The sequence below is a fragment of the Carya illinoinensis genome, chromosome 3, assembly GCF_018687715.1.
Source record: "Carya illinoinensis cultivar Pawnee chromosome 3, C.illinoinensisPawnee_v1, whole genome shotgun sequence".
Taxonomy (NCBI): Eukaryota; Viridiplantae; Streptophyta; class Magnoliopsida; order Fagales; family Juglandaceae; genus Carya; species Carya illinoinensis.
Window position 1 is genome coordinate 26,687,135 of NC_056754.1, and position 72,089 is coordinate 26,759,223.

Below are 72,089 nucleotides of genomic sequence, written 5' to 3' on the forward strand. Positions count from 1 at the left end.
AACCAACAGATAAATATTTATTGAATGAGAAAAATATATTTAAATCTAAAAGTAGGGTTTGAAAAATACTTACTGTGCTATATATTAATTTTTGATGGATTGGCGAGCAGCAAACGGTGAAGGAAAAGCATCGTAATAGTGAAATTTCACTGTGGCCGTGGGTTGTAAAATACCCACTTTTGAACGGGGACAAACCAAAGCTCAGGCTTTATAGGGAATGGTCTAGGGATGTTTATGAAACTAAGGGAAGTGGAGTTTGGCCGTTGGTGGCGGTGAAAATGGCGGTAGGAGGCCAAAATACCCAAATCGGAAAGCTAGCTCGTGAGGACTGTTCCGGCAATGGATTGAGGCCGGAAATGGGTGGATTAGGACGGCAAGGAGTCGGTGATAAAGTGGTGAAGAGGTGGTGGCCGGAGGTGGAGCGACGGCGGCAAATCAGGGCTAAAACCGTGCTGCTTGATGGTGATTTTTCGGCTAAACGGCGGCACGGTTGGGGATGAAAGTTGGTGGGGTGGTTCACCGGAGGGAGGGGAAGAGATTGGTGGTGGTGGTGTGTTGCACGGTGGCCAGCGACGGTGGGTCTGGGCGGTTGGACAGAACAGCGTGAGGGAGAGGAGAGAGAAAAAGAAAAACGCACGGGGGAGAAAGGGAAAGCAAGGGGAAGAAGGAAAGAAAAAAAAAGAAGGAAAAAGAAAGAAAAAGAAGGAAAAGGAAAATGAAAAAGGAAAAAGAGAAAAGAAAAAAAAAGATGAGGGAAAAGAAATGAGGTCCAGTCTTCACTTCAGAAACCAAAACAGATCCGCCGAAAACGATATTAAAAACCGTAAAACGACTAAATAAATAAAACACAACATCAAATAAATTAAAAACCAATTTAAAACACAATAATTTAAAATAAATAAACCACTATATTAATTAAATTGAAAACAACCCTTCAGTGAAAATACACGTAAAAGCGGGTCATCACAGTAAGTGTACTACTCATGTAAGTATCTTCTGTAGCATCTGTCATGAACTTATTCTTCTTCTTCGACCAACATGTCTCCTTATAGAAGTCAACTAAATTTCCATTCTCGGCGCGCTACATGTGTTCAAAATTTAACATAAGAATATTTGCGTTGGTCGGAAAACTTTTTAAAAGTTGACCCGTGGTTCTTAAGCTCAAGTCTATTGAAATTAACCACTACCCAACAATAAGGTAAATTCAATCACAATTAGCAATGTGGAACCTTACATTACAACATATTTGACAGTATTTTTGGTGGTAATGAATTTAGAATTTTGGACAAGTCTATTGAAATCAAAATGAAATTGGGAGCCATCCTCATACCTTTTGCTCAAGTATTCGGACGAATGATTTACGTTCTGATATGTGATTAATTGTCTACTTCTTTCGGTTCTCCCGGTTCTGAGATGAAATTTTCTACCATGCACACCCAATGTTAGCTATAATAAATAACCAAATTTCCCACAAAAAAAATTGGTTACATAATAAATGGATCAAAGGATCACAACGCGGGATTAATAATAGAAAGAGCATATATACCTTGAAGGCATCGCTGCCCCATCTACCACATAACTTGACCCATACAAGGGGGTCCACCAAGCTTGTCCCAGTAGCTAAAGCTTCTTCATGGCTTCCAAATGATTCATAAATCTTGTGCAAGTCATGATGGAAGGAGTTGAAGCGCTTTCAAAGTGCCTTTGTCACCGTCAATTGGTGGTTTTCTCATTCCCAGTCAAACACGAAGTCAGCCTACAATTAAATGCGAATTAGTATTTTGGCAACGGTTGTATTGCATAAACCACTTCCAACGTGACGAAATTAACTAACCCAAAAACTTACCTGAACACGATCAATGAACTCCTCTTTCATGGCTTGAGGAACACTTGTCCATCGCTCATAACTCATGTCACAATATTGTTTAACAATCCATGATACACGTGTCATGAACATAGAAGCATGTTCACAACACGGGGCAGTCTCGCCGTCGTTTATCTTTAGAGAAAATTTCCTGTGCTTCCTCACCTTCTCAAACTCCATGCATCGAGAGGGCCCACGAGTTCATTTTCTCTGTTGTTGCGCTACTACAGGCTCCGGGGGGGGGGGGGCATCCGCAACTGTATATAAAAAGGATCACTAGATTAGTGTATGTAATTATAAAACAAACTTTACACAAACAAACACACATAAATTACTTGCATTCAATATGTATTGGAACAACACACACCAGTTTGTGGTATATTGGGGTCTTCCATTCTTGCATGTTCTCTAATAGGTGATTGGTCATGCACTGGTGAGGGTTCTCGAATGATCGCTGGTGTAGGAATTGGGAGAGTGGATGGTGGGGGACTTGGGGGCTGTGTGGAGTCATCTGAGGAGGATTGATTACACTCCTCAAGGCTGTGATATGAGGCGATTTTTGCTCCCTGTGCTCGGTTATGGCGAGCCGAGTACAATACATGGTGCGCCGAGTACAATACATGGCGCCTTGCACTAATACCCCGCAATCTCCCTCTGCCCCTAGAAGTGGGTCCCGCTCGGTCACCTGCGTGTGTAGGAGTTAATAGCATGGAAATAAACGTTAGTTCCATTCCACAAAATAATCTCAAAGTCTATAGATAGGGTTCATCATAAATAAATTTACATACCATTTTCAATTATGCCTGGGTAGACTAACGAATACATTATGATCATAATATAGACAAAGGAATAACTTCTCGAGCTAAATTATATACCTTGGTAATTAATAGTGCTCCTCATGCCTCCAGCTTGAAGATGAGATTGCATGATAAATAGTTCAATATTGGGCAAAGCAAATCCCCTACCAAATCTGTCTGTGCAGAGAGTACTTAATGCAACACAATATTGTTTTCCCCTCACCTGAGCAAGAATAATATCATATATATCAGGAGTCAAACAAGTTTACAAGAAATACATATATGAAAACATAAATGTACAGAACTGCATATTACTTCAGTCCATTTATTAAAAAATTACTTAATGGGTTTAATGAATAAATCAGAAAAAAGTGTTTCATACAATCTCATAGTGAACTATCTATGTACCCCATGGCCATTATTAAAAGAGGTAATCTGCTATACCAACCTTAACTAGACGCAATTTCTGGCTTGTAATTATCAATCAGACACAAACTCTTTGTCTGTTGATAGGTCCTTTTCATCTGAATATTCCCCCTCACTATACCCATCTCCAGAAGCAGAAGTAATCATATCATCATTGATAAAGCCGGATGAATCTCTGCCTTGACCATCAATAGCCATGACTTCTTGTGCATCAATATGGCTAGGTGGTATATCAATCCTATCTAGTGGAGTTGACACTGGATCCGCATTATCAAACTGCATTGGTTCATAATAATATGATGACTCAGTTTCTTGATCGGCCTCATTAGTACTTGCTTCGCCATCATTAATATCTTCCATAATCCTCGACACTGTAGGAATGTTGTATACATTCCTATTTGTATAGGTTTGAACAACACCCCAATTCCCTTTCGCCCTTAAATCTCTTATGTAGAAACATTGATCAGCCTGACTCGCTAAAACGAATGGTTCATCCTTATACCAAGTCCTATTCATGTTGACACTAATCATATGGTTATCCACTCGTACCCCTCATTTTCAGTCACCAACGTCAAACCAATCACATTCAAATAGGTACACCCGACGCCACTCCATGTAGCGTAACTTAATAATATTCTTAATAATACCATAAAAGTCTGCATTATTTGTGGCCTCGTCCCCAATTACCAACACTCCAGAATTTTGTGCACGCTGGCGAAGTTGACGCTGCTTCGTATGAAACATTTTTCTATTTATTATGCAAGCATCATATGATGCAACCCAACGGTCAGACCCACAAGCTAGTGCATACATATCAACAGACACATCATTTGGATTATTGGTACGATGTTCTTGGATCTAAATATCAAAATTAACAAAAATTCAGATTGGAGGTTTTCATCATTTTAAAACCTATTAAGGAAATCCATAATATTTCAATGTAGATAAGGATGGAGCAAAATGACTTACACGGTGCTTGAACCAATTTGGAAAGTCAGTTTGATGCGTGTGATCGAAAGAATTTGGGTGTTGCACCTTACATTTCTCATAGTGTTCCCTACATTTGGAGCACAGAATTGCCAAGCAAAATATTTGTTGTTAATTTAATTGCATATATAAACACTTGGCAAGTTTGAATGGAAGTAGATGATAAAGTAAACTCGTTTATGCTTACTGTATATATGGTCCAATCTCCTAACAATTGTTGAGCACATACCAAATGGCTGTGCCAAAGAGTTTATCAACTAATTGCACATTAGAAGCTGTACCCAAGGGACAAAATTTCTGGTTGAAAATTTTGAATCCATCTATAGTCTCCTCTTCTTCAACATCAACGTTGCAGTCTGCTCGATTGAACTTCGTCTCAACATCTTGGAGGTATATGGAGCAAAATCTAAAGCATTCAGTGTGAATGTAGGCCTTGGCTATTGAACCTTCTGGTCGGGTTTTATTCTTAACATACCGCTTGAATTTGCCGAGGTATCTCTCAAATGGGTACATCCATCTATATTGTACTGGACCCCCAAGTATGGCCTCACAAGGCAAATTGACAGCTAAGTGGACCATGATGTCAAAAAAGGATGGAGGGAATATCATCTCCAGTTTGTATAGAATGGTGACGATATCAGTTTGGAGCTGGGAGAGGCGATTCACATCCAGTGTTCGAGCGCACAACTCTTTGAAGAAAGTGCTAAATTCAGTCAAAGCCAAGGCAATGTCACTTCTTAAAAACTACCCAGCAGCAATTGGGAGTAGTCTTTAAATGAAAACATGACAGTCGTGGCTTTTTAACCCAGTTATTTTGCAATCACGTAGAGAAACACAATTCAAGATATTGGAAGAGAACCCATCTGGAAATTTGATATCGAACAGCCACTCACAAAATTTATGCCTTTCATCTCCGTGTAATGTGTACAGTGCATGTGGCATTGTTACATGATCACCTTCACGCCTCAAATGTAATTCTTTTCTGTAGCCCAATATCTCAAGGTCACGCCTTGAATTGATATTATCCTTACTTTTGCCTGGATTGTTGATTAAAGTGAATAAGATGTTTTCAGTAATATTCTTCTCAATATGCATAACATCTAAATTATGCCGAAATTGAAGTGTTGACCAATATGGTAATTGGAAGAATATGCTACACTTTGTCCAGTTCAGCTCTTCAGCAGTACGTTTTCGCTTCCTACGAGCTTTGCCAAACTGAACATCCCCAATCATCTGCAATTGACTGAGAATATCATATCCTCCTATATCCCTTGGTGGCATGCGATGATCTTCTTTACCGTTGAACAACCTTTTCCTCCGCCTCCATATGTGATCTTGCAGTAAGAAACGTCGATGTCACATATAACAATGTTTTTGGCCATATTTCAACCAATTGGAGTCTGTGTCGGCATTGCAAGACGGACAAGTTAATTTTTCCTTGGTTGACCAACCAAAGATATTCCCATAAGCAGGAAAGTCATTAATTGTCCACAACAATGCAACATGCAACATAAACGTCTCCTTAGTTGAGGCATCATATGTAGGTACCCCATATTCCCATAATTCAAGCAGTTCATCAAACAACGGCTGCAGGTAAACATCGATATCATTCCCTAGTGACTTTGGGCTAGGAATAATCAAAGAAGTCATAAAAAATTGGTCTTTCATGCATAACCACGTCGGCAATTTATACGGGACAAGGATCACTGGCCAAATGCTATGAGACTTAGCCAAATTGTTGAAGGGAGTGAATCCGTCACATGCTAGACTGAGCCTAACATTGCGTGGATTTGACCCGAACCAACTATGATGTGCATCAAATTTCTTCCAACACTCAGAGTCAGCCGGATGTCTCATACTAGTATCTTCTATCGCCCATTGCTCTTAATGCCATCTCACATCACCTGCTATCTTTGCAGATATAAAGAGACGTTGCAATCTCAATTTCAATGGAAAATGACACAACACTTTTTGAGGTATAACGCACGAGCCGTGTGTATTAGGCATCCATCTCGAAGTCGAACATACAGGACATTCATTAAGAGTGGCATCTTCCTTCCAGAATAAGATGCAGTCGTTGGGACACGCATGGATTTTGTGGTACTTGAAACCCAACCCGCGCTCCAAAGACCTTGATTCCTCGTATGATTGTGGCAAGAGCGCATCAGGAAAGGAAGACCGCAACAGATCAAGGAGCATGTCAAAAGACTTAATTGACCATCCACCAATTGATTTGATGTGTAATAACTTGACAATGAAAGACAACTTTGTAAGTTTTGTACACCTGTCGAAAAGATGACGCCAGGTATCCTCCAGTAGCTTGTCAAAAGTAGTTGATGGTGAATCTTCAGGTATTGGTTGCCTATTTGGCGGGGCAGTGTTGTCTTGGGGCACATCAACAAAGGTGCCTGCCCGGACGTCATCCAACATTTGCTGCATGTCATCAATGTAATCATCTTCTGATATAATCTCGTCACCAATATCATTGTCACTGATGTACGATGTTGTCTCCTCCTCCGCATGAAATATCCACTGGATGTAATTTGAATTGATTCCTTTAATAAACAAATGAGATTCAACCTCGACTATAGGAAGCCACAGATTGTTAAGACATGTACGACATGGACACCGAATGCGATCTCGTCCACTTGCATGGTTTCGTGCTTGTGTGATGAAATTTTTAACCCCTTCGGCATATGCATGTGATTGAAGTCTATCAGGCTCGTTCATCCAACTTTTGTCTATCTAAAAAAATAATAAATGTGGAAAAGAGAGTTAGATAAACAGAGACCGTCAATATAGGAAGTTGATGAATTCAGCTTTGAAAATAGCACGGGAGAATTGTGGAATCATAATATATGGTCGATGGAAAGAATGTTTGGGCAAATTGAAGGCTGAAAATATTTCATTTAAAGCGATTTAGCATGAATGGTCTCAACATAGCAGTTGTAGCTATTTAGTATATAAAGCATCCTTATAGGACTACGAAGTGTATGTGTTTTGAGTAATCATGTCATACGAGAAAGGTGGGCATGTTACAAAATGGTCCGGGTTTGACTCTAGCATGAGTGTGGGGACTAAGTGATGTTGCGCAGCTGTACATTGGACATCGAGTATAGGAAACGCCTCAAACCCGATGGCCCTCAAATCTTGATTGAGGGCATTAAGGAATCATTATCAAAGGAGAAATAAACTAACCATATGATGTTAGTTGAGACTTGAGAATTGCATGTTTAACTTGTGTTCACATTTATTTTCGGTGCATTCTTACGATCTCAAGTTCCTAGTCATGCATGGTTCAAGGGTAATTGGTTGTCTGAACATAAATTTAACAAATGAAGATCATAGCAAAGATGGACAATTAAAAATATAAATGGCTCTTGTTTGTAGTCACATTATGTGAGGGTTTATGGTGGAAAAATGGTAGCGTATAAGTTGTCATCCGCATTAAGGTGAACCAGCCTTGTCCAATTTTCAATTGTTTCTTCTTCATGTAAGAATGGATCATTGGATGCTATTCTAAACTTGCCTTCTTTGCATGAAGTGGCCACTAATAAAAATTGGACATGTGTACTTGCACTTTAGGGTAGCAATGCTTATAATTCTTGATTTGGTCTGAAGATGGTGCAAGTAGGTATTGCCATTGGTACACTGATGGTGGTGCTACAGCATGTGTCAAGTTGTCACATGCTGTAGCAAGTTGCTTTTGCTAGTCAGAAGTTAGAAAGAAAACTTATGTATAACTTAGCGCGCAAGTCTATGCATTTTCATAGTTCTACCGATTTCTAACTTAGCGGGACAAGAGTGCATAGGCTGTTCGCTGAAACCGTTTTCAGCGTTTTTGGGGCATGACATGAGTTCATCCTTGTACATATGCACCAAAAATTACACTGAGTTGTACTTTGGGTTATCTCCATGTCAATCAACGGGAAATAATGTTGTATATAGATAGATTCTCCTATCTGATGCAACGACATGTCCACCACCCTCACATATATACACACACACACACACGTGTGTGTGTGTGTGTGTGTGTGTGTGTGTCTCTATTTGTGTCTATATATATATAACAATTTCCATATATTGTCATACATATAGTTGGGAACTCACTATAAACTACTCAAAAGTAATTAGTAGTCATGTGAAACTATAAAAGTGATGGAAAAGCTATTTATATTATTTCATACATTGAAATAGAGTTGTTGTATCTACCCCATGCAATTATAAAATATTTTAGACAACGTAGATATCCTTAAAAAAGTTTTAAACTTGAAGCAGGGCTCTATTTAATGGACAAAACCAGAAAACATCCATAATAAGTTACAGATGCAGAGATAACAGAATTAAAAAACAGGGATAATGAGCATAGTATGCATTCGTTACCTTCAATACCCTACAGCGTAAATTTCAGCTCAACCCTGGCTAAAATGGCTCACCAAAAATTCTCTAAGAATCAGTCAATGCCTTTTAAATCAAATGCACTTGACGTCGATCCTACAATATGCACCAGTAAGATTACAACGTGTAGTCAGTTTAAACTCAATACTAGAATACAACTTAACCAAATTGACAGGAAAAAAACTTCACATAAAAAATGATAGGAGTAATGGTTTTGAAGGCAATAAAGCAATGACCTAAACCAACTAGGGGAAATCAACTCCTTTAGCACTTTCCTTAACTCATCTTCACATAGGGAAAATCAAATAGAAAACACAATTCCATAACCCAGTTAACTTCTCTCCATACAATCAGCAGTAAGGCAAAACCCTATAAAACTCCTCATTCCAAGCATGGTAAAAGAAACTAAAAAACATGAGTTATAGCATGTTGGCTATCTAGTAAAGGCCATTGAGTTTTATACAATCCAAAAATATGAAGATTCTGGTTTAAGAATGTATGCATGATTGGAATTTACTTAGAAATGGAAGGGCACAAGTTTGTGTTGAGGTAATCTGGAATTTTACCTCACAAAACAAATAACGGATAGTTTATTTATGCTCCATGTTGGATAAACTGCCTAATGAATGGCTAAAGATTAGAAGATGGCTGGTTTTTGTCCATTTCAGTAATAGTGTTTCATACTAACAAAAAACTTTGGTTGAGCAGAAAATGGATGAAAAGGACAGGTTGAAGCCCATTATAGAACAGAGTGCATCAAAATGTCAAATAAATATCAATTTGACACACTACTATGGACAGCTAAAACAACTAGTACATTCATTATGTCAACTATATGAACCAATCATATTTTTCTGTTGAATAAAAAGGACTTTAAGACATCAATATTGTGTGAAAACATAACCTGGTTTGCAAGAGGAGATCTCAGTAAACTTGGAAATACAAGGGGGTCCATATACAAAAGACAAAGTCCACCAGCAAGTGAATTAAAACAGGAAAACAGCAGAATGATCAATAGAAAATATAGGGCTGAAAAAGGTGCCAGCTGGAAATTAATGAAGAACAAATGAAGGTATGCAAGGGACAGGTGAAGAAATAGTCAATTTGCTCACCCACCATAATATAAAGCCTATTAACAATATTCAACTTCTTGCAATAATTTCTATATAACTTCGAATCAGTTGTACCTTTTTCTAGCAGACTCACACAAACTTCTCCAGTATACAAACATTATTTGACTGTTTCTACCATATTTCCTAATCGATCTCCTAATCAACCAGTTGAACCATTTCTTTTAATTGGTTTAACGGATAGCAAAAAACATAAACCACCACAACCAGATGCATATAAAAAAATGGATCATGTGGCTATACCCACATGATATCATGCCTAAGACAAACAAAATGCAGATACAACCAAGCGATTTTGTGCGATTTTGTGCCAAAAGACAAAATCGCTTTATGACTCAAAAGGAGAAATTAGCCTAAACTTGAAAAGTATCAAGTTATACCAAAAACATGCAGATATAAAGGGGGAGTGATAGTGCAAATGATGAACAAAGCGATACATGTGCCGTGCAAAAAATTTGAAGTTCATTGGGGAAATTGAACTTGACCCAATATATACAAAACTTTCATAAAGTAGAACAATATTTGTGCAGGCCCAATAATGAAGCTATTTCAGACCATATACGTTCTAAGCAATATTCCTCGATTGTGGGATATAAATATTGTTAGCTAGCTGCTGTCTTATTGGACGCTACTAATTTTATAATGATATTAGATGTTATATATAAATATAACAAGCATGGCTTATAATCGGTAGATAATAAATGGAGGGATATATACATACATATATGTATGTATGAGATCTACATGATATATATGCAGTATGTAGTTGCTAGTTCATGAGAGCATGGAGAGTCATTCCAAATCAGATAGGAGGAATCACAGAGTATATGACATGATGATAATATGTGGTATGGGAATCAGAGTGATTAATCTTGCTTTATATTGCTTAGGTCATGTGTGATAGGGCAAATAATGCCCTAAGCTATATGGTCATCATTAATAATATTAATTAAAAGCCTTCACTCTCAAAAATGATATATTGATATCTTTTTTAAATCGAAAAATCGAAATCAAGCATAAACGAGAAGGGATAATCAAGGCACCCGGTGAATATTAATTGACAGGTAAATAACGGACAAGTATATGAATAAAAAAATAGTTAGAGCAGCTCATAGATAAACACATCATTGAAATCGGTTCTCTATTTAATGTAAACACAGTAAAATATAGATACTTGTTAGCGATTTAGATACACATAGGAGTTTAGAGGTGATTATCCCCTAGTTCTAGAAATTTTGCAAGATAGGACTCTTATATGTCAAATTAATAGAAAAGATTAAATGCAAAAGAAGATTAATTTATGGAGTGATCAATATTACTACACTATTATATGGACTAATAATAGAGGAAGGCAGCAAACTAATTAATGACTCGATTCTTAAATAAAATGTTATATTTGATAAAATCCTCGGTGAGAGTTTAGAGAATTACAATGGCCATTGTAATTTGTATCTGCCATAAAGCAAGATGAATTCATTGCTTTCATGAAAAATGTTAAGCAGATCATTATGCATCTAACAAGCTTTAAAAGGGTCAATTGGTCAAAAAGAAGAGGCTAACACTCCTCAAAACTCCTCAAGTTTTAAAGCTTTACTTTAATATCTAAGCATTTATACCACTCACAACTCAAAGGTTAATTCATAATTACCAAGAAGTAGTGTACTGATTTTTAAGCAACAGAGAACATCAGTAAGAAAAATAATTTGTGCAGATCCCTTTATATCCATAAATCTAATTCCCAATCACAACACAAAAAACTATTGATAATTTGTGCTGCCTGAACCACCCCCCCCCCCCGGCGCGGGGAAAAAAAAAACCTCATATAGAACAACAAATTGTGTTTCATTCACTCTCTCCAATCAAAGTCTCACAAGTTGTTTTGAAATTCTCAAACAACAATAGTCAATAGACTTTTATCTCTAGAATTCAAACTAGAGGCTAGAGACTTTGTAAAGTCGCATCCATGTATTTCCATCATGGTTCTTAGATCACAATAAATCATGTCTTCAATAGTAGAATTCAGATAAAATATTCAAGATAAATTGAGAGATTTCACAACCAGATTTGGATCAATGAGTAGCTGCTGTTACACATTAAATACATTGTCAATATCATTATGTTTAAGTCAATAAAAAAAGGTATGGAGAATATATGGCATGATATCACATTGATTTATCTCATTCTAATAAAAGGAAAAGGATCACTATAATAAAAATCAACATCTCCATTAATATGACATCACAGGACATATTAATGGCCTCTTTTTTTAGTAAAAGTTAATCTAACTAGGGGATACAATGAGATAATGCTTTGGCAGTGACTAAGAGTACAACCCATTCTCCTCTAAACCACTATAGGTTATATAATGGAAGCACAAGCGATTTAATACTATGAATTGCCTACACTATATCCAACCTACTCATGTATGAAAAATTATAGCTGTTGGACAATTCCATGATCTAATTGGTGAAAACATTGACATTTTGCAAATGTGTAACAGCAGCTACTCAATCAAAAAGCCATAAAAAAATGGTGACCTAACTCAATGTTTAATGCACAATTTATATGAATTTTCAATTGAATAATGATTAGATACTGCCTTTTTAAATGAGTAACAGAGGAATTATATTCTTTGACAATTGCATCAATTGAACTCACATAATGGCGATTTTTAAGGCGAGCTATACTATATAGTGTGTACAACAATATATATATGTGAAGATAGAACTTTAAACCTAGCAATATTTGAAACAGATGTCAAGTAATTTATTACTCCATAAATTATGGAGTAATAATTGATGGGCTCCCATGCATGAAATGTAGCTAATTCAAGTACTTTTGCTGCATATCAAAGTATCATGATAAGTTTTCAGCGTGAGGGAAAGCAAGTCAATGTTTGAAATTTCTCTGGCGTTGATAGGCAAGCTGACGCACAACTGGAAACATTGTTCCAATTATAGATATTTTTTTGACTATATTACCTATTATTAGGTACTGTCTAGTGTAGCTTTTACTATTTTATTCTGCTGATCTGGGAAGGAGGCAGTATCTGGGTGAGGGATTGGAGAGTTGGTGTGGTTTCCAGCAACATGTTCTAGCAACTCAGATTGGGCTGTTACTGAATTTAGACAGTTTCTATCAAGGAATGGTGTTAGATTTTGGGAAGGAGACAAACCTGAGAGGCAAGATTAATTCCACTCATCTTTTGCATGATATACTGCCATTTCAAATGGTGTTTAAGCCCTTTGAGAGGAGGGGAAGCGTAAATTAGTAGAGGGTTTTTTGTTATCAGTAGAACTGACGTTTGTGATACACTTGTTTGATGTTTAGCTGGAATTAAGCGATTTTTGGTTATTTTTGGCACCTATTGATAGAGGATGACCATGGGATGAATTTCTTTTTTCTTTCTATTTTGTAGAACATTGTGAGTATGGTAATGATGTAGAAGAAGTTTATTTTGATAATTTACAGCACATAAATTAAATACAAAGGATGCGGATGGTATTTCATGTGTGCGCATATCCAGTAATTTGTATGGGATGACGTTTCTTGGACTGAATCGTTGTAATTCAAGCGCACTCAATTCAATGTTGGTTTTGTACAAAAAAAAATAAAGCTCATATTTATGTGGCAAGTATCATTACTATTTCTGTTGGTGACAAATTGGATGAGGGGTGAATAGTGCCCCCCAACTGCATGCTATATTTACACTTAAGGGTGTTTTTAAGTATTTTGATAGACCACAAAAAATACAAGGTTTAGTTTAACATACACATTTGGTGAGCTTTGCTTTTCAATCTAGTGTGTATTTACGTCTGTGCTCTGACTATAAATGCAGTATGCAATTGCATTTATAGGGATGTGACCATGGTTCAATTGTGGATACATGGCATTACTTTTGGAAATAACCCAACTAGCACTGTGCTATGGTAGCTTTCAAAGACTTCTTGCAAATGGAATTATATTTGTCCATGAGTGCAAACCTTTGTTCAATCAAAATCTTTGTTGGTTGAGTGTGTTGAGAATTGCAAGGGAAAAGATAATCTTACTGAAGTTGGAAGTCTCTATTTCCAGCAGTAAGAATTCGAAGTCACTTGAAGGGCTTGATGTTTCCTACTAATAATTTCCAATTTTCAAAGATAGAGTTCATTGTCTGGCTTCCAGTTGATGGAAGCTTATTGTTGGCAGGCAGTAGCGACCTGCCACGTTTGGATTTTAGTCTCCATTATAAAGATGTAGCTAAAGAAGAGGGGCGGAACATTAAGCCTAGAGGAGAAAGTGTCAAACTCAAGATCTAAGACTCTCTTTCCAGCATGGAATCTGAATGAAGAAATTTTCAATTTTGTCTTCATGCATGAGCTGGTGGGGGGTATATAGGAGACTAGGGAGGAAAGTAGAGGGATATGCACAATCTAGAATTATATTGTTGAAAAAGTCTGCAATAACAAAAGTTTGGAGGAATTGTGGAGTCAACACCTCAAGGCATAGGGATTTTGGTCTGTATTCTTTATAATAATTCTATTTAACTAACCATATTACTGCTCTTTTATCTGGGTCTATTACACAGTGTTAAACTTTTTTATTACAGTCATATTATAAATTCAACCTAACTTTTATTGTATAGATCAATTAACAATTAAATTGACATCTTCATCTGCCTATAATAACATAATAGCATATATTAGGAATTTGTCTACATTTTGTAATGCTAATCTACAACATGTGACCAAGTTGTAGATGCAAAACTAATAGTGACTTTTGATACATATTAGCATTTTTATCAAAACTGAATAAATATAAGTAAGCTTAAAAAGACAGTCTTTCCCACAATAAACATTAGCATGGTGATCTTTGAAAAGAACACCTAGTTTCAAGCAACCAAGCATACTAAAATTGAATTTAACAAGCATGATGATTTTTGTTCATCCAAAAAAAATTCTTGGTAGGATATTTTTTTTATTAAAGCCTGCATGGACAATGTTGGAGATATAAGGTTTTGGTTGGCCAAAATTATTTCCCAGAATCTAGCCTAAAACTAACCTTAAAAAGGATATGTTAGATGAATGGGGTTTAGCAGCAACAAATATATTGATCAGTGAAAGACCTAATATATTTGAGGTTGAACATAAAAAATTGCCAACTACCAAGAATGATACATAACCAATGAATTGACAATATGCACAGCATCGACAGATCACCAAAAAATAAAAATTTCCATATAAAAAAACGACAAAACGTTTATAGTCAATAAGTTGTGCATGTCATCCAACAATCCAACTAACCCCTCGCTGCCAACTATGTTCATGCATGTTTGGAGAAAATAATGAGTTCCAAACAGGCAACTTGGAAGTAGAAAAATACCTTGCACACGCTGAGCAGTGGCCGAGCAGTGGATTTTGGCCAACCGAGGGCTTAGAATGGATTGAAAAGCCTCGAACATAGTATGTTTGGGACCTCCAACTTCTTTGTTTCTAACTAACACTTCATTGAAGAAATTACCCCGCTAGAAAAATCACAACATAGGGCGATTGTAGCAGCAATCGCCATGTGTACGCTGGCATTCAATAGAAGGGGGATTTTAGTGCTTTTGGTAGTCGAAGTATTGGGTTCAGAAAGTGGAAGATTTGAAGGGGGTTTGACCAGTGCAAAACTGCAAGTGCACAGTATCGTAGTTTTATAGTAAAGTAATAAGTAGAGTATCGTCCTCAGGGATTGGTACCTTACTCTTTCCAAATACCAAAATTATACTAATCTCAATTTTATCTAGAGGAATCGCTAAGGTTTTTGTAGTTGCAAATAAACTTAGATCAACTCAAAGAGAAATAAGCAAAGAAAATAAAACTGACTTTCAAAGATCAAATTCAATAGGGAAGAAAACTTCTAGGAAATCGATTTCACCATAATTCTTCACTATGCTTTTCTCATCCAGCTAATTTAACTTAAACCTCTTTTGTCTATTAGCAAATCTCTAATTCATCCAAAAGCCTCTTTCGATAGTCAATTGGAAGTGATTCTAGTTTATCAATTCACACAAGAGTATGCAAATTAAATAATCAAGAACGCAATAAGACCAATGATTTAATTACTACACAGGTTCATACAAGTCTTTCGATCTCTATACTTACCTATGCTGAAATATCCAAGATCTATCCTATGATTCCCTCTTTCGATAGCAAATCACAAGATTAATAATCATCTAATCAATGGCCAGTTAATTAGAAGCATTAAACTCAGAATAAATCAGATAAACAAAGAGAGAATTGCATTAAATTAGCATGGACAAACAAGCATAGTTCGGAATTAGGTTACATCGTTTTCCTAGAAAGAAGAAAATTTAGCTCATGCTAGAATTGGAATTCAACATAAACGAATTCACCATAATTGTTCTGAGAAGATGGGAAGAAGAAAATAAACACTGAAAAATCCTCCTTGCAGCCTCAACTGGTCGTCAAAAGCTCAAGAGAACGATTCAACGCCTTTCTCCAGTCCGTGCTCGTGTATGAATCCAACGTACGTGCAATAAATTGGAATTTCGTCTCCAAAACAAACGATTTGAATCCCTCTAGCTATGTTTTTCTCTCCCAAAGAGTGTTCTCCAGTCAAAACTCGCGGCTCTAGAGTGAAGAATGACCTTTTATATGGTCCCACGGCGGAAAACCTAAAATCTATCAAAATACGATGTTCGCTCGAGCGGGGTGTCGAGCGCGCGTCGAGCGTTCGACTCTGCCTGAATTCGCTCGAGCGGCCAAAAGCCTCCGCTCGAGTGAACTTGTGAAATCTGCAATATGAAATTTTGCAAGCCATCAGGGTTCATAGAATTGAAATGGGTAAGCCGATCGATGGAGGCACGATTTTCTTGGTTTTGGAAGGAAACGATGACCCAGCTTGAAGGCGCACAAGAAAAATGCAGTGGAGGCCAGAGATGGAGCTCTGGGACGTATTCGGAAATGGGGATTATCGCAGTGGTGCACTATGGATTCGCCGGAAGGGATTTTACTTTCAGGTGATGGAAAATCGACTAAAAACACACGGAGAGAGAGGGTACTGTAAGTCGCAGGCGGGGAGGGAAATAAAATGCAAGTTTGGCGCCTGATATTTATTCAGTGATTTAGCAGCGAAAGTTTTTGCCGCTAAAATAATTAAAGCCGCTGCTATATACTAAGTGACACTTCTCACCACTTAATCAGTGATTTAATGCAGGGACTAATAAATCGCCGTTATATAGCATATATTAAGATGATTTTTTTGGCAGCAGATAAGAAATCGTTGGGAAAAGCCTAGATTCTTGTAGTGTGATAAGACTTGAGCTATTTTAAATTATATTAAGATGGGTATGTGGGACATAGATTTTAAATAAAACTCTTACATTCTCCCACTTGGCTCATACGCCCATAAAATAATATTTTCCGTTCATGGGTTTATTACAGGAAATTAATCATACTGCACAAATTCATTTTCTGAAACTTTTATAGCTCAAAGTACATTACATGAGTTTTGTAATATCAATGTCAAATCACTACCGATACGAGTCATGGCGGTCCTCTGTTATATAATCAACATATTCCCTTCCATGTACCACAACACCAATAACCAATTTAACATGATCTTTAATTGGGATAATTAAGGCTAATATCATGATGCCTTGGGTTCCAATTTATGTCTGTTGTAGACATTATCTTGTCATCATTCTTCTAAACTATTCAATATACAAATAAGTGGAAAGACAAGAAAACGGAAACAAAACAACCATAATAGCTATCATTAAGTGTCCAAATAAAATAAAACATCTACGAGCTCAATAACATGTTTACATTATAAGATCCATTCTGTCAATATGCTCTTTAAATTGCTTCACTACTAGACCCTTCGTTAATGGGTCTGCTATCATAAGCGTAGTACTAATATGTTCTATGGACACTGTTTGTTTCTGTACTTCCTCCTTGATACTTAGGTATTTGAAATTAAATACTTATCATTCGGAAAAAAAATACTCTGAGGAATTCTTGCCATACATTCTTAGCGGCTTGGCTATAAGTCGACAATTCCAAGTCCTAAGATAAATTTCCCCAGTCAGATACTATAAACTGTGGCCTCAAAACATGCCAAAATTCAGTCCTTATTGCACATGAAGTAGTAAAAGATTTGCCTCATACTTTTCCATAAATAACTCTACTAGATAGCAAAATACATAATCGTAACTGTATTTTCCATCATTACAGTAATCCCATAAAATAGGGTCTAAATATCCAGTTATCTTAAAAGTACAGTTCTTCTTAAGACAACAATATAATCTTTAATTTTTTGCAAATAACATTGCACTCTTTTCACAACGTTTGGATCAAATATCCTTGGGTTACTTTAGTAACAACCAAGGATGTTAATGATAAAACCGATGTTCAGCTGTATACAAATGTGCAACCACCAAGTTTTTTATAACTATCTTATACAAAATTTCTTTAATGACCTAATCAATTCAAGAACACTGTAAATACTGAGCATGTCACATTTTATTCTTCATGCAAAGTCTTTCAAAGTTTTATGCAACTATACTGAGACAATCTTAACAGTCATTGTCTTGGTATTAAAATTCAATCAGAATTACGAAAGATGTATCGTTCATAAATTTCATTTTAAAGTTATCTAGATACACAACTTTGATGCCATACTATAAACCATAATTCATACTTTGCCAAAAGTCATATACATGCATGACCAAAATGCAAATATACTACCACTGACTTACGGCTATATATATATATATATATATTAACAATAAATATTTTTCTTAATCCCTAAACAGTATTGGTATTATCAAGATACCAATTTTCAAGAAATCTGTTACCTCTTTTAAGAAATTCTTTTATTCATTTCTTGTAGATTTCAAACTTTCACTCTACAATTGTTTTCACATCTATTGGATGTAACTCTAGACCATAATGAGTTACTAATGTTATAGTGATTCTTAATGAGTTCTTTTAGGTTTAATAGAAAAAATCTCTAATCAATGCTCATTTCTGAGTGAAATCCTTAATTATGAGTCTAACTTTATATCGTTCAACATTACCCTTAAAGTCAAGATTTTGTCTCCAAAACCCATTTCCATTCGACTTTTCATACATTTTAGACAATTTAGATGAAATTGTAGACTTTACGTTGATCCATGGATTTCAATCACTCTTTTATGCATCAATCTTTTATAGAATCACTTATTTCTATAATTTGTGAAAACATATGTAAATTTTTATTTATTTCTATATCACATTCAAATTTTGAAGATATACCACATAACTTAACCAAATAGCAAATCAAGAAGATTGCACGAGGTTACCTATTCTGATGTCTTTATGGCCAATTCTTCAGTGGTGTTTCTCTGATGAGGTGAATGATCATTTGCTTGTTGTTCCATATTATCATTAAGATAATTATAAAAGGAAACTACAAAAAATCTTAAAAGTACGAGAATGTACATCACAATAATCACATTTATAGTTTCCATACTCCCACTGATTTTGCCAACCATAAGAATTTTGATATTTCAATTTTCTCAAAATTCAAACTATAAGTAGAAACAATACAGCCTAAATCATTTGAATCTCCTTAAGTAATCAATAATAATAATGTACCCAATAACTATTATAAGATTCAATAATCTTTCATTTGGGTTATAAATTATTACTTTAATTTGACTACCCATGCATAAATATGCCTTAAAACAATTCATAACTAAAAAATAAATCATTAAGGCTAAAAAATATAAGTTCTAAATCAATATAACCCAACACTTAATATTTTTTATGACACTATTTCAATCCAATTAAATGATTTTCACTTTTCTATCTGACTGCAGTTCCTCCCCATGAGAAGTACTACAAGAATTACTAATGGCTTAAGACTTCTCATGTAACAGCTAGAACATTCATATCATGAAAATTATCTATAAAAGTAATGAAATACTTATATAAAATATTATAGGAAAAAATATTTACATGCATCTATATACATTATATTAAGAAAATCTCCATTTCTTATGGCATCTTTTATTGATATGTTTGATTTATTTTCCTTTTATACAAATCAACACACATCTTGAGATTACTTTGACTCTTTCTCTTTGTATGGTTTCTTGCCAATATGTTGTAATCTTCCCTTTGTAACCGTTCTAACAGTTGATGAATAAAATGGTCTTTATTTATGCCTCAATCTTTGTCCTTCCTGCCCACTTTGCTTGCTTGTACTCTGGACATGCCCCTTGTGGACAATAAATAATATGTTGGTTGCTTGTTGAGACTTGACATTTTCTTTTAACTTGATGAGTAAATAACTTCTAATGTTGTAAGAGTGATTCCAAAAGTTGAGTAGTACCCCGCTGAGTATAACGGCCTTTTCACCTGCTTATCTTCATAAGGGTTGAATGCTTAGGTTGAACTGGGTTGTCCTTAGCATATGGTAATGTTTATGCATAGGGCTAGCCTTGGCCAAAAACCACTTAGCAACTTAAGCCATACTTGCCCGCATCTCTCTATGGGCATGGCGCAGTGTGTAAGTCTAGCTCGTCTTGTTAACCCTTGCGCTTGGGGAGAGGGGTTCGAGCGGTATGTGAAACCAGGCTCTCACCCATAACTTCTTTGCGGAGGTCAAGAGGCGCATAAGCCTAGCTCGTCTCGTTGACCCTCACACTAGGCAAGAGGGGTCGAGCTATATGTATAATAGGGCTTGCCCAAATACTTTGGCAGAAGTCGAGCGTTATGTAAGATTGGGCTCTCCTTGTTAACCCTCATGTTTGGCGAGAGGGGTAGAGTGGCATGTAAGCCTGAACTCGCCCAAATACTTTGGCGGAGGTTGAGCAGTATATAAGACCAAGCTCGCCTCATTGACCCTTGCATTGGATAAGAAGGGTTGAGTGGCATATAAGCTTGAGCTCTCCCAAATACTTTGGAGGAGGTCGAACGGTATGTAAGACCAAGCTTGCCACATTGACCCTCACGTTTGGTGAGAGGGGTCGAGAGTCGTGAGCCAGAACTAGCCTAAATACTTTGGCAGAGGTCGAGGGGTATGTAAGACCGAGCTCGCCTTGTTGACCCTCACGTATGACGATAGGGGTCAAGTGGCATGTAAGCTTGAACTCGCCGAAATACTTTTGCGAAGGTCGAGAGGTCTATAAGACCAGGCTCGCCTCGTTGACCGTTGTGTTTGGCAAAAGGGTCAAGCTACATGTAAGCCTGAACTCCCACAAATACTTTGGCGGAGGTTGAGTGGAATGTAAGACCGGGCTCACCTATTTGACCCTTGTGTTTGGCAAGAGGGGTCGAGCAGTTTGTAAGCCTGAACTCGCCCAAATACTTTGGTGGAGGTCGAGCGGTATGTAAGACAGGGCTTGCCTTATTGATCCTCATGTTTGAAGAGAAGGGTCGTTTTTGTGTGCGCTGTAGAATTTGAACCAATTGATGATTACTAACCTGTCTCGCCGGGTTGATGTGGGGAAGTTCAAAGTTTTTGTTCGCTTGGAGGAGGATGTTTCTTTCACAGTTGTGTCGGGTAGTTTTGGGACCATCTCGCACTCCGCCGAGAGAGGGGTAGGGGCACCTCAAGCCACACCCCCTCATTCAAACCCCAGGGGGGAGGTAATCATCCATTTTCCATAACAGGATGAGGCAATGTTTGGGCAGCATTAGGCTGGTTCTGCTCTCCTCTATAGGGGAGGTCAGGCTAACCCGTGGTCCGTCCTGCCTGTTGACCCTTACGTGGAGGTAGTTTATTCAGGCAGTATGTTTGACTGAACCCACTTTCACCAATTGACATCACATGAAAGGGGATTGAGGGACAGGCTGGTGTTGCACCCACTCTTTGGCATGGCGGAATGGGGTAATGTTCTGGCAACCTTAGGGTTGGACTCGCTCTCCCTCACGGGAGGGTTGAGATGGCCTTTGGCTCATCTTGCCCATTGGTGCCCCTTAGGGAGATAATCTGTTTAGGCAGTATGTCTGACTGGACCAGCTCCCGTTGGTTGACACCCACAAGGAAGGTAAGGTGTGTCAAGTTATTGAGGTGCCCTAAATCATGCGCGCGCGCGCGCACACACACAACACTCTCTCTCTCTCTCTCTCTCTCTCTCTCTCTCGGGGAAGGTAATTAGTCAACGGCCTAAAAATCAGATTACTCTTCACTATAGTGGGATGGGTTAATGTTTAGGCAGCCTAAGGACTGATCTTGCTCTCCTCCATAGGGGAGGTTGGACTAACTTGGGGTTTGTCCAGCCTATTGACCCTCACATGAAAGTAGTATGTTCGGGCAACATGCCTGACTTTTAACCTACTCCCATTCATTGGTACCATAGGGAAGGCAGGTGAGGTTCAGGCTGGTGTTGCACCTACTCTTCGTCATGGTGGAATAGGGTATTGTGTAGGCAACCTTAGGGTTGGACCCGCTCTCCTCAACAGGAGGTTCAAGATGGGCTTTGTCTCATCTCGCCCTTTGGTGCCCCGAGGGGAGATAATCTATTCGGGTAGTATGTCTGACTGAACCAGATCCCGTTGGTCAACACCCACGAGGAAGGTTGGCTATGTTGGGCTGTTTGAGGAAAGGCTCACACTCTGCCGTGGGAGGGATAAAGTAGCTTTTGGCATTACACCCATTCCCTTGTTACCCTGTAGGGAGGTAATTGTTCGGTGAGATTTTTGATGCTTGAATAAGGTAATTGTTGCTGAAGATTTGTTGACTAAATCCCTAAAAAAGACTAGTGCTTTTCATTAAACAGAGTTCATACAACAGGGAACAAAATTACAAGAGGACCTGGCTCACTTTTCCTTTTTCTTATATATGCCCCTCTCCCCCCTTTAGCCAAGACAATTTGCTTCCTAATAAGAGCTTGTCGTAGCTTTATGAGAGGGGCATGTTTGCGCTGCATGTTGTTCCCTCGGTCGTTGACTTCAGCTCTTGCATATAACATTCTTGTGCTGAGGCTTGCTCTTCTTGAATTTTGCTTATCCCTTGGGCCGTTGAGAATTTTACTTTTAGGTGGTAGGTGGAGATGATTGCCTTCAGCTTATTGAGGGTCTGCTAATTGATGATGGCGTTATACTAGGTAGGGGCTCTTACCACTAAGAAGTTGACCATGACAGGGCAATGCGATGAACACTACCCACTAAGACAGACAAGGTGATCATCCCCGTTGGTTGGACCGTCTCCCCTAGAAGCCTTTGAGTTGAATTTTGGTTGATAGGAGCTGAGCTTCGTCTATTCCCATAAGGGTGAGTGTTTCCCAGAATAAGATGTTCGTTGAGCTACCGGTGTTGATGAGAATCCTCCTCGTGGTGACGTCAGCGATCTGCATGGTTACTACAAACGTGTCATCGCGTAGATAGATGACTCCCTCCTCGTCAACTTCTTCGAAAGAAATTATAGGGGAGGGTTCACCCCTCCAGTACTTAGTGGGGTGGTAAGAGGCCGAGTAGACTTCCTTATATCAGGCTTCCCTTGCATGGCCCCACCACTAGCAAAGCCTCCTACGATAGTGCAGATTTCTCCCACTGAAAGGGCGCGCAACAGCTTTTGTTTGGCTTTCCTTCTTCTTGGGCTCTCTACTCTCCTTTGTTGATAGCCCTTACCGAGGCTCCTCTTTCCAAAGCTTCCCTTCCACGGCCCCTCTCCTTGTTAAGGGGAAGGGTGCCTAGGTGCAGCTTGGTCACCCTAGTGCGAACGACATTGCTCGGTGTTGTGGGTGGTCGACTGATGGTAAGTAAAGTAGCAAGGCTCCTCTTGGGTCGGTCGTCTCTCCTCCCTTTGGACGGTGAATGTTGATTGGTCATGCTAGTATGATGCATTTCTTGTAGTAGGCTCTTCCTTCCTTGCCTCCCGCTGTTTTCACTCAACTTTTTCTTGAACATCGCCTTTTGTCAAGGCTTTCCACTTCCTGTCTGCTCGTCCTAGCTCCTTGCGCCATGGTTCGGCCAGGGCGCGGAGGGTGGCCTCGGCATTGATGAAATTGTCAACCTGGCCCAGGAATTTTCGGAGGGTCTGCGATGAACACTAATTGGGGCCATACTTCCCACAGGAGTACTGCTAGGGTAATCTTCTTGTTCTGATCCTTCGTGGTCATTCGTTATTTATTGAATCTGGCCAGGTAGGCCTTCAGAGTCTCGTTTTCCTTTTGCTTGAAGATGAGGAATGTGGCAGGGCGCCTTCTCCTCCTACTAGCCATGAAATGGGTGAGGAATAAGTAGGCCAACTTGTCAAAATTTTTGATGGAGCCTGGCACCAAAGTTAACGGGAAGGCCATGCAAGCCACCTCGTCAAGAAACCCATGCAACATCAAGTGGGCCTTGAAAGTTTCAAAGTGCTCCATTGGGTCCTAGGTCCCATCATATACTTCCATGGGTGGAACCTGGAAGGTAATGGAACCTCCATCACCTTTGCATTGTAGGGTAAACCTATGCTGACAAGCAATTGATCTACTGTTGATAAGTTGATCTACGATCATTCGTACTTCCCTTTGAGGTTGTGAAGCTCGTCTTGAATTTGTTTTCTTTCTTCTTGGTCCTTGTCCCCTCATTCTTCTAGTCAAGACTCCTGGTGCTTGCTGGCACACGAATCTCTATAGTGTGCCAAGTTTTTATTGCCATCCTTGAGGGCTTGGTTTTCCTCATGGAGAACAGTCATCTCATTGGTGAGTTTTCCAACGCATTATTCCATGGATGCTAGCCTAGTTTTCATGTTGACTGAGGTTGCTTCTTCCTGGTCCTACACCAACTGACAACGTGTCCTTGTCGGCATTTGAAGGACACGTTTTTAAAGTTTTTCGTATCGCATAGACAGTGCCACTATTGATGGCGTGTTTTGTACACCAAAGGGTCGAGGTTCTCAATGGTCCAGGTGTTTGGTTTCTTGGGCCTGTGATATCAAAGAAAGAGTTGGAAATGGCGGCCCTAGGGTGGCCAGGGGAACCTTTGATGCCTAAGTCAGCAATGATCCTTCAATGTTTTAGGAAATAGAAAATTCAGTAAGTAAAATGTTCAGTAGGAAGAAATTGATGGGAAGAATCCAATCCCTTTACCTGAAGGCCAAGTGTCTTTATATACCCAGCCCCAAGGGCCAGAAGGCCATACCTTACAACCTGGGGGGAAGGGATGTCCTTTCAGACCTCCCTCCACCATACTGCTTTTAATGCGGTATGGCCCTCTAGGATTAATCATTAATGTGGTGTGATTGTCTGGTAAACCTATTTAATGTGGTGTGATATCCTCTTGCTGCCTTGGAGTCATGTCCCTTCTCTATGAATGCCTCATTCCCTTTCCACTAGTTTGGTTTCTCGTGCTCATTGTATAACATCCCATCCTGACCCGAACAGGCATGTCGGACTTTTGTGAGTCATGGGTCCTATTCGGGTCGTTGAGGAACTTTGTGGGCTTAGGCTAGGTTTCTCGAGACCTCTAGGGGACCCTCATGATGTTTAATCTAGGCTTGTCTTTGTGGGTCCTAGACCCTAGGGAAAATCCCCCCAACAGACGAGATAGAAGATGTTTCGGGTAGGGGTCAGGTGATTAAGGACCTTAAGTCCTTTTTAAAGTCTAACTCAAGATGGTCTTTAGTTTTTATACATAGAGAGGGGAATGAAGTGGTAGGCAAGTTAGCAAAATTAGATGTAAAGGGGGGGGGGGGGGTGGTGGGGAATAAGAAAGGGGGGGGGGGGGTGGGGAATAAGGAAATGTGTTAAATAGAAGAGGGACCAACACAGATAGAACATTTATTTGTAAAGGAAAAATGTTGTATTGATATGATTTCATAATGAAATGATAGATAGATTTATTTAAAAAAAAAAAAATTGAACAAGTTCTCAATGATTCAATGCATCATTATTCATGCTTGTCAAAAATGAAAATGTCAAAACATGAAGAATTTTGGATTTAAAGAAAATTATGCCACTCACAACACGTTTTAGTTATTTTTATGGTCATATGATATGTGATCTAGATGATAAAGAAGAGAGTTTTTCAAATATAAGTTTTTGGCGTTTGAGTAAAACTATGATAAAATTATTATAAAATATGTACTAGGCATGATTGTCTCATCTCCTTCTCTCTAGAGAAAAGGTGATGGTGTAAACAGTGGGAGGGTTTTTTGAGTTAAGAGAGGGATCATAGCGGGGGTGTGATCAATTGAAAATGGAGAATCTAGCGGATTTGTGTGATCAGTTGAATCTAACAGAGGAGGAGGACGTGGTTAGGGATTGGAGATCAAGAAATTTCAAAAGCAAAGCGAAAGGGCGAGAGATGCTTAGTTGGAAAGGTTTGGGCTGATTGAATGTTAAGCAAGAATATTGTAGAATATGCTATGGCGAAAATTTGGTGTTTGAGTAAGCCAGCTACGTTTCAAGAAGTGGGATCAAATGTTTTTATCATCACATTTGCAACTCATGCGGATAAATAAAGAGTGGAAGGGGGTTGTCCATGGTTTTTTTATAATCATTTGTTTGTGATTAATCCTTTTGATGGTTTCAAACAAGTCAATAAGTAGAATTTTGTTCATGCATCCTTATGGGTGCAACTCCATAACTTGCCATTGGTGGGGATGTCGAGAGAATGTGGGGAACGTATTGGACATATGATCAGAGTGGTGGAAGACATTGCAGTTGATGAGCAAATATGTGAACTAAAAAGTATGATCGCAAAATTCTAGTGGGGTCAGAGGAAATAAGAGAATAAGATTAGATGGGCTAGTTGGGAGCAAATGTGTGAAGCAAAAGCAAGGGGTGGAATGGGCTTCAAGGATTTAAAGACATTTCATTTGGTCCTCTTTGCGAAGTAGGGTTGGAGAGTATATCAAGAGGTAGACTCTTTGGTGCACAAGATTTAGAAGGCTAAGTATTTTCCCCATTCGAATTTTTGGGAATCAAAATTAGGCTCAACTCTATCATATACTTGGAGGGGCGTATTGGAGGCAAAGCAATAATTGCTTGAGGGTTATAGATGGAGGGTTTTTTTTTTTTTTTTTTTTTTGAAATAGCCGGTAGCCACCCACATAGCAGCCCCATTCCAAGTTTATTAAGAAAGCCCTCACATATGGCGGAGGAAAACCGTGGTTACATCACTATCAACAGAGATTTTACAAAAAATAAACAAAAAACCAAAAAAATTCCTGTGATCAAAGGAAAAAACAAAGAAAAAACTAACAACATAACACAATTACATCCTAAATAAGGAAGACCCCACATATCCGTATGAACTAAACCACGAAGGATTCCCCTATCAAGAGCCAACCCTGTAAAAAACTTACCTCTATTAAAAGCCCCTTCTTTTGCAAGATAGTCTGCAACCATGTTTGCTTCTCTAAAAATATGTTGGATGGAACACTGTAAATCAGCAAACAAACTCTGGATGTCATCCCAAAAATCCCACAAATACCATAAACTACATTTACCAGCCTGAATCCATTTCACAATAACTTCTGAATCGGACTCCACCAAGATGTCCCGAATACCCAACTATTGTGCCAACTTTAACCCATCAGTAAAGCTCTCCCCTCAGCAACATTATTGGAGACTTGCCCATAATGAATAGCAAAACCCGCCAACACTCGACCATCATGATCTCTAATAACCCCTCCGCCACCTGCTAATCCAGGATTTCTGAGCGAACTACCATCAACATTGAGTTTATACTGACCTCTATTTGGCTTAATCCAAGCTATAGCTTTCATACTTTTTTTTCTAACATGAGAAAAAGGGCAATTTAATTCCTGTAAAACCTTGATATCATTTGCATGCAATCTATCAAATTTGCAATGCAGAGAAAAAATATCAATTAACATCAATTTAATCCTCCTTACCACACCCTTCCAATGAGTAAACTTTCCTTCCATTCTATGCTCACACCGTGCTCTCCACAAAGCCCACGTGATAATAATAATAAGTAAGATACCACAACAACAACTTACTTGAGAAGATTCTGACGCTCGAATCCACCAAACATTCATAACCACAGTCCAGTTTTGGAGGTTAGGCAACCGAACCCCCAAAATACCTGCAAAATACCTCCAAACCATAGCAGCCAACTCACCACTACAAAAAATATGATCAATGGATTCTTGTTGTGGTAAAACACAACAATGACATTTTGAAGCTAGAGGAATAACTAGCTTAGAAATGATATCATCCACAGGTAAAACATGGTTTTTAGCACGCCAACAAACAAAAGACATTTTTTTTGGAATCAAACTATGCCAAAGCCATTTTTTCCAAAGACAGATAGTTCCAGTCTCTCTAATTAAATGCCAAGCAGATTTGGTAGAGAAAGTACCATCCGGATTAGGCTTCCAAATGTGCACATCTAAACCACCTGAGATATGAACTCACGAAGCAATTATTTTCTCAACCATCTCTTCCGACACCAGCAAATGCAATTTGACCACATCCCATCCAGAACTATTTAAAATATCAGCCACCAATAAATTCTCATCGGCACTAATCTCTTCTGTATTAGCAATGGCCCCATCCCCCAACCAATTATCAAACCAAAAATTACAAGCACCACTTTTAATCAAAATACATGAATTCTGTTGCACAATCGGCATCACAGATAAAATACCTTTCCAAAATCTTGAACCTGTGGAATTATAAAGAGCCATAGGGTGCTTATCACCCACATATTTCCTCAGAAAGAATTTTGCCCACACCGAATTCCCGTCCAATAGTTTCCAAGTAAATTTCATGAAAAGAGACCTTTGCACATCATGTAGGTTCCGAATACCCAGACCTCCTTCCTCAACCGGCAAACAAATATTTTTCCAAGAAACCCATTTTCTTTTTCTTTTATCATCAGTCAAATTCCAAAGAAAAATAGAGAAGATACTTTTGATGGCCTTGAAAACACCCTTAGGCAGATTCATAACAGAGAGAACATGAATTGGCATGCTAGATAAAACATGTTTGAGAAGAATAATCTTACCCCCAAAAGAGAGAATGTTACTCTTCCACCCAGCTAATTTTTTCTGCAACTTTAACAACAAAGGTTCAAATAATTTGATAGTCATCCTTCCCACATGTAGCGGAACTCCCAGATAAGTGCATGGCCATTTCCCCTCCATAAAACTTGTGATCCTCAAAGACTCCAATTTTCTAGCAATGGAAAACTTAGAGGAGAAAAAAATAGATGACTTAGCCGGACTGACCATCTGACCAGACATAGATTGGTACGCTTGCAAAGTCTTCATAATTTGCAGGAGAGATCTTTTACCCCCATTTGAAAAAATCAGCACCTCATCAGCATAAAACAAATGAGAGATCACAGTATACCTCCATTAGAATTAAAAGGCTTTACTCTTTTCTGTTGAAAATCAACATTAATCATACGAGAAAGCAATTCTTGAGATAAAATGAAAAGATAAGGCGATAGGGGATCCCCTTGCCTAACATCACGAGGAAGGTTTGAAAAGGCCCTTCAAAGAACCATTAAGCATCATCGAACACATAGGAGAAGAGATACAATTAAAAATCAGGCCCCTCCAATGATCTGAGAAACCCAACCTCCTCATCACCTCCAACAAGAACCGCCAATTTACCCTGTCATACGCCTTTGCCATATCAATTTTAATCATAACATTAACACCTCTCACTTTCTTGTTCATACTTTGAACCATTTCTTGAGCAATAGAAATATTATCAAAAATGCTTCGGCCTTTAATAAAGGTTGATTGTTTCTTAGAGATTATTTTCTTCATAATTGGTTCCAACCTATTCACCAGAACCTTGGATAAAATTTTATAAACAACAGAGCATAAACTGATAGGCCTGAATTGCAAAAAACCCCTTGGGTCATCCACTTTCGGTATCAACACAATATTGGTGGCACCAAAGAACGTAGTTAAAGGCTTACCCTAAAAGAATTCAACTGCCAACATCAATAAATCTTCTTTGATAATATCCCAGGCATGATGGAAAAAACTAGCAGAAAACCCATCAGGCCCTGGGCTACTATCTTGTGGGATCGACCAAAGCGCCTCCTTAACCTCCATCAAATTTGGAACTCTGCAAAGAAACTGATTATCATCCTCAGTAATAATAGAAGTTATAAGATTCATACCAGGCTCCTCAAAAGACACTGCCGTCGTGGTTAATTGCTGATGGAAGAAATCAACAGCCCCCTCAAGGACTGCTTCACCGGAATCAAGAACACTACCATCTTCAAGAATCATACTCTCTAAAGCCTTAAATTTCTTTTTACATCTAAGAGAAGCATGAAAGAAAGCTGTGTTTTCATCACCTTCACAAATCCACTTAACTCTGGATTTTTGACACCCCATAATCTCCTCTCTATGCAAATATTGGAGATGCTTTTGCTTACATCTCAAAAGATCAACTTCCATATCTTGAGTATAATTTTGTTGTACATTATTCTCCATCGCAAGGAGCTCCTCTTCAATGACTTTAAGATCTACTTCCACTTTACCGAAGACCTCCCTATTCCATTTCTTCAACACTTGTTTCAATTTTTTTAATTTTCTACTAAATTTCACCATCGGGCATCCTTGAAATTCTTGACTCCAACACTCACTTACCACACCTAAAAAATCCTCATGCAAACACCACATTCTTTGAAAACGAAAAGGTGTAGGACCAACCCTCCTATCAACCCATAAAGAGGTAACCATAGGGCAATGATCAGACGAGGTTCGAGGAAGATACGTCAAACAATTGTTAGGAAAACTGGATAGAAAACCAGTATTCACCAGCACTCTATCAAGCCGAGCCCAAATTCTTCCACCCCCTAACCTCCCATTACACCAAGAAAAACGATTACCAGAAAAAGGAAGATCAACAAGACTACAATCTTGAATACATCTATTAAACTCATCCCGCCCCCGAGAAGACTGACAAACTCCACCAATTTTCTCACCTTCCGACCAGATAATATTAAAATCCCCACCAAGAAAACACGGTATATTATCACCACCATCTAAATCCTGAAGATAAGACCACAGGACCCGACGTTGTTCTTGAAAACAACTTGCATAAATAAAAGTAGCCAACACTCTAGAATTACCAAGAGAGAACCAACCTGAGAGAGCTTGAGTCATCACTGAATGCAATTGAAACTCAATGCCATCAGCCCAGAACAACCAAACTTTACCACCTGCTTCCACATTATTACAGAAATTTGGAAGACGTAACCACCGTGCCCAATGAGCACACTTATTAACAGAAAGAAAAGGTTCTAAAATTGCTACAACCGATGGAAGGTATTTATTCTTAATCCGCCTCAAACTTGCCTTCGAAGAACAAATCCCTCTAATATTCCATACAAGAATATTCATTAATTAATAATGTTTATTGGAACGTGTCGTTCCTTCAAGAACAACAATCGGTTTTTTTTCTTTTTTCCCACGATATTTTTTTTTTCCTCGGAGCTTCAATCTCACTATCCGACTCATAACACTTGGTAGCCAATTCTTCAATCTCATCCTCATTATCATTATCAGTCAAAGAATGTGCTAAAAAAGGATACCGTAAGCAATTATCATTACCTATAGCATTGCAGCAAACTTCTCCTTCAAGAGCTTCATCAATCAGCTTTAGAGAGCTTCTAGGGGACCCACGGATGTCTACCAAATCATTACCCTCTTCCTTTTCACCCAGATTTTCAGCTTCCTCATACCAAGACAACTTTCCAGCCGATTGGTCCCTATAAACATTCTGTTCCACTACATGTTCTTCCTCCGGTTCCATCAGCCGAATGGCTTCAGTCATCTTCATCCCATTCTCCTCCAAGAGAGCTTGAGGCTGTAAAAATAAAACACCATTAGAATCCATAAATAAAATCTCCAACTGATCGGACTGAGCAATACTCTGTTTCTGGGCAATCTGATCCAGAATTTGTTTCCGTCGTCCACTCGGTATTCCTTCTCCTCCTCTTCAACCTGCACTTTCTCTTCTGTTTTCTTCTCCCCTACCACCTTCCATACTTTGGTCTCTAACCCCTTCCCATTGGCAACCGAATCCACTTTCTTTTTCCCCTTCAAATTATACTGACTTTTCGATTTGCAGGAGCCTTCCGAATGCCCCTGTTTTCTGCACCAGTTACAGTACACCGGCAGGTTCTCATATATAACCTCTTGAAAAATACTGCTCTCCAGCCCAGGTGATCCTATCCAGAAATGCTTCTTCAACGGCGCCGAGACATCCAACTCAACACAAATTCTAGCCGCTTCCGGTCTGGTAACACACAACGTAGCATTATCACATTTCAAGAACCGGCCAAAACCATCACCAAAACTCTTCAACATGGATGTTTGGAAGTAATTCGGAGGTAGTCCAGGTAGTGTAAGCCAAACAGGGACCAACGGGGGCTCATCTTCTTCATTAAAACCCGGAGTCCAGTGGAAGATCTTATACGGAACACCATTCACGTCTGAGCATCCTCTAGCCATAATAGATACAAAGTCACCCTCGTTAATCAATCGGACCAGTATATTCCGAGTGTTTCTCAATTGACCAACCACCGGCATCTCTTTAAGACCCCATCTACTTTTAATAAAAACTCTAATCTGGTCCAAAGAAGGCCGGCGCCGTTGAAACTTCAAAACCACAGCGAACCGAAAAGGCTCAGTCGATTTTGCTACTTCAGCCGAAGAGAACGTAAAGAACATCTCCCCATCCACAAACCGGGGTTCACGAACAGATATGTCCATGGAAGGCAGAGGTTGTGGCCGGTTAGCCACCACATTTGCAAAACCCCTCCGAAAACCAACTCCAGCAGCATGCAACGAAGAAGAAAGAGTAACTCCAGCCACCGTTCCAGGCACCCCCAACAGCTGGGCAGCAGAGGACGAGGACGGCACTACAGGGTTTTCCATGCAAACCCTAGGGTTACGTAGATCCTAGAGAGAACCTGGCCACGTCATTGTTCCTCCAGATGATTGCAAATGGTTATAGATGGAGGGTTGGCAATGGAAAATCAATTAATATATGGGCTAATTTTTGTTTGCCTAAACATAAGCTTATTCCAAGATTTTATAATCAAGCACACTATCAAGAAGATGCTAAGGTTGAGAGTCTCATTGATACAAGTACTGGGTGGTGGAATGTTGAATCTGTAAGAAGAGTGTTACCACGAAGAGAGGCAACTCAGGTACTTAAAATCCAGCTGGGTGAAGCAAACATGGAAGACAAGTTGATTTGGGAACATGAAAGGAGTGGAGTGTATAGTGTCAAAAGTGCATACATATTTTTTCTTCAAACACAAAGAGGGAATAATGGTGGGGAATGCTCCAATACAGAAGGAAATAAAGCCTTATGGAAGCTATTATGGAAAATGTAGATTTCAAATCGAGTTAAGGTTTTTGCATGGAGATGTTGCAGAAATAGAATTCCCACCAAGAAGAATTTAATGAATAAGAATGTGCTCATGGAAGATCAATGCCTTTCTGCAATGAGGCTTCCGAAGATACTTCTCATGCCTTATTCTTTTGTCCTCTAATTAGACAAAGCTAGAATAAGCCGTTTCATTACTTAGCACAATTAGATGAGGGGATTGATATGATGAGTTTTGCTCTGTGAGTGCACAACTAAGGTATTAAAGGGGACTTAGATTCTTTCTCCTAGCTTGGGGATTTTGGTAAAAAAGGAATCAACAAGCTTTTGAAGGAAAACTTATTCTTCCTTATCAAATGATGAATTAGACCCTTGCATTATATAAATAACATACTAAGATCAAGAAGGGATCAAGTCATTCTAAAGGTTCTATCTATGGTTGGGTTTCACCTACTCCAGGTTGTGTAAAGTTAAATGTTGATGGTGCAATCTTCAATGATCAATTTAAAGCAAGGGTTGGAGTAATTATGAGAGATTACAAAGGAATGGTCCTTATGGCAGCAAGTAGGAAGGAAGTAGAAGTCGGTGAGCCAATGGAAATTGAGCTGCTAGCCATTTTACAATTATGTGTTCCCTTGGGTTTTCAAAATGTAGTAGTCAAATTTGATTATCTTTTTGTGGTAAATGACTTATGACTCGCTCTAAAAGGTGTTTTAAGAGTTACACCCAAGTATAAGAGTTGTCAACTAGTAATAGGGAAGTCCCTAAGTCATTTCCTCGAGGATTGATTATTCTAGATTGCAAATTTATCCACAATTAAAAATAAAAGAAAGTTATTAATTAAGGCTATCTACAATTATGTTCACATTAAGAATCGATTCTTTTTTGACATTGTTAAAAATACCCTTGTTTTCTTTGTAAGAGATGGTGAATGAATACTAAAGGGTATGCCAAAAAAAAAATGAAGAAAATAACGTGTCAAACACAAGTGGGGAATAATGAATATTGAGCTCGCATAAAATAATTTTTACTCAAATGCACATTGACACTACTTTAATTATTTTTGTTCATTAAGTGGAATCATAAATGTGTATTGAATAAATTATGGTTATCCTTGCTTAAGAAACTAAACCACATTCATCAACATCATCTAATTGAAAGTTCCTAAGAAATAAACGGAAGATTGTAAAACTTATGTTCTAAGGGACATTTCATAAAACACCATGTGTACAATTTCGAAACCCACTATTTCTCATTCCCAAAAGTTCAAACTAACCCCAAAAGAAAAGATTTACACTACTTAGGATCATTCAACACCAAGGAATATAGCCGAAAGCACAAATCCAAACAATCTCAAGCATCCCAACATAAACTAGTCAACGCAATGTAGAACAACAACTCAATAATGCATGGATATAAATTCAAACACTACTGAAAGAACACTTGGAAGCCACCAAGAATAAATCTAGCACAAGTGACTACCAAAATTACTAGACTGAAATGAAATTAAAATGCTACTAGAAGAAAGATTTAAAGCCACCAAGAAGAAGTTCAAACATGAGTCACCACCAAAAATCGGAACTACCGAAAACAATAAGAACAAAACACTAACACTACTACAAGTAACATTCTGAAAAAGAAGTAAACTAGAATGAGAACAACTTGAATAAAAATGCAAGAGAATAAGAACTTGAATCTAGTCACAAAGCAAAGGAAATGTAAAAACTGAAAATCGGGGAAAAATGGTTCTTGGGAGTCAGCTAAACTCTCTAGCAAAAACTAAGTGTTTGTCTCTACCTCCCTTGTATTTTTTTCCATCTTTGAGGTAACAAAAGAGTTTCCTTTCTATGCACACAAACCAAAACACCAAAAATAGTAGCAGGCGTGACCTTCCTTTGTGTAGCTGAGGCTCACTTTCCTCTAGCAGCAACTGTAACCGATCACTTTCCTACTAGTAGCTGTATGTCCAAAAAGCGAAAGAAAGCAGGGAAATGCTTTGCTGCAGCAGTCTTGGAATGAGGCTCGCGTGAAACGTTGCTTCCGTGAGGTGCAGGGGCTATAATGTGAGGTTGAAGTCTAGGTGCTTTGGTGTGGTGAGTTGTAGGGCCATAAATTAATCTAAGCTTCCGTGTGGTGAGTTGCTTTCTGTACGTGTGGAGACTCACGAAAAAGACCCCTGGGTCCGTGCCTTTCAAAAGCCAGAAGACTTTTTTCCTCTTACGTCAAATGTCCCATGCTGCTTTCTGTGTGTGAGTCTACAGGGGCATTGAGTTGCTTTCCGAAATACTCCAAACCACGTCCAAAAATCCAGCTTTGCGTGGTCCCCATTGAAGAGTCAAGCCAAATAGCTCCTTCCATGTTGATTTCTTTTCTTTATTGTCCCACATCTTCTATGCATATTTTTCTTTCATGCATGGTCACATGTTTATACGTTCCAAGCTATTGAAAAATCCCAAGCCAGCTGATGCTGCAAATTTTAATCTTTATCCCACCATTTCAAATCAAAATATTAATATCCTGTGAATGCCAATAGAAGCACCTTATTTAAAAGCAAAAAAAAAAAAGAAGAAAAAGAAAAAACATAATACAAAACAAATAGGAAATAAAAAATAGTCTGAAGAGAATTAGAATATCAAAAATGTGTTGTGCATTTAAAAAAATATTACCTAATTAAATCACATGTGATAAAATTAATTATAAATTATGATATTAATTAATTTAAATCACAATTTAGATTTATACTTCTTAACAGTTTTTCTATCTAAAACTAATAAAAATGTCAATAAAGTAATTAAAATACATTGGTTCTAGATATAAAATATGCAATAATTCAGTTCAATCAATTTACTTGATAATAAACAGAACTAGTCTTTGCTAGGAAACTTAATCTATGATGTTAAGGAGATGATGAAGATGATTCAAGGATGCTTAATTAAGCATACGAGACGTACAATTAATGAAGCAGCTTGATAGTTGGCAAATCATACATGGAGTCTTGAAGACATGTCAGTTTGGTGGAATTCATGTCAAGAGTGTATTTCCCAAATTATATGGTCAGATTCTATGATCTAATTGATTTTCAAATGAATAAAGATTCACTTTCTTATTATATATATATACACACACACACACACAAGTTTTTAGCCTACTACCTCTCTCGAAGTACTTCTTATCTTTATTCCCGTAGAATTTACAAACTAAACTAAATATCTCATAAAATTGCAAAAATAAATTATTTTGTTGTGGTATGATTAGAATCTTACAATAACAATATATTTTTTTTTTTGATAATAAACTTCAATACATTCATGAAGGAAGTTACAACTGTGACTAATAAGTACGGGTAACAAGTCCCGACTACAAGCCAACTACACATCGGTTATAAGTTTCCCCCGTACACAACTTTCATTGCGCCGGACAGTATCTAAACTTCAAAGCTCTCTAAAGACAAGACCATACTGAGATGTGAGACTCTGTAAAACAGAAGTGTCCATCTCGACTTGTCTGCGAGAAAAACTCATTCCAACCCTCATCCTCCAAGAGAGGATAGGGACTCACAACCCTTCTCTTCCAATAGAAGAAAGGGACTCACAACCCTCATCCTCCAAAAAAGGAGAGGGACCTACAACCCTCATCCTCCTAAGAGGAGAGGGACTTACAATAACAATATTATTCATTATCCTTTCATTGTTTAATATTACATGAATAACGTTATCCATCTGAAAATTCAAGAAAAAGTTGCTTTCTTCTAAATTTCACTTTAGTTTCATAGCATTTACTCTTGCCTACTTTAAGGCCTCATTTGGTTTCATAAATAGTTTCAACACATCTCGTCTTATCTAATTTTATCATCTAAATGTTATTTAAATATAAACACTTTTTAATTTCAAATTTTTAATTTTTTCATGTAATCATTATCTAATTATTATAACTTTCCTATACTTTTATACAAAATATAAAAAATAATTTAATTTTTTCAAATTTTAAAATAAAATTATATTAAAAAATTATATTTTAATAATATTTTTATTCAATATTTTCTTTCATATTTTAACTCAAAATATTTTATTACTATTCATAGACTTTTAGAGTTTCGTTACGTACAAGCAAATCTGTATACCAATCTATATACCATGCTACTGTCTTCATATTTAAAATTTAAATTGACATCATTTTTATTAAAATTTAACTTTTTGATAATCACGTTAAATATGTGGGCATATTAATATATAAAATCGTTTATAATCAAATTTTTCATTTTATTAATATCAATTATTTCTATCGTTACTATTTACATCTCATTATTGTTTAGAATTTTCTTTTTGTAAACGTCGTTGGATCTAGTACATGGACTTCACCACAATGGTCTATTAGAATTCTTAAACCCTTAAACCCAACGCCTTCAGAATACCGCAATTATCGTTAGGGTTCGATTTCATCTCTCGCTCTCAACCTAATGTATGAAGCTGTTTCGCTCAAATCCATGGCACTGCTATGCTATTCCGAGGGTTTTCTGTGCTTTCTGCTACCATTCCGAAACCCTACCCGGGTCTGCGCCCAAAATCGACTCTCTCTACGGTCGCATTTCGCGGGACTGTGATCCTAGGGTTCCGATCGTCCGAGTGATCGACCAGTGGCTCGAAGAAGGACGAGACGTCCAGAATTCCGAGCTTCATAGATTGATCAAACTTCTTCGCAAATATCATCGCTTTCAACACGCTTTACAGGTATTAATTCCCTTCAAACTTGTATGCATTTGTGAGTGCCCGTGTGTGTATTATGTACCATTGATATGGGTGTACATTTTGGTTAAAAGTTTTTAGGCTGCGAATGGTCTAATGATTGTCTCATAGATGACGAATGAGCCCATCTTAATTGTATGTTATATTTGTGGTAGAAGTAGATTTGAACCTACAAACATGCATAAATTTATTGGATGTTTTATACGGTGCACTCAATGTGTCCGATCCTCTGCTCCAAGAACAGAAGACCGTTTTGGTTCTAAGAGATTTGATTCCGCCTGGCTGCTATACCCAATCATGATTTTCCTATCCCCAGGAAAAGGCCCTTCCCTTGTTTACCAGTTGTGGGCGAGGATAATCCGGAATGTAATTCAAATTTTAAAAAGACTTTTGATAGGTGAAAATATCCATACAACTTTAAAATTTAAAAGATATGGTCATAATTTTTAAAAATCAAATGATTGCCATTTCTTCTTCAGAAAGCATTTTTTTTAATTTGTTTTCAAACAAATGTAACGTGTTTGAAAGTAATTTAAACATATGGTTACCAAAAAGTAAATAACTTTCTAATAGTAAAACTTATTACTTAAGTTATAAGTTATAAGCTATATTTCCCACCGCAACCCAAACATGCGCCTAGAGTTCTTGTCACCTGTTGTTTTCAACTTTAGATATGGTTGCATGAGGTAGAATCCTGTTTTGGAGGTCTGTTTTCATTTGTTGAGTTTTTAAACAGTTTCCCAAGTTGTGGAATCAAGAATCGCGATGTGGTAATTGTTTGATATCAGAAAAGAAGAGATATCAAGTGACATGCAATACTTGAGTTTGTTAGGAACGATAAGAATAAAAAAAAAAAAAAAGTGTAATCAATCATACATGACACAAAATTTACATGGTTCAGCAATATTTCTACGTCCATAAAGCTGCATAGGATTTGATTTCAGATGATAATCCGAGGTATTGTGCAGTGGCCATTCAAAGGAATAATGCAATATATAGCTATCCCTAATCAGTGGGTTGGGTCAGTTCAAGAGCCCAAACGGGTCAAAAATTCGAAAATCCACCAAAAGCAATAACCACAAAGGATTCTTTTCAGGTCAGGTTATCACCGGGCCTCCACAAACAGAACCTTACAAAGAAGCCAACAGAATTTTCATCAAGATAAGAATGCATGGGTAGGCCCAAAACCATGCCTCAGTTGTTACTCTATCCAAGTGTAGTTACCCCACCCCACCCCAATTACATCCTCAGTTCTTGCTACTTGTGAGAACTCTCACAGAATGTTTCTATTAAGAAAACTAATTAATAATGACAAATAAGGAGAACAAAATAGCTTAATAGTGTTTTAAGTAGCCTAAAATGCAACCATAGTCCAGACTTTTGACAAAAGCGAAAATGAATAAATCGCAGTTTCACTCAAGTGCATGTAGATTGTAGACCAAACTTTCAAAATAGATCAGGGGGATTTTTATCGCAAATGCATGAGCGAAGGTCTAGCAATGGTCAAGCCAGCTTTCCTGTTTGAGCTCATGTCGCAAATTTGCTCTAGCTAGACTCAAATGAAGTCATAAGAAGTCTGGATCAATAAAACTCAGTAAGTTGCAAGAATTTCTCTGTCCAGACTTCTCCATTTAAGTGTTGGCAATTTAGTCTACATCGTCTCTGCTGCATCTGGAAAGAGAAACTCTTAACCTTGGAAACTTGTACCCTGGGAACGCTCATCCTTGCTACTGTTCTGCTATGCTTTTCAGCTTGGTTTGTCCATTTAGCTGATATTTAGTTGAACGTCTGGTTGATATCCTCGTTCTCATAGATTCTGTTAGTTGCACTTAGATTTTGTTCCATGTATATGCAGCTTACTTGTAGGTGTAAGCATAGTTGTGGCAGTTGTAGTCATGTGACATTTCTTTCCGTTTTCGGTTTTTATAGCATGTGCGGCCCCTTGATATTGAACATGGGTATTCTTTAGGTAATAATAATAATAATTCTTATATAGAAAAAAAAAGAATAGTAATTTTAATAAAAACAGAACAAAGGAAGTCACCTGTTTTTCCTTCTTTATGCTTCCTATGTACTTGTGTTGCACCATTTGTGCATTCACTAAAATTTTGCCTGCTTAGAAAAGAAAAATAGAGTCACATGGAACAACTTGGATATATACTCTCAAGTCTTATCACGACCTTAACCCCAAGTTTTCATTGTCTAAGCCCAAACCAAAAAATATACTCAATCAAGTTTCCGTTTCTATTGATTAATTTCTACCAATGTTTTAATGACTGCATGCATGATAACTCTTGTTCCTTCTCCAATTATTGTCTCTCATATTTTTGCTACTTGAAACTAGTGGTGTTCATCTGGACTGGATTTTTTTTGGGTTCGGTCCGGAATCCTGGTGGTTAAGGAAAACCAGGATCCGGTTTTATAACCTTTCTTTTTTTCTTTTTTTTCTTTTTTTTTTTCTTTTTTTTCAGCTAATATTAGTGACATTGTATTAATTTAATTAATTGTTATGTATTATTATTTATTTTTTTCTTTGTAAATTTATGTTTTGCATTGTGATATAACAACAATATTACCTATTTTGCATTTTTTTTTTAAATTTTTTTCTTCAATTTATTTTTTTTTTTTAAATTTTGAAAGTGTTTAAATTATTTTATTTAAAAAAATCTACGCAATTTGAACATGATATCATTTTTTTTTTTTAAAAGTGCTATAATTTTTTTTTAGAGTTATAAAGTTTTTTTTTTTAAAAATAAAATATTATAAAACCCGGATTGAATCCGGTTATAACCCGGATCCGGTTTTTATCCAAAAAAAGAAACAAACAATCTGGATATCTGATTAAAATCCGGATTGAATCAAGCTATCCGCCCGGCTTTTGAAACCCGGATCCGGATGAATACCTCTACATGAAATTTAAGGTTGGGAAAATTACCTCTCAATTAGATAATTCTAGCGTTGGTTTGGATGGTTGAAACTTGGTTTCCCTTACGGTTGAAACATTGGGCACCATTGTAGTTGTGATTACAAGGAAGTTGTTTTGAGAATTGTATATAAGAGTATTTCACTTAAATCATCGACGTTTGGTGCAGTGGTAATGTGACTGTAATCTTGGTATTAATGCTCCTGGATCTTGTTTTGTATCAGATATATGAATGGTTGAGTGAGCAAAGGAACCCTAACCTATCCCCTGGACACATTTCGGTTCGGCTAAATTTGATCTCTAAAGTTCATTGCCTGGAAGAAGCAGAGAAGTATTTTGATAGCATCCCTGACACTTCAAGAATCACCATCCAAGTATATGGTGCTATGTTAAAGTGCTATGCAGAACATAAATCTTTGGGTAAAGCGGAGGCCACCATGCAGAAGATGAGGGAGCTAGGTTTTCTGAAATCACCTGTGTCTTATAATGTTATGTTAACTCTCTATTCTCGGATGGGTAAAACAGAGAAACTAGAAAGTCTAATACAAGAGATGGAAAATATGGGCATTAACTGGGATATGTTCACACTTAACATTAGGTTGAATGCTTATGCAACCACCTCTGACATTAAGGGAATGGAGAAGCTTTTAATGAAGATGGAAGCTGATCCTGAAATCACCGTCAACTGGAATGCTTATGCTGTTGCAGCAAATGGATACTCAAAAGCTGGCTTACATGAAAAGACGGTAGAAATGCTGAAGAAAGCAGAGCAACTCGTTAGCGGTAAAACAAGGAAGTCTGCTTATGAAATGTTCCTCACTATATACGCGGCTATTCAGAATAAAGCGGAGGTGTATCGTATTTGGACTTTGTATGGAGGGATTGGGGAAGTCTGGAACTCTGGCTTTCTTAGTATGATGAGCTCGTTAGTAAAGCTAGATGACTTGGATGGTGCTGAGAAGATTCTAGAGGAGTGGGAATCTGTAACTACTTTCCTTGACTTTCGGATTCCACGTGTGCTGATCACTGCTTATTGCAAGAAGGGTCTTTTGGAAAAGGCCGAATCATATATAGACAGGCTTAAAGAGAGTGGGATGGAGGTAGACTCAATCACATGGGACCGTCTGGCTAGTGGATATCATGCACATGGTCAGTTGGAGAAGGCAGTGGAGACAATGAAGCAAGCACTGTTGGTAGGTTGGCCAGGATACAAGCCCAACCGTTTTATTTTGACTGAACATCTCAAGTACTTAAAAGAGAAGGGAGATTTGGAAGCGGCAGAGGAGATTTTGAGATTACTTAGAGAAAATTGTCATTTCTCAATTGGTATTTGTGAAAAATTACGAAGTTATATTCATGTTGAAAGTTCATCTTGTAAGAAAGGCATTTGATCATTTGAAAGAAGATGATCAGATGGAAGGGGATGATCAGGTTCTGGATGGTGAGAACTTGGCCACCTGTGGTGATAGCTGTAGCCACCAAGGATCCAAAAACGGATGGACAGTCCTATTTTAATAAAGGACGCTTTTATGTTGTGTTTAGGTGTTGAGGGTATATCAACACTTCTCAATATACTCTTTTATTATTTATTATTTATTATTTTATTATTATTTTTTACCTATTTTTTATAACTATTTATTACTTTTTATTACTATTTAATATTTTATTATTACTTTTCACTTACTTTTTCATTATTATTCACAACATACCTCAACAATTCTCAATACCCAAACTCAAGTGCTGCCAAGCGTTTACCTAAACGTTGGGTGTATTGCCAGTGTAAATTGTAATTTTTTTTCATTTTTTTAAAATATTTTTTAACCAATTTAAATATATGATTTTTTTTTTAAATATACAAATTTACAAATAGTCATTTTCTCAATCATTAAGTAAAAATAAAATAAAATTGCATAAACCATCAAAATGAGAAAGTAAAATCATTGGATAAATTAGTATTTTCCTTTAATAAACACGTAATATATGATGTTATTGTTTAAAACATTGCCCAAGTACGGCATCAAAATATGTCTAAGTGGAATATGTCAATGTTTTTGTATTCTCTGGCTTGCTTAGAAAAAAAAAATGTCAAAGTATAAGGTATGTTCCATCAAAGTTTCTTATAATGATAGAACAGTTAAGTGCTGGAAAGTAGAAAAAACAAGTATAGAGAAATCACTTATTATTAAGATGAAATCTTTTTTTCCTTTCTATTTAGCTAGTAATCATAAATGGAAGAAAATTTTTGAAATTCAAACTGTTTTTGCAATTTTAATGTCAAATAATCAATGAGTTTATTGCGATGATAAAGACAATACAAGAAAATGTTTTTTAGCATGTAAATAAGATTGGTCGATAAAGAAAAATTAAAAAATAAAATCAAACGACGATGTGGTTCAATAAAATATAAAAATAATGATGCTTCATGAATGATATGCCTAATAGATAATAAGAAATTCATTGCAAAAGATTCATATTTGACCTGATGCCTCTTTAATTTTCATTTGATCCGAAGTAAAGTTTGTACGGCTAATAACTCATAAGAATATTTTAATTGGGGAAAATGGTCTCGTGGTGTTTTAGGCTTGTTTGTATTGAAAAAAGAAAAAAAAGAAAAAAAAAAGTCTCTAAATCTCTAGAAACCAAAAACCTCTTATTATTATGACGTTAATAAGAGGCAGCAAGAGAATAAAAAAGTTGCAATATAGATTTTAGAGCATGTTTGAGATTGTGGTGGAAAGTCTAAAAAGTATTTTAAAATGGTTTAAAGTGCTTAAATGATAAAATTTACCTGTTTGATAATTTTATATTAAAATACTTTTAAATAAGCAAAAAAAGTAAAAAAACACGTTTCAACAAAAGCATAAAAAAGTGATACTTTTTGTCAGAAATACTTTGCAAAAAATAAGTCCTATTTTACTGTGCTATGTATATTACAAAATGACACTCATTATTTTAATACAATGACAACTTTGCCCATCCCCCCACTCTCTCTCTCTCTCTCTCTCTCTCTCTCTCTCTCTCTCTCTCTCTCTCTCTCCAAAAACCTTCAAGGAGTAGGGGACACTGTAACCCATTGATCTTCCAATGGCGCTGAAGCCTTCAAATTTTTTTTTTTTTTTTTTTTTTTTGGTTTTTTGTTTTAACACAAAATTGGTAGGCACTACAATCAACAACAGAGCCCACAAAACAACAAAAACCCACCTTCGACTTCTTCAGCCCCTACACCTTCAACAGCTTTTTAGGCTTCTTTAGCCCTCGTACCTTGTCCATCCTCACATACGGCTTCTTTTTACACAAATGCAAGATAGTCAAACAACAAGATTAATTTGGGTAGATAAAATACTAGAGAATTATGTAGACATATGAGTTAGTGAGATTTATGCTGATAATCGTTCAGGAACCCATTGTAATAAGATAGGGTGGAAAAATGTGGTTAATAAGTTTAGCGAGAAAATTGGTAAAGAATTTTGCTATAAACTACTAAAGAATAAGTGGGATAGTTTAAAAAAAGATTTGAACATTTGGATGAAATTGACAGGAAAAGAAACTAGCCTTGGATGGGATCCGGTGAAGAAGACAATTGACGCTACGGATAAGTGGTGGGAAAAAAAGTTCAGGTACTATGTTTTCATCTATTTATTTTCTTCTTTATAATCAGTTAATATTTACCATTACTGATTATATTGCACCCATATATAGGAAATTCCAGAAGCGACTAAGTTTCGGAATGCAGATTTGGCTCATAAGTCCAAGTTGGATATAATGTTTAGGGGTATAATTGCCATTGGTGAGGGAGCTTGGGCCTCATCCTTTGGATTGGGTTTTGAAGATGCAGTAAGATTTGATTAGGATAACAATGTGATGTTAGAGGTAGGAGAGATTGATGACTCTGATGATGAAACTAGTGATATTCATGCTGATTTAGATACTCAGATGAAAGAAAATAAACGGGTTACAACTGCAATCCAAGATAGGAAGATAAAAAAGGAATTCAAATATTTGATCAACATTTCACACGTCTTCGTGATGTACTTGAAAAGCGGGTTACAACATCATCCTTTGATAAATCTGGTCGTAGCATTGATGAGGTTATGGCTGTTGTATGAGAGTTAGCTGAGATAGAAAACTTTTTAGGGATGCAAGTGAGGTACTCCTTACGAAATCACATAGAGAAATGTTTATTGCCCTAAAGGGACCAACATTTCAGATTGATTTTATTAAACGAATGAAAAATAAATAAATCAATAATGACAATCATGATCTTATTTTGGGGATTTCGTTATTATTTTCTTTTCTAAATGCTTTGTAATGAACTATTTTAGAGGGTGTTGAGAATAATTTTTTTTAATTATATTTTTTGGGTGAATTTTTACAACATTTTATTTTTTTTATTGATGCTTGTAAATAAGCATTGCGTCTTTATTATTTATTTATTTTTCATATTTTTGTGAATTTAACAGATATGGAGAATAATGGTTACAATATTGAAGAGTATACAAGCGATGTCGATAATGGTGAAGAAGAAGAAAAAGAGGATGATATTGATTTTATGATAGCATTACAATTGATGATGGCTTCTAAATATTACATAACATAGATGTTAGAGGAACCTTGTAGGACCTCTCCACATATAGGTCATAAGTTTGTTATGGAGATTCTAAATGGTCATCATGATAGATGTCATCAACAATTTAGGATGGAAAAAGATGTATTCCATACTTTATGCAAATAGTTGAATGGAAGATATAACTTAACTAGTACTCGAAACATAACTATTGAAGAAATGGTTGGAATTTTCTTGATTACATTAGGTCATGGGTTTGGGAATAGAATGACGCAAGAAAGATTTCAACATTCGGGAGAGACTATTAGTAGGCATTTTAATAGTGTATTAATAGTTGTTTTATGAATAGCAGTTGACATTATCAGCCCCACTAATAGAGATTTTAAGGATGCTCCAAATAAAATTCGTGAAGATGAGCGATATTGGCCATACTTTAAAGATTAGATTGGAGCTATGTGCTAGTTTCTATATCTCCAACAAAAAAAATTCCATTTATTGGTAGAAAAGGCATACATACTCAGAATATCATGGCAGTTTGTGATTTTCATATGTGTTTCACTTTTGTTTGGGTTGGGTGGGAAGGTACCGCATATGATACACGTATTTTTATGGAAGTTATTCGGAAGGAGGAATTGCACTTTCCACATCCACCTAGAGGTTTGAATTTAATAAGAATGACATTAATGAACTTTAATAAGATAATAAATTATTTTTATATTACTTTTGATTTATTATCCTAAATTGTATGTATGTAAATATTACTTGGTAGATGCTAGATATCCTTCTATGAACGAATACATGGGGCCATACAGAAGGGAACGATATCATCTACAAGATTTTCGTCGTGGTCCTCGACCAATGGGTATGCATGAAATATTTAATCATCCATATTCGTCGCTCAGATGCACTATTGAGAGAACATTTGGAGTTTGGAAAAATAGATAGAAGATATTAGATCATATGCCAAATTTTCCTTATCATAAGTAAGTTAAAATTGTCATGGCGTCTATGGCTATTCATAATTTTATTAGAACTTATGCATTAAATGATATTGAGTTCAAGACATACGATGATAACTAGGATTATCTACCTCATGGAAGCATGGAGGACGAAGAAGCAGAAGATTACTCAAGCATGCAACAATCAGAGATATCCAGTGAAAATGTTATTAGTATTGAGCGTGATTATGTTGCTCTTTCACTTATACGTGGTTGAAGATATTTTCTTTCCATTATAGTTACTGAAAAATTTATTAGACTATTTTCGCTGCTATTTTATTATAATATTTTATTTCTATCAAGAATATACCCTTTTGTGTCATTTCTATCTCAAAAAGTACTTTTTAAATTCGTTTCCAAACAAATCTAATATATTTGAAAGTGCTTTAAACATACAGATCTCAAATAGTAAATAGCTTTTTAATAGTAGAGCTTATTACGTTAAACTCTAAGCTATAAACCTTAAGCTAAAAGTAATATTTTCTACCACAACCCAAACATGCACTTAGTTATTTAGAGACCAATATCATTCACTCATAATTTCTTTTATTGTGTAAATGATCCTCAAGGCACCATTTTATAGACATGAGGATAAAAAAAAATATGAAAATGTGATATATGAATTAACAAGCTATATTCAAGAATTTAGAAATTCCAAGAGTTAATACATGAATGAGCTAAGATTCTTTTTGTTTTTTTTCCCTAATCAAGATTGTATATATAAAAATATTAATTCAAGTTACAGTTGAAGGGTCTTTGCCACTATCAATAAGAACAATACTAAAAGGTAAAATAGCTACGAGAACACGACCGATTACACCATTGGTTGCTGCCCACTGCGCCACAAAATGCACAAATTGATTTCAAGATCGATTGATTTTTTCAAAGTACCATCCTTTTTGAGAAGCTAAGGTAAGGGCTATGTCATTCGAGATGGGAGAGATTTGCCAATGTGAGGATGCACCTTGGATGGTTGATATTACAATGAGAGAATAACCTTCAAAAGTGACATTGGAGAACTGAATATGCTTTGCCCTATTAATAGCAAGTTTAGCTGCAAGCGCTTCACCTACTACTAGGATTGTTGTGCCAAATTCTTCTGCCCGTATTTCTATTACATTCTCTTCTGGGTCACGACTTACCACAAAGGCCCATGAAGATAAAGTCCTGATTGCTGCATCGAATGAAATACTTATGTGATTGGGTTCAGGATTTTTCCAAGGTAGTATGAGCTGGTGAGTACTCTTCATTTCCCAGGCCTTTAGATTCTCTTGATAGGAGCAAAGATTCTAAGATGTTGAATCTAAATGGTTATCCACTAAGTTCATGTATACATTTATAACATTCTGTCTTGGATGACCATAACAAAGAACATGCCTCTTTAAAACATTGCAAGGAAAAAAAAAAAAAACCAATAGTGAAGAAACAAGAATACAATATTCTTGTATATTTTGGAATAATGTAGGATTTAATCATTAAAACATTGCAAAAGAAAATCTAAGTGCTTCAAGCAACATTATTTTCATATAATGTCATTGGACTATCTTTGATTGTGGACAAAGCACATTTTTCTCAAATGCATTGAATTACTGATATCAACCAAATGTATTCCCGTCTTGCTTTATGATTATCAATAATCTTGGACTAGTTGGACGAAGTTGCAACTAATGTTTGCTTGACAGATTGTCATGAAATAATAGTACCACCATAAGTGTTTGTGATATTCCTTTATATGGATCGAAAAGATAACCTGAGTCTGCATAATCAATTAATTGAGGATTCAATCCTTTTGGATAGAATAATTCTATGTCAGTTGTTTCACGAATGTAGCTTAGAGTATGCTTGACCCAATTCCACTGCCTTTGAATTGGTGTAGAACTGTATCTTATTAGTAAATTAACTGAAAATGCAATATTTAGTCTTATGTAATTTGCAAGATACATGAAAACATTAATTGTACTTAGATAAAACATTAATTGTACTTAGATATGGAATTTCAAGATCAAGAATTTTTTTATCATCATTTGAGGGTGAAAGGGGTCATTTTTCACACTAAGTAATTGGACAACCATTAGATACTCAATGGATAAGCTTTATCCATATAAAAGTATTTCAAAGCTTCATTTTTATTTATTTAATTTTTTTTTTGTTGACTCATGACAAGAAGCCCATTTGACAACTACTCAATTTGTAGACCAACACAAAATTTTATTTTTCCAAGATCGTTAATTTCAAATTCATATTTTAAATAAGTTGCGGTTTTTTGGGCTCTTCTAGAGTCTAAGAGTTAAGTGTAGGAAAGACAAAGAAACAAGTAATAAAAGTCACTTCCTATTAAGATGAAAGTCGTTTTTTCCTCTCTAGTAACCATAAATGGAAGAAAATTTTTCATCTTCAAAATTTTTTTTTTTCAATTTTAATTTCAAAAAATCAATAAGTTTATTGATTAAATAAAGACAATAAAAGAAAAGGTATTTAAGTATGGAAAATGCTAGGCTTCCCACTAGGATTTATTTATTTATTTTTACTTCATGATTAAAGAAGTATTTTTTAATAATGTTGTGAATTTTTTTTTCTAAATATTTAAAAGTATTAAAAAAAATACATGTGAAGAAAAAAAAAACACTTAAAACACCATAAATGTTAATCAAGCTAAGCTTAAACATTCATTACTAGATTCAGCTTGATTCAATTACAGTGTTGATCATCTTAGGGCACTCATGCCGACAAAGTTGATTAAGTTTTGAATCTAATTTGAGTTTATCTAACATGGTTAATAGCGGTGATGTCAGAGGATCTCTGATGCTTATTTTGTTTTGTTGAACCATTTTTAAATATCCCATTACAGGCTTTAATAAAAAGGTAGGGCACAAAAACAAAGTTGTCATAAAAAGTATAAAAAAGGTGTCTTGGATGCTTCAATGAGTTAAAGGGAACAAAGAAGGGGATAATATGAACAAGAGCAATATGATGAATGTGAACTTTTACATAGAGATTCAGTTGTGATAGAGAAATTTCAATAGAGGGACATTTCACAGGATGCATATTATTAAATCTAGGCTACCACTAGTGTGATGATCCGCTTTTACATGTATTTTTACTAAAGGGTTGTTTTTAATTTAATTAATATAGTGGTTTATTTATTTTAAATTATTGTGTTTTAAATTGGTTTTTAATTTATTGGATGTTGTGTTTAATTTATTTAATCGTTTTACGATTTTTAATATCGTTTTCGACGGATCTGTTTTGGTTTCTAGAGTGAGGACTGGACCTCATTTCTTTTCCTCCATCTTTTCTTTTCTCTTTTTCTCTTTTCTTTCTTTTTCTTTTTCTTTCTTTTTCCCTCCCTTTCTTTCCCCTGCGTTTTCCCCCTTCCCCGTGCGTTTTTCTCTCTCTCTCCTCTCATTCACGCCGAAAGCTCCAGCCACCCAGACCCATTGCCGCCGGCCACCGTGCCGCACACCACCACCACCAATCTCTTCCCCTCCCTATGGTGAACCACCCCACAAATTTTCACCGCCAACAGAGCCGCCGTTTAGCCGAAAAACCATATTCAAGCCAAGCGGCTTTAGCTTCGATTTGCCGCCGTCGCTCCACCTCCAGCCACCACCTCTTCACCACTTCATCACCGACTCCTTGCCATCCTAACCCACCCATTTCTGGCCTCGATCAGTCGCCGGAGCAATCCCCACAAGCTAGCTTTCCGATTTGGATATTTTGGCCTTCCTCTGCCGTTTTCGCTGCCACCCACGGCCAAACTCCACTTCCCTTAACTTCATAAACATCCCTAGACCATTCTCTATCAATCCTGAGCTTTGGTTTGTCCCCGTTCAAAAGTGGATATTTTACAACCAACGGCCACAGTGAAATTTCACTGTTACGTTGCTTTTCTTCCGCCGTTTGCAACGCCGCGAGCTTTTAAAAAATACCATATAGCACTGTAAGTATTTTTCAAACTCTACTTTTAGATTTAAATGTATTTTGCTCATACAATAAATATTTATTGTTGGTTGGCTGATTCCGGACTGAGTCCTAGGAGTTCGGGGATCGGATGGATTGAGGACAGAGTGCTTGGTTTTGGTTGTTTGTGATTGCTTAATTATTTGTGCCATGAGGTGTGCGTTATATATTGCATACATGTGCATTTTATTTTAATTGAGAAAATCGTGTTTTGTTGGCGCAAATGGTTTTCGGGTGCGTATGTCTCACGAGTCCAAGCCGGGATGGGTTATTATCTCGGTGGAGCTCCTCTGGTCACTTGGTAGTGGATAATACTGAGTGACATCCCCTGGGTTGTCGCAAGGCGATGACCGGATCGCACGATACGATAACGTTGTCGTGTCAACTCCGTGGTCCCTAGAGTGGCGGGGACTAGAGGATGGTCTGGCCAGGTACGTGCTGGGCGCGAGTCTGGACATCGCTCGTTTAAGTGTCACATGCGTAGTCGTTACCTGCGGTGTGACACAGATCTAGGGTGTGCGGATGATCCCTAGGGGAGATCATGGTACATGCATAAATGGATCGTTTTTATGGTTTTCGGATACGGGCCATTTTCTGGAAAAATGGCGAGGATGTGTTGAGGCTTTTGATCCATTTTCTGGAAAAATAGTGGTTTGGGCCATTATCTGGGATAATGGCGAGGCTTGGCTTTAAGCGATATGTTTTTGTGGGCCAAATAAGTTTTTGGCGTGCGTGGAAAAATATGGTTTTACGGGACATGTGCATTGGATTTTCTTTCATGCATATTATTTGAGTTTTATATGTTTTTATCTAGTGGTGTTTGGATTTTACTTACTTGTGGCACCATTTTTGGTTCTGTAGATTTTGGTGCAGGGTTCGAGGAAGAGGAGGATGTTGAGCCCAAGGATGTGGCTCCGCCGGAGTTTGAGTTAAAGTTTAAGCTTTGTTGTTTGGTTTAAAACTATATTTGTGCTTTGTAATATTTTATCATGTATGTTTTAAACAGTTTTGTATTAAATTAAGAAAAATTCTGGTACTTAGTTATTGACTTTGCTATTCGCTGCGTGTTTCTCGTGCACATTCGTTGCTTATGCACACACTTGGCACTCGTTGATAGGGTGGTGACCCATGATGTCATCATCCGGACGTCTCGATTTCCCCGTGCCAGGCGTGGGGATTTGGGGGCATCACAACTAGTCATGAACTTGTGCAGAAATACACACCCAGTTAGGATTCAAGGACTTGGTTCCGTTTTGACACACCCAAAGAGATATATATTATGAAGCTAAAAAAGACTCAATTACATATACTGCAGCTCTGCAAGTGCAATGTTATCCCTAACATGATCGAGTACATCTGGCTAATTAAACAAATTGATTATTCTGCATGCTCATAATTTTTTGCATGTATACTGGAGAGGCCAAAATCTCTAGTCAAACTCAAGGCCCACCTACATGACTTAAAGGCCCACAAGCCCAAGAGAGCGAACCCACGATAAGCCCCGAGTGTCGTATGGGCCACCCACGTTGAATCCATACATTATTCGCAGGTAAGGGACTCAATTGATCCCTGTATTAGCCGGGTAAATTCAAACACATCCTTGGTGATCAAATAAGATCACATAAGGAGGGAGATTCAAATCACTAGTCTGAACCTAATTCAAATAAGAGATTTACAGAGACTAGAACAAGCCCCCTAACCTCTATATATATGGGAAGATGTGCACCAGTTAAATAAGTGAATCTGACCTTTGTACTTTATATAAGTTGAACAATACATTTGACCTAGACATTGGAGGTTTTCCAATACCCTTCTAGCCTTTCTCGTTTCTCGTGTTATAGGTTCGTATAAGGCGTGCGCAAGAGTGCAAAACACGTCCATACCAATTGGTGCCATCTGTGGGATATTTCGTATCTCAGTGTGCTTTTAGCATGCTTGCAACCACGCGCTCCCAAGCAACCAAAGACTAGAAAGCCACTTCCATGAACATGGAGCGTAGATTATCCAAGATGGGAGACAAACTAAAGAGAGTTACAGCAAAGTTGGAAGCACTTCAATGTGAGAATAAGGCCTTGAAGTGGAGGAATGTCATGTCAACGGAAGATGTTTTACCGAGTCAAGTTGATAGGGTAGAGGCAGAATCACAAAGCAAGGACAAAGCCCTCAACAATGAGAATGAGAAGAAGAAGATGCATTATGATCTGTGGAGCCTCACAGATAAATATAAGGAATTGCCTTGGAAGATAGGTGCCTATTCATCGGTGAATCAACTGCTTACCAATACTAACTTACCATGCAACATGGAAATAATGGTAGTACCACTCCTGCCAAAATTCAAAGTCCCGTTGGTTGAAATGTATGATGGGTCCAAGGACTCTGTTGAACACTTAGAAACATTCATAACTCATACGACGCTCCACGGGTTTCTAGGCAAAATCACGTGCCTAGCATTTCCTCTAACACTTAAGGGAGCCACGCATGGGTGGTTTGGATCATTGTAGCCAGGATCTATAGACACTTTTGAGAAGTTGGTAGGAAATTCCTGACCCAATTCATGATGAGTAGAAGAAGGAGAAGACCATCTGCGTACTTGCTCATTGTGAAACAACAGGAGGATGAAAGCTTGAGGGCTTACCTTACCCGTTTTAACAAAAAAACACATGATGACTGACTATCAAGATGAAATGATCACATTGGCAGCCTTATTAGGAGCAATTTGGCCTAGAAATCCCTTTTGTGGCCAAGATGGCAACTCCTGCCACTCTATGAGAATTCATGGACAGTGCAAATATTTTGGTCAATGTGGAAGGGATGTTGTGGGCTCTAACCATATCAAGAAAATCAAAGATGGGGTGGCCAGAAGACCAATCTAAGAAAGGGGGTCAAGGGAAAGATTGAGAAAAGGACCCAAGGATAATGAAAATTCAACATGAGAGTTGTCGAGAAACTGGTCCTGCAACCAGGATGACGACCTCTAGGATGCAATATTCTAACATGAATGCCCAAGAGAAAGTTAGGGAACCTCCTCAAGATGACAACCATGTGCCACAACACCAAAATTTGTGCACCTATCACAGTGTAGGGGGATATCAGACGGAAGATTGCCACACCCTGGAATGAAGAATTGAGGAAATGCAAGGTAGCGGCGAGCTCGAGCCCTTAGTCACCTAGAATACCAACCACAAGTGACCAAAAGAAAAAAGACAGGATTGGGAACAAAGATGCCCAAGAAGTGAGGGCCCAAGAAGTAGAAAAACCCTAGAGGGTACCATGATTGAGTTCCTAGACGAAGCATGGATTGAACTAACCCTTCCCTCGAAGAAATTTGCACAATACTTAGAGGATTTGTCAGGGGACGGCCCCACCTCCTCTGGGCGAAAGGCTTATGCACGCCAAGACAGGTACGAGAAAGTTTTGAACATCAAGAGATTGGCAAAGCAACCAAAGTCACGACCAACAATGACAATATCCTTCATTGATGACGACTGCAAAAGAGTAGTCTACTAGCACGCTGATGCGTTGGTAGAAACCATGTTGGTGGCTAATTGCACCAATTGAAGGATACTTATCGACAATGGTAGTTCAGCTGACATCCTCTTTCGGTATGTATTCATGAAGATGGGGATCAGCCAAAGCAAATTATGCGTAGCGTTCACCCCATTGAAAGGGTTTTTAGGAGAGGCAGTGAAACCTATAGGCTCGATCACCCTACCGGTGTCATCCGGGTCCGATCCCACACAACCACCATAATGACTGATTCTTTAATGGTTAGCGATCATCATACAACACCATCATTGGGCAACCAACATTGAACGCTTTTAGGGACATTACTTCTATGTACCACCTAAAAATGAAAATTTCCACAAAAGCAAGGATAGGGGAAGTTCGTGGCGAGCAAGTGCTCACCTGAGAAAGTTACATATAAGAACTCAGAGACAGAGAGAAGGAGGGTAGAATGGTTGAGTCTCCAGGAGTAAGGGGCCTTTTTCCACCTTCTCCACTCAAGATAATGGTGCACAAAGTAGTAGCAAGAGATGAAGAAGACCTGCAGCAGGGTGAGGCCAATGAGCCTCTCGAGCTAATCTACATGGACTCCACTCACCCTGAAGCCACAATAAGGACCAGAACCATAATGAAAGGCAAATAAAGGCAACAATTGAGGTAGCTCTTTGCCTACCATTGGGATATCTTTGCTTGGAGCCACGAGGACATGCCAGGAATCAACAAAAAAGTTATAAGACATTGGTTGACTGTCAACCCGGATGTACGGCCAATTAAGCAAAGAAAAAAGAGTTTTAGTACCAAGAAGTACTCTACCATTGTAAAAGAGGTCAATCGACTCTTAGTAGCCAGATTTATTAGAGAAACCCACTACCCTGAATGACTCTCAAACTTAGTACTTGTGAAAAAGCCAAACGGAAAGTGGCGAATGTGTATGGGTTTTACTAATCTCAATAAAGCCTGTCCAAAGGATCACTTTCCCCAACCCTAAATAGACCTAATTGTAGACTCCATTGCAGGGCATAGAATGTTGAGTTTCATGGATACTTACTCAGGATATAATCAAATCTACATGAGCCAATTTGATCAAGAGAAAATAGCATTCATAATCAACCGAGGGTTAAACTGTTTCAAGGTCATGCCTTTTGGCATAAAAAATGTGGGAGCAACATATCAGAGGCTAGTAAATAGAATGTTTAAGAAGCAAATATGGTAGAATATGGAAATATATGTTGATGATTTTTTTGTCAAGAGCAAAGAGCCAGAACAACACATAGAGGATATGAGGAAAGCTTTTAGAGTGTTGCAGCTATACAAAATGAAACTCAATCCTAGGAAATGCGCATTTGAAGTATAATCAAGGAAGTTCCTGGACTTTATGGTATCAAAACGAGGCATTGAAGCCAATCCAAAAAAAGTAAAGGCGATTATTGGAATGGAGCCACCAAGGAACCTGATTGAAGTGTAGAAGCTAACCAGGAAAATAGTGGCTCTCAACAGATTTGTGTCAAGGTGAACTGACGTATGCCTGTCGTTCTTCCAAGTCTTAAGGAAGGTACAAAACTGGGATGCCAAGTGCGAAAAAGCATTTTCACAACTTAAGGAATACTTGGTACATCCCCCATTATTAAGCCAAATCAAGCAGGGAGAGCCCATGTTCATATATTTATCGGTCACATTGGATATCGTATCCACTACCCTAATACTTGGGGAGGGAGGCTTACAGTGGCTAATTTACTATATAAGTTGAGCCTTGAGGGTAGGAGTGTAAAAAAGAAAAAAAAAAAAAAACCGGTTCAACTATATTAGACTTGGTCTAGAACTGAGTTTGGTTCGATCAGGTATCGGTTTTATTTTTCTTAAAACTGTTTAAAATCGGTCTAGTTCCATTTTTTTTTCTAAAACCAGATCAAACCGGTTCATATATATATATTTTAATTTTTTATATTGTATATAATTTATATATATGTAATATAATTATATATAAAATAGTTTTGGATTATATAATATTAAAATTTTAAAATCTTATATAACTATAGTTTATTGTATTGATAGTTATACTAATATTATATAGTGCATATTAATATTTATGCTAATACTAAATCACTATATATTACAATATATTACAATATATTATCACTATAGTATTATATACTATAATATACTATATTATATAATATAATATATTAAAATTAAAAAATCAGATTGGAACCAGTAAAATCAGAAGAATCAATTTAGGAGAATAATTGGGACATAATTAATTCTTGAAAATACAAAACCAATTTATACTAATTCGACCCTAAATTTTATCTAAAACTGGAGCAAACCAGACTAATTACACTTTTATTTGAAGGGAGCCGAGATGCGGTACCCCAAAGTGGAAATGATGGCACTCACATTAGTAATAACCACCCGTCGACTTTGACCTTACTTCCAGGCACACACTATAAAGTTTGTAAGAGCAGAACCCCTGCAGAAGATACTCTGAGCTCCAGGCCCTACCCATCTTTTAATATAGAAAAATGCTAGGTAGACCGAAGCATTTGCACCAATAGGTGCCTTTTTTTTTTCTTTTTTCTTTTTTCTTTTTAACTGGAAATGTATTATATATATATTTTTAATTTTTTTCTTAACTATTAAAGAAATATTTGATTGATCAGTTCTATCGAAGAATTATCGGTCTCTGCAGGACTGCCCTTTACTATATGAAATAATCTACCCAACCTTTGGTTTGCGAATCGCACGCCACATGCCTGAGGTGGCGAACTAGGTTCGTCGCCCACGTCCCTCCCAAGCTGCCTTCAGTGTCTCAGACTCTACTCCATACTCTTCTCTCTCTTCTCCATCACCCCTCACCCTGATGCCCTCGCCCAGCCTCACCCCTCATCCCTCCACTAGATCCCAGACTCTTCTCCCTCACCCCTCACCCCGACGCCCTCACTCTTCACGTCTTTCATCCTTTTCAGTCTTGAACCCTAGAAGAATTCATGCTCAACAAAGAACCATCTCCTTCACCCCTTCAGTCTCGATCTCGTCTCACTGATTCCTCCTTTCAATGCCCTCTCTCTGTCTCTCTCACTATGCCCCTCTCTCTCTGTCTCTCTCACCAAGCCCTCTCTCGTGTAACCTTGCTAACCCTTGATCCATCTCTCTCACTCTTAAACTCTGTTGCAAACTCTAGACATTGCAAAGAAAGATCTGCTACGTCACATCATAGTAACACACGTTGGACATTTTTCCTTCTGAAATTACACTGATTTCGGTAAGGTTTTTTTGGTAGATTTTGTGTAATTTTCTTGCACGTATATACACATTTACCTTGGCCCTTTGAATTACACTGATTTGTGCCCATATACACTGACCGTAGCATATCATTGATTTATGCCCATATAAAATGTGTAAAAAAAATATTTTCATATGGTCATTCTCATGTAGTAGCCCTCTAATTCGAATTACAGTGATACGAAGTTACACTAATTTCATTGGGAGGGGAAGATTTCATTAAGAAATATTTTCATATTCAAATTGTTAGTTTGGAACTGGTATTTATTGAAACTAAGTAACCTGGGAATTGTACTCTACATGTGTGGTCAAATTATGATTTCGGTTCTGATTCGGATTGGTTGATGAGGCTGAAAAATTGTTGTCTTAGTTTTGAAGACCTTACTGAATGTAAGAATTCAAATTGGTTTTTGGTAGATATTGTTAGGTGATGAATTTAGAGAACTGGTTGCTGCCTAGCTAGTGGTCCAATAGTAAGTTAAGAATTTAAAATTTGAAAGAGATTAATTTGGTTGGGGAAAACTAGGATAATATAGGTTTTTCAGAGTTGAAAAAGGTATAACAGAAAGATTAAGTGGAGAAGTGCAGAAGCAAAGAAAATTAAAATAGGTTTCTATTCAATGGCTGCATGGAGAGATATGTGAACAGAGTGCCTAGTATTGTTGGTTTTGTATGGGAGAATGGGTCGAGCTGAGTTAGGCTGGTGTAAATAACGGCTAAAGTTTTGAGTGGGATCTGGATGAGAAGTAAAAACTTTTCGGGGCAATTAATTGCTGTTGGGCATTCCGATTGCAATTTATGCTTGGTTTAATATTATATGATCCGCTTTATTACAGCTATGATAGAAAGTCGAGTAAAGATACTGAATTACTTGTTTAAAAATTTGAGAGCCATAATTTATAAGTTCTTAAAATGCATGAATTCAGTCCAAGAAAGATACTGTGTTACTTGTTTAAAACTTCATGAATTCATTAGTACGAAGGCTATTGAAATCATCAAGTTGTTGTTGTGATTTGAAAGCACTACTAAAGATCTACATCGACAAAAATCTTGGAATGAAATTTTATGCCTGTCCAAAGTATAACACGATAATTAATTTGTCATATTTTTATTTTACTTTTGAATGCATGCACAAAGTTCTTATATTTGATATTCTTGAATTCTACTTCGGAAGAAGCAAGATGCAAATTCTTCATATGGACATATATACTACAATTGGTGGAAGGAAAAATTCTAACAAGAGATAATGCAATTTGAAGGCGGCTAGTAAAGATTAAGGGTGGATGTATATTGTTGTGTTTGTATTAGATCGTATCTCTTGTAATAATTTTTTGTTGGTTCGAACTATAGAATGTTTGGAGATAGTTTTATATGTAAATAGATTGTTTACATTGTCCTTTGTAATAGTTTTTGGTTAATTCATACTATAGTTTTTGTTTAACCAAATGTGAAAATCTGTACTCGAGTATGTTCTTGAGAAATGAAATGTGAATTTTTCATATTCAATTTTATTGTATATTTCTCATAGGGTCAAGAAACATATTTTCCAGAGGATCAAGAATCCTCTTTACCTCCTTGTTGTACCTGCATAACATCTAATTGTTGGTTACAATAAAAAAGAAAAAGGGAAAAAAAATTAACACCCTTCAGGGCTCCTTGGATCCAATTTCATACCCAAACAACCATAACATGTAAGTGACTCAGTCTCAAATGTGCTTCTAAGCGTAGAAATGTCAAGTTGTATCAATGATAAATCTAAGATCGTATTCTACAGGGACAAAGGATTATCAAAACATTTGTGAAATTTTAGTTATATAAAAAAAAATGTATCGACTATGAGAGATGAAGATAAAAAAAAGTGAAATGCAATGTGAAAAATATTGAAGATGAGTTTAGGAAAAAAAAAAGTATGAATTCAATTTCTGCAAAAATTTAATTAAAGTTGGAATTAGAGTTTCTAATAAAAAATGCAATTTAACAAACACTTTGGTTGGGTATGAGACTCTTTTTGTTTCGATTCCTAGATAATTTTCTCGATCAACAATCCAATCAAGACATTGATAAATGGAAAATAAAAAGTTATGCTCAAGTTTTGTAATATTTTCCTATTTCCCTAAGGTGTTCTCTATTTTACTAGCTAAACACACATTTACAATCAACTGAAACAAACCTTAATAATTTTTAAGTTTTTGTTATGCCTTACATCAATAGCAAATCAAGAACAAGAGCCACAATCTATTTCCAATTCAAATCCGACTAGTAACATGGTGAAATCAAGTTTCATCAACAAAATATTGCATTAAACTAGAATTCAAAATAGATCAAGTCTCATTCCACAACCAAAATTTCAAAAATTAGATACACATAGTATCTCTAACAACAAAAATTAATCTAAGTTGAGCCATGACAAAACCTGAGAGAAAATATCCAAAATAAAAAATGAACTGAAAGCTAAAAATAAGAGAAAGACATTGCAGTTCACGAAAACTAAAATCCCAACAGCAGTTAATACGAAGCTAAAAGAGAAATGCAAACGGAAAATGTGCAAAAACTCTGCTCAGCAAAACTGAAATAAAAGCCACATAAAGAAAGAACAAAAAAACGCTGCCAAGATATGAAGATTAAAATCAGGAAAAAAAAAAGAACGGAAAAGAACAACTCACGAAAAAAAAAAAAAAAAAAACTCATGCAAGAACGAAAACTGCAAAAAAATATCCAACGGAGAAGAAATGAAAACTAAGAAAAAAATGAAGAGAGAGAGAGGCCACCAATCCACCGTCAAAACGAAAAACCAAGAGAGAAAAAAAAAAAAAAAAAAAAAGCTCTGCTGACAAAAAAATGCCTTCTCCCCTACCTCCCGTCTGCAAGTCCCAGCTGCGGCACTCGGCGTGCTCTCTATTTTCTTTTGTCTTTTTGTTCCAATCTGTAGCATGTAAAACATGCTATTGATGCTGCTTTCCTTTTTCTTTTCTTTTTATTTTCTTTTTAGATGTCATGCTCTTCCATCAATTAAAATCAATCTCCACCTTCAAAGAATACCTTATTTGCAGCTCATGTGTTCTCTTTTTTTTTTTTTTTTTCTCTTTTTTAATAGTACCTTGCAGCATATAAATAAGATTTGCAACATATAAATAAGATATGAGAGAAGTGAAATTAGAGTATTTATTTTGATGTGAAATCACTGCATTATAAATCTTTTTAACTATAAAAATATCAAAATTTATCAATTGACTCAAGTATCATAATCTATTACATAATTAAATATTTAAATCATTTTTAGTTAAACAATTTATTCACTTAAGTAACTTAATCATACAGTTTTAGCACTTCATCAGTAAGATTGATCAACTTGCATAAATGATCAGGAACTTTTGTCTTTCATTTACATATTAAGTGGTACAAGGTAGATCGACCATCCGGCTCTATTAAGTCAAACAAAAATAGTTTCCATACCCCATTCAACCATTATACCATCACACATTTACCCATGGATAACAATTAAACCCATTTACAAACTAAATCCATTAAACCATTTACAATCACACATTCAACCATTATCAAAACAGCTACAATGACACATCGGCTATCAAATTTCTCAGCTACAGTGGCACAAGTGGATAGCAGCACCAATCCTCTCGTTGGAAAGCAGGCCTATGAACTTCTAGTGTCCTTTGCATGCTGAACCTTCAATGTATACACCTGTAACAACCAAGGTAAAAAATTATTCAAAGCAATGTATATAGTAGAATAATAATGTGCCATACACACATGGAGTCCTCTAGTTATAAGCACCACATTATTCAAAGCAAGAATTTGAATCATATATATTAAAACTACCAATTCTAAAATGTCGACCTTTTTTTGTTTTTTCTTGGCTTCTTGATCCAAAATTAGAGGCCACAAAATCATAAAGTTAGAGACCATCAACAATGAATTGATTCGATAAGAATTTACACCTGAATGACCTAGTTGATCATCTCATAGTAGCAAAAACTGTACTAGATGCCAATGTGTCATTCTTTTTTCATTTTTCTTTCTTTTTCCATGCATGCTATTATCCTTCTCATGTTAGACTGTAAAAGCATGTTAATCATCTTTTTCAGAGCTAATTATCCCATTACCATAATTGAAAACTGAGTGAGGAAAACATATAAAGGAAGAGGAAACTGGTGTGAAAAGCATGCTACCTCAACAAGAGCACAGCTTTTTCTTCCCATTCTAGCACTCATACATAGATTCTACGTGGAATTTACTACTTTCTCCTACAAAAATAAGTTTCTTGCACTGCAACTTCTTAAGCCCTCTGTAAGGTCATGCCTCCTGCAAATATACCATCTGATCAATATACGCAGGCGTTGTTGACACAATATGTAATTTTGTTGAATTTGTAAATGCGACAACAAGAAGCCAATATCATTAAAATTCAATTGGCTTTGTTTTTTCCTTTTCAGTTTGCCTTATTGATCCACATAACCATACTGTCACCATCCCATGCACATAAGCTGGGGGGTATACTATGCATTTTGTTTCAAGATAGATACCAATTTATGGTAAAATTTTATAATGTGAAATGCAAGTACCAACTATGTTGCTTGTCATTTCAACAGTAAACATATATAGTCAAATTCAAATGGGCACCACAAGAAGACTTCAACCATAATAACAAGTTGAAGTCTTCATGGGTGGGGGGGTAATTCAAACTAACAACAATGACATGACAATAACCATTGGATGTATAGGCAAATTTCTTTGACGAATACACATTTACCCATTTACAAAAGGAAGACATTACAAAAGGCAAATTTTCAAGAAGATTTATAAACATGCAAAGGGGAACAATAATATCACACCTCATCTTGTTTATAAATATTCAAAGATGATTAACTTTGATTCCAAAGTAGGTCCAGTCCTGTTTTCATAACTTTTCATCATAAAGATCTGGTTCATTATCCTTTCTCTTTTATTTATTTTTTAATCCATGGCATGGATCCCTCACATTTGAACTTGTCCAGAATTTGCTTAGTGCCCATCAAACATCAAATAGTCCAAAGAATTTTCTTGCAGATTGATCAATTTAGAAGTCACCCACATTCTAATTTTTTTAATAAATCTTGAATTTAGTTACTAGAAACACTAGGTGATCAAAATTCTTGTTACTATTTTGATGTTTGCAAAACCAGAATAAAAAATAAAACTCATAGGACATGGGTTTTACATGTCTGTTCCAGAAGCTGCCAATTCTTCAACAAATCTTTTGCAGAGTATACTATAAATGAGATGAAAAAGTGTTTTCCCCTCCCATTTGCTTGGGAAAGCATCAAATCAAACTCAAATGATAATCTCCAATAAAAAACAGCAAGATAAAAGAAAAGGAAGAGAAAGAATCGACAGATCTGAGACTTGACCGACTTTTAAACAAACCCAACAAGACAACAGATAAAACGAAAGATAAAATAAAAGAAGCACTACCACCAACAAGACAATAAATTTTAAAAAGTGGCAGAGATTCTCAATCAACTGGAACCGTAGAACTTATAAAAAAAAAAAAAAAGAGAGAAAAAGTGAAAGATAAAAATTAAAAAAAAAAAGAAAAGAAAAGAAGAAGAAGTAAAAACAGTACCTTTCCTTCGGTTTCGACTATTTTTGGTTTGAGAGATAGTACTTGGGAGTTAACTCAAATGTTTATTAGAAACAAAAACAAATCTAGTAGTTAAAGAGTAAAAAAGCGACTGGAGAGATACTGGGAAATGAAAACAGAGAAAAAAAACCCTTCTGCCTTCTGGTGTGAAACCTGAAACCTATAAACATGTCGTGTTTCTTTCTTGTGAAACCTAGATTGCCTTCCTACTTCCTAGTATAACACTAACAAGTAGTTTGCATGTTAATGATGGTCTATCACTGTAGCCATTGGCTTCTATGTGTGAGCTCTATAGCACACAAAAGCCAAAAGATGTTCATACAAAGTAAGATGCTCTCCCTTTCCAATAGAGCAACCTCCAAGGGGCAGCGGTAAAACAGAGCTATTTGAAAAGAGAGTCACTGGTTTGGACTTTTCAATCACCTCGAAGGAAGTGGTGGCAACAGAAAGACGTAAGGGTGTGTGGCATTGAACAAAGAGACGCCGTCTCCAAGTGGCACTGGAAGAGGTAGGTGACGCGGGTTCGTGGATGGAAGGTGGGTGGGTTTCGCGGGTTTGGGATCTGGTTTGCACCGGTCAATGACCTTGCTAGGACAGGCGAGGCTGGGCAGATGGAGGAGCATGACCTCGGTGGCTTTGAAGAGAGACACGGCGTCGCCGGGAGGCTCTGGGCAGTGATTACTGAAAGTCTGAAACGGGTTGCCGTCGAGGGGATGGCGTTTCGCAGGACAAATTTGAAAGCAGATGAAAATTGAAACCAATATTTTGATTTGAATCAAAACGCACGTTTTGATTAAAAAAAAAAGATGCCACGTAGGTGTGCACTGTGTACACCGCTACAGTGACTGATCTGTAAGAGCATTGGCATTGGCTTCATCAAAGCCAATGCCAAATGCAAAATTAGATGATTTTACGAAAAATATGCTACATTGGATTAGTCAAACCCAGAAATGGGTAACTTTGACCTACACTAAATGTATCGGGTCTTTCATATATGAAGTGCTACTGTGCACTCATCTTCACATTATTTTAGTCTATTTTATTTATCTACCGGTCACTTTTCGTTTCCCTCTCTCCCCGTTTCCTCCCCGCATTTTCTCTCCCCATTTCTCTCATTTTCATTTCTCCCAATCACTTCGGCTCTAAACTTCGAATCTTCGCAGCCATTCGATTCTTCAACGGCAAGAACACTCGGCTCTACACGATCTTCTTCTCCAAAGGAAGCCGGTTTGTTTTCTCTCCCACTTTCTCTCTTTCTCTTGTTTTTAAGGTTTTTTTGATTCTTCCTTGGATTCTTGGTGCAGAATCATTCGGGGGTTTCTTCTACCAGTTTCAAGTAGATCAGATTCGTGCGGAAGGCATCCAATTTCAGGTTCGGTCGATTGCTTTTCTTTTTGAACCCTAATCTTGGATCTGTTTTTATTTCCATTCAGCCCCGATTGGGGCTTTTGCTTTCGGTTGTTTGGGTGGAAAAAATAAATGGTTACTGAGCATTCGACTGAAGTTGGGTCATTGATTTTGTGAATTTCTTGTAGATTTTCTTCACCAGTCAGTCCCTTCGGCTCAAGCAACCACACTCATTCTGGTATTGTTGTTACTAAAACTGTAATGTATTGTTGCCTATAGGAAGATTTGTGTGGCTGTGTGTGAATTGGTTTTGTATGCACTCGGTTATATGGAGTTCTTCCCTAGCAATTGATGAATATGGTTATGTGTATGGTGGTATATTTGCTTCGGGATGATGAGCAAGTGATACTGTTGAGTCTGTTGTTCATAAATTTTTATTTTTCCCATTGATGAATATTTTGGAGTCTGTTGTTCTTGTGTGTGAGTGGGTAGATTTGACTATCATCTTTGGTTTGTTACTATTGGAAACTACATCCAACATGCAGATCAATTGGATGTAACTGATTTGAATTGGATCATCCCAGATTTGATAAAAAGAAGGATGACATGCTTGTGTTCTTGTTTGTTTTTGTTTGGAAGAATTTGGTTTGTTCTTGTTTGTGTTTGGAGTTTTTCCTCATGAACAATCCAACATGCAGCATCTATTTTTAAAACTTGGTGAGGTTGGTAATGTAAAGGATGCCATGATGCATGATTAGTATAAAACATCCAATATGTTAGTTCAAAGAGGTCGATTAAATTGTGGGGACCCATTTGGAAAAGTGCTTGTGGATCTACTGTTTTTGTAAGGACCCATTTGGTTTTATTGCTTGTGGATCTACTGTTTTAGAACTTAGAGGTTCCTAATAAGATCGTGTCAATATTGTGTGAAAGCACTTCGCCTAATAAGCTTTTAGAAGTTGTGCTTCCTCAACTGATTCTTCCATTAAAAAATTGATGGAGTCTTCCAATTGTTTTGTTTTTAGTTGCACTATTCGATCTTGGAAGTTCTTGTGTGAGGTTTTTGTTAATCTCCCATATGATAGAGCAGGTTATTCCATTCCTTAATAAATACAGAGAAGGTTTACATAACTCTTACTGAAACAAAGCAAACCTAAGAATGTTGCTTGTTTGCAAGGAGAACAGTAGGTCATTCACACAGCAATATTGGAGTTTTATAGTCACTAATAAATTACAGTCTCATATTCAATTAAATTGTAAGCTGAATTTTTATACTGTCTTTCTGTCTATGGAAAACTTGGTTTCCATATATGACCCGAATTTGATAGGCCTTAAATAAGTGCTTGTTAGTCTATTGTTTTTCTATTTTTTTATACTGTTTTTCTGTAAACTGTCTTGCTGGACCTTGTTTAATGCAAAATACGTTGTATGTGCTGCTGTTTTTCTGTTTTTGTTCTTTTTTTTTATCTGTTTTGCAGTCATTTATTTATACGAATTTTCTGATTTTGTTATACAGTTTTTCTGTAAGCTGTTCTGTCTTGTTTAGGTATTATATTTTTCAATTGCAGTAATTTTTGAATTCCATGCCTTGTTTATTGTTTCTGAATTTGGTTGTGTCTAACAACTTAAAAATTGTAATTTTTAAAGGATGGACAATCTTTTGGAGGAGGACCCATTCTTCACCACTCTCTTACAAAGTGGAGGAGAATGTCCTATTACCACTCCAACATTCACACCCCATTCTAATACTTTGGTCAGCCCAACTCCCCTTCACGGTGAAAAGAGGCCTCCAACAAAAAAAGTTCAAAGAGGAGCTTCTTTCACTGTTGAGGAGGATAACGTACTTGTCTCTGGTTGGCTGAACATTAGTATTGATGCCATCCGGGGAACTGATCAGAAATCCACTCAAATGTGGGAGCGGATTTCTGATTTTTACCATGAATATAAGAAACCACATAATGTGAACCGTTCGGTTGGGTCATTGATCAATCGTTGGTCCATGATTCAAAAATGCACAAATAAGTTTTGTGCATATCTAGCACAAGTTGAGTCATTGCACCCGAGTGGTGCGACCGAGCAAGATAAGATATGTTTCATTTTCCTTTAATAATGTGGTCTATTTACCTTAGATTTAAGAAGCTGACACTATTTCTTAAAAAAAATTTCAGATTGAAAGAGCAAAGATATTGTACAAAGAGATGGAACGAGGGAACTTCACATTAGAGCATTCTTGGAATCTTTTGAGGCACCAACCCAAATGGCATCAACACATGAGTACGCTGATTACGAGGAGAAAGCCTGTCGATAGACAGCCTTCCAATGAGCAGTCAAGTGAAGTTCTGGGCGATGTTGTGGAGGAAATCATTGAAAGGCCTGCTGGAAAAAAGGCTGAAAAGGAAAGCTTGAAGAAGCGGAAGGCACAAGAACAATCTGATGCTGAGTTCAACACGGCATTAGGAGCAATGACCGAGGATAGACGATTGTTCATGGCGGAGAGAAGAGAATGGCAGACGAAGGCTGATCGCGATAGAGGTGCACAACTGGATCTTGATAAAAGAAAGTTTGATGCTGAGATGATGGGCAAGGATCTTTCTGGTATGAATGCCATGCAGCAAGCCTACTTCCGTAAAGTTCAGAAAAAAATTTGGGAAGAGTCAATGAGTGATGAAGATGGTATATCCGAATGACTTTCTGATTTCCAGCTTGTAGTGGCTGCTTAGCCACAAGACTTCAACATGAAGCATGTGGCTGGGCAGCCACTATGATAATGGACGACTTTCTATTTTTTTGAATGGAAATACATTGGAATTTCTGAATGTTAGTTTAGTTTTTGGACTTGGTTTTGTGGATAGAAAATCTGTGAAGTACCCATTTTTTGGAAGTGTTTGTGGATTTGTTTGTATGTGATGCAACTTGTAATTGCTGGAATTATTTTGGTGAATGGAGGTTGTATTCTTAAACTTGTCTGTTGGATCTGTTTGTGGACAATATATATGATAATGGTGTCATTTAGTTAGGCTGATTTTGTATGCTTTTCCGACTGCTGTATATTCCTGTTTTGAGGCTGTATTTTTTATGTCATGCAGCTGAATTTGTGAAGGTTTATTGGCTCCAAATGTTGCAGCTGTATAGTTGCAGTCAATAGTATAGTTTGTAGGTTTTATTAGATCCATAGGAGATGTATATTCCATATTGTGTACCAGTTTTAGACACTAATAATTTGTAGAGTTGTGTAGAGATAAATCCTTGTTTTAAGAAGCTGGTTTTATACGAGATGTGTAGCTTTTAATCCACTGAATTTGTATTTTTATTTAAGAAGATGTTGCAGCTGTATGTCATTTTCCTTTATATCCAAAAGCTGTATGTCATTGAGCATTATATCCAAAAGAGCATATTGTGCAACTGCCTTGTTTAGTATAAATATTTTCCTATCCATTACAGTTAATAAAAGGCACAATTTATATACTGCCTTGACTATAAATATATATATATATCCAAAAAAAGTTACTAAAATATATAATATATACTGCCTTCAATATAAATATATATATATATATATATATATCCATATAAGTTAATACGATGAACAAGTGATACTGCCTTCAATTAAACAAACTAGTGATAGGTTCTCAACATTAAAATAATAAAAAGGAAGTCATAAAAAGAAGTTGAATTTTAATGAGCACTACAATACACCAACGAAGATGACGTTGGCTTTTCAAGAAATCCATATTATGCTCGGCCATGCATATTCCATAAGTGCTCGATAAGGTCGGCTTGGAGTTGAGAATGAGTGACTCTATCTTTAATACGATGATGTTGGGCAATGAACTCCATGAATTCAGGTATATTATCGCGTGAAATTGGCTCGGATGGAGTATCATCATTGGCTTCATAATTGAATTGGTCAGCCCCGAGATATAGATGACGTTCATCTTCAACAATCATATTGTGCAAGATAATGCATGCGTACATAATATCTTTTAGAACTTCAGGTTGGAAATACCTTGCAGGTCCACGCACAATTGCAAATCTAGATTGGAGTACTCCGAACGCACGTTCGACATCTTTCCTTGCAGACTCCTGGCAAGCAGCAAAATGTTTTTTCTTTTTTCCATGTGGAGCAGGAATTGTTTTTACTAATGTTGCCCACGAAGGATATATACCATCAGCAAGATAATATCCCAATGTGTACTCGTGACCATTGATAGTATAGTTGCATGGAGGACCACGGCCTTCGGCCAACGCAGCAAAAACAGAAGATCGATCAAGTACGTTGATGTCGTTATGAGACCCAGGTAAACCAAAAAAAGCATGCCATATCCAAAGATCATAAGAGGCAACAGCTTCCAAAATAATAGTTGGTTCATTTACGTGACCAGAGTACATACCTTTCCAAGCACTAGGACAATTCTTCCATTTCCAGTGCATGCAATCAATGCTACCCAACATTCCTGGAAATCCACGCCTTTGTCCAACTTCTAGTAACCTTGCTATATCATTGCTGGTTGGAGACCTCAAGTACTCACCCCCCAAAGATTGACACGATCGCCTTTACAAATTTCTTCATACTCAACCGTGCAGTACTTTCTCCAATTCTTACATACTCATCCATAAGATCTGCTGTTACCCTATATGCGAGCATCCTAATTGCCGCGGTCATCTTTTGAAGGGAGGACAATCCAAGCCTCCCATGGCGTCTCTCTTTTGGATAAAATAATCATCATGAGTGACAACTGCAGAATGTATACGCAAAAAAATATCACGATTCATTCGAAATCGCCTCCTAAAAACGTTTGGCGGATATATTGGCGGTTGAGCAAAGTAATCCTTCCAAAGGCGTTCATGACCTTCTAATGGATTGCGTTGGATGAACATATGAGGTTGAGAATTAGGACGACGTGAAGAAGATGCTCCAAGAGTTGCACGTTGTTGTCTATGTACGGCCATTGCTTCTATCATAAGATCCTCATGATCGAAATAATCTTCATCTAACATATAAAGAGTATTGCTATAGGGATCCATAGGGAAATAAGAGAAAAAAATGCGAAGAATTAGAAGAAGAAATATTGGTTTTTGATGAGTGGGAAGTAGTTCAAGAATGGATATATTTATAGGGTTTAATCCAAGACTATTAGCTACATCTAAAAAACTTGGCAAAGGAAGGACAGTTAGCTACATCTACAAGTTGGTTTGAAGAATTATGGATATGAATGTTGGGTATTGTGTATGATGGAATTTCTGTGTTTGACCAAGGATAGAATTGTAGATGTAAAAGTTTAGGTAGAGAAAAAGGGTGGTTTGTAGTTAGTTTCAAACATAATATTTTATTTTGGATGAACAAATTGTATATGTGTTTGTTGTTCCTTAAATTATTATATATTTGATTGTTAGGTAGAAGAAGGATTGACAAAATGTGTTTGTTGGTAATTAGGTTGAGAAAAAAAATTAGTGCTTGTAAATCAATAATTTAAATATCAAATTAAATTATTAATGTACATATAATAGGTTTAATTGTAAAATATGAAAAAAAAAATATTATTAAAAAAATAATATTATATTATTATTTTGATGAATCTAATGACTAATCCAATGTGGAATTATGGATAGGAAGATTTTATGATTCAACAAAACATGTACTTTTCATCAAAATTTGGCATTGGCTTTGATGAAGCCAATGCCAATGCTCTAAACGAACTCATAGAAAACTCTACTCGTCATCCGGTCTTCGGGTTACACACCACACACCTGATGTGGCAAACCCGATTCCTTGGCCACATCATGGTTCATTGATTTCTTCTGAATTCTTTAGGCTCCTCTCACTTCTCTCTATTCTTCTCACCTTCTCCATCACCCTGAAAACGAGCCCTTCACTCACCCCAACCAGCGATTCCCCTTAGTATGTCGATGCCCCTCACCCAAGCAATAGATCTCTCCCCCTCAACCTAGATCTACCTCCAAACATTGTGGGTCAACCTAGCTCTCCAGCACAGACACCAACCTAGATTGCACGGTAACACACATTAGGCATTTTTTCCAAAAGGTTGATTTTTGGAAATTTCTTGTAATTTTTTTGTATGTACACTGATTTATTGCTACTGGTTGTGTTGATTTATTGCGACTGGTTGTTTTTTTTTTCTTTTTTTTTTCTAGTATGCAACTAGTTGTGCTGTTGAAATAGACTACTGTTGTAGATTCTGTGATTGTGTTGTTAAAGTAATTTGTTGATTTGTGAATTTCTAGGAATTATTATTGCGGATCATGAGTTTATGAATTAAGGGTTCAATATATGCACTGCAATGGTATTGAATTTAAACAAAGTATCAATACCATTGTTGACTGCATTGCATCTGCATCAAACTCTAACCAATCAAACTGACGTAAGATTAGAATTGCCAACTTGAAGGTGGGAAGCTTGAAGATTAGAAAGATTAATAGTTGCATATGCCAAAAATTGTTAAGTTTGCCATCACAAAATATCATATTCGAAGGATCTGATCAAACTCCCATTAAATATTTGGTTCTAAGAAACTGTGAAAATTCTAACTGCAACCTAAGCACCACCTCGAGTCCAACTATTGTCTTTTCTTGGCAAACAAAATTACTGGTATTCTTTCTTTTTATGTGGGGATGAAGTGGAAAGGAGAAGCAATGTATGAGAAAGCTACAGGGTGGAGACATAATCATTCCCGAGTTAGTAATTATGTACAAAGCAAACTGACTATTATTGCCTATTAAACAAACATCACTTAGTGGGTATGTTACTTTTGAACTAATTATTCTATGGGGTGTACCTCAAGGCATATATGGCTTCCAGATCTCCAAAGCTAACATCATTTCATAATATAGCCCTAGCTTTATTAGACCTCATTCTTTCTTCCTTTCAATTTTTTGTCCCCTCATGTTAGTAAATGGACTCTTCTCTTCACTAGCTTGACCCTTAATCTTGGTTTAGGCCACTTAATGCCCCTTCAACTTAGTTTGACTATTATTTCCTTTTCCTTTTTCTGAATCAGACATGCCATGCTAATTTTGGTTGCCCAAATTTATGCACTTTATAAATTCTTTTTACTTTTATGAAGAATTACCCCAAAATAAAATTTTGTGTGTTATTACCAATCCTTCTTGGGGTTTGGTTATTTTCTATTCTATTCTATTTTATTTGGTTGTTAGAACAACTATTAGTTTTCTTGTTGAATGGAAAATTTTCACTTGTTACAATATTTTCCAATAAACGCATGAGAGCATACGGCCTTGACAACATGATTAATAATGCACTCTCACCTTGACTAGCTAATATGGCAAATGGTACTGGACCTTTTGAAATATTTCTCCAACATTTATTTTATTCATTCACATGTGTGCTATATGGGCTTGTGTCTGTCTTATGTTATTAATGGGTTATTTGCTTAGGAAGAAAATTGGCATCGAGTCAATCATCTGCAAGTAGTCCATTTAAAAGTTTATATGATCACAAAATCTATTTAAATGTAGATCACCTAAGGCATCAAGTCAATTATTATTAAGTGCAGTTGTTGCGCTTGAAATAGAATCACCAAGTTGTTGGTGTGGTTTGGAAGCACCATTAAAGATCTCCCGCACGGACAAAATTTTTGGAAGGAAATTTTATTCATGTCTGATGTATAATACGGTATCAATTATCATGTTTTTTTTTCTTTTTTTTTATTTTTATATTATTGGTTTTGAATGCATGTACAAAGTTATTATATTTGAAACTTGAAAGTCTTGAATTGTATGGAGGTAGAAGAAAGATGTCAATTATTCATATGGGCAGATATACTTCAGTCGGTACGGGAGAAAATTCTGATGAGAGAGAATGAAGTTCAAAAGAGGGATGATGCGATACTGGATCGCATCTCTTGTAATAGTTTGTAATTGATTCGGACTATAGCCATATCGTGTTAGTTTGAAATGTAAATAGATTGTTTGAATCATAACATGTCTGCTAAATGCCCTATGCAAAGAATTATGGCAACTTATTATGCTAAATCCATACAATCACCTATTTACATATGATAGAAGGTTGTGATAAATGGTTTAGTTGAAAATCAGAAAGGCCAGGTAGCTCATGACTAACCAATAATTGTGATTTTATTTAGTTCAGTGGAACTTATCTTGATGTTATTTTTTCTTTTTAAACTATGCTTTTATTCAATACCTGACTGAGACAGATAGATGAATTAGCAGCTCCACTTAATCAAATAAAATCACA

The 72,089-nt window shown here is 36.8% G+C and overlaps 4 protein-coding genes across 5 annotated transcripts; 2 read left to right on the top strand and 2 right to left on the bottom strand.

The window, feature by feature from the left end:
* Positions 1–29,468: 29,468 nt before the first annotated feature.
* On the bottom strand, positions 29,469–32,444 carry LOC122304669. Its single transcript, XM_043116927.1, has 3 exons — positions 31,437–32,444; positions 31,028–31,371; positions 29,469–30,879 (listed from the first exon to the last, which is right to left on the bottom strand). The coding sequence occupies exons 1-3, from the start codon at positions 32,442–32,444 to the stop codon at positions 29,469–29,471; spliced, it is 2,763 nt and encodes a 920-aa protein (XP_042972861.1).
* A 4,786-nt stretch (positions 32,445–37,230) lies between these two features.
* On the top strand, positions 37,231–42,136 carry LOC122303983 (pentatricopeptide repeat-containing protein At2g20710, mitochondrial-like). Its single transcript, XM_043115986.1, has 2 exons — positions 37,231–37,628; positions 40,791–42,136. Exons 1-2 carry the CDS (start codon positions 37,362–37,364, stop codon positions 41,955–41,957), a joined length of 1,434 nt encoding a protein of 477 aa, XP_042971920.1. The 5' UTR covers positions 37,231–37,361; the 3' UTR covers positions 41,958–42,136.
* A 21,796-nt stretch (positions 42,137–63,932) lies between these two features.
* On the top strand, positions 63,933–66,620 carry LOC122305663 (glutathione S-transferase T3-like). 2 transcript variants are annotated; one of them, XM_043118236.1, is made up of 3 exons: positions 63,933–64,094; positions 65,504–65,942; positions 66,025–66,620. In XM_043118236.1, exons 2-3 carry the CDS (start codon positions 65,505–65,507, stop codon positions 66,541–66,543), a joined length of 957 nt encoding a protein of 318 aa, XP_042974170.1. In that variant the 5' UTR covers positions 63,933–64,094; position 65,504; the 3' UTR covers positions 66,544–66,620. The 2 variants fall into 2 exon arrangements, with proteins under 2 accessions (XP_042974170.1, XP_042974169.1); XM_043118235.1 differs by lacking the exon at positions 63,933–64,094 and having other exon boundaries at positions 65,192–65,942.
* Positions 66,621–67,430: 810 nt separating this feature from the next.
* LOC122305683 lies at positions 67,431–68,402 on the bottom strand. The gene is made up of 2 exons (XM_043118247.1): positions 68,248–68,402; positions 67,431–68,091 (listed from the first exon to the last, which is right to left on the bottom strand). Exons 1-2 carry the CDS (start codon positions 68,306–68,308, stop codon positions 67,589–67,591), a joined length of 564 nt encoding a protein of 187 aa, XP_042974181.1. The 5' UTR covers positions 68,309–68,402; the 3' UTR covers positions 67,431–67,588.
* Between the last annotated feature and the right edge of the window lie 3,687 nt (positions 68,403–72,089).

Coding starts and splice junctions, on each gene's coding strand:
- LOC122304669 (XM_043116927.1), bottom strand. CDS start 32,444: ATGGAAAACCCTGTAGTGCCGTCCTCGTCCTCTGCTGCCCAGCTGTTG. Junction 31,372..31,436: donor TCAGATTGCCCAGAAACAGA/GTATTGCTCAGT, acceptor TTATTTTTACAG/CCTCAAGCTCTCTTGGAGGA. Junction 30,880..31,027: donor ATTGAAGAATTGGCTACCAA/GTGTTATGAGTC, acceptor ATGGAATATTAG/AGGGATTTGTTCTTCGAAGG.
- LOC122305683 (XM_043118247.1), bottom strand. CDS start 68,308: ATGTTGGGTAGCATTGATTGCATGCACTGGAAATGGAAGAATTGTCCT. Junction 68,092..68,247: donor TTGTCCTAGTGCTTGGAAAG/GTATGTACTCTG, acceptor CGTTGGCCGAAG/GCCGTGGTCCTCCATGCAAC.
- LOC122305663 (XM_043118236.1), top strand. CDS start 65,505: ATGGACAATCTTTTGGAGGAGGACCCATTCTTCACCACTCTCTTACAA. Junction 65,943..66,024: donor GTGCGACCGAGCAAGATAAG/ATATGTTTCATT, acceptor AAAAAATTTCAG/ATTGAAAGAGCAAAGATATT.
- LOC122303983 (XM_043115986.1), top strand. CDS start 37,362: ATGAAGCTGTTTCGCTCAAATCCATGGCACTGCTATGCTATTCCGAGG. Junction 37,629..40,790: donor GCTTTCAACACGCTTTACAG/GTATTAATTCCC, acceptor GTTTTGTATCAG/ATATATGAATGGTTGAGTGA.